The sequence below is a fragment of the Sphaerodactylus townsendi genome, linkage group LG02 (assembly GCF_021028975.2).
Source record: "Sphaerodactylus townsendi isolate TG3544 linkage group LG02, MPM_Stown_v2.3, whole genome shotgun sequence".
Classification (NCBI taxonomy): Eukaryota; Metazoa; Chordata; class Lepidosauria; order Squamata; family Sphaerodactylidae; genus Sphaerodactylus; species Sphaerodactylus townsendi.
In genome coordinates, this window is record NC_059426.1 from 86415137 (window position 1) to 86487225 (window position 72089).

The following is a 72089-nucleotide window of genomic DNA, read 5'->3' on the forward strand; positions in this document are numbered from 1 at the left end:
ATTCATTATAATATCTAATTTGGCATTTGATGAGCCACAGGGGTCTTGCCTGCCTCTTTACATACCTAATGTTTAACAATTCTGCATCAGTACTGTTCATATCGCTCCATCTCAATATGTCATCTTCCAGTTTAAATACCTATTTTTGGGAAATAGAAGCACTGGTTTACAAAGGAGGTACAAATTATATAAAGCCCTGTAGAAGGCATTTACACAGCATCCATCTAATCTGACAGGTATATTATTGCATTTTATTGGGCACAACACTACATTGTAGGGTTTAGAAGTAAAAGAATCCTGTGGAGAGCAGTGAGAAGTTCTGGTTGATTCTATTATGAGGTTCAGTTCTGAAGTAGTAATTTCAACCAACCAAGTTTAAATGACCATATACTTCAATATGTGTTTTTTGTTAATTGGTTTTGAACTGGACATTAGCCTGTAAAAGAGGATTGTGACATAAGGATTTAAAGTGGTTAGAAAACATCAGAAGCCTATATTCAGCCTTTGCAAGCAGAATAGTTGGAAGATTTAGCAACCTGAGCTATTCAGGAATCAGCCAATACCATGAGATAGCAGAGTTTTATAATGATTATTTGGATGGAGAAAGAACAGCCTTGCCTGAAATCACTTGTAGTTTGGCACTTGAGCTATATTTATGTGTATGTATCTATATCTATATAGATAGTCAGTGGCTTATCTAGTGGGTTGAATGGGGGATTTAATTATTTAATTTAAACCTTCCTTTAGTCTAGAAAACACTCAAGGTGGTAAAGATGAAGATAGATATCAGTTCCTCATTAGGGGTGCTGCTCTGTACTCAGAAATCAGCCAGCTGCACCAGATACATTTATTGGAGATTCATAATGCCTTCTAGTAAGAGAACTGGGCCCCACTCTAGCAGTGCTAAGTGGATGAAGCTGGTAGTCTATATATAATACATTACAGTTATCTAATAATAAAAAATGCTGGAGGGATGGGTAGTATTGAAGAAGAAGGAGGAGGAGAAGGAGAAGGAGAAGGAGAAGAGGAGGAGGAGTTTGGATTTATATCCCCCCTTTCTCTCTGAAGCCCCTCTAGATGTAGACTAAATGGTTGCCACCAGGGGACGCATCACCCATCACCCCATATGTCCCCATGGGCGGTATGCCCCTGCGTGGGTCACAATTATAAATATACAGTTGGATCCAGATTAAGCTTTCAACTAACTGAAGGTTTGGAATAGTTTTCATCGAATCCTTCTTACTGTTCTGGATGAGCCAGCTCCTGAGGACTCTGAGGCAGAACTTAAGGACACAGTGCAGCCAGAGTTGGCTGCTCTTGGGGAAGACCAGGCAGCAGAGCCAACACCCAGTCCTTCCCTGCCTGATAACATACAGGTGGAGGAGCCTGATGATCCTCCTAGGGAACCCAGTGATGAGCCAGTGCATAGGAGGCAGAAGCAGAGGCTGCTACTGCAGAAGCATAGAAGGAGTGCTCGTTTGGCAGCAAGGTATGGGAGATTAGAAGTCTCTGCATCTGATGAGGACTAATTTCTCGCAGTATCCCAGCCCCCTAAACAAGGCTCTCTATATAAGCTTTGCTGTGAGCTTGCTTCTGCCTTGATGCAACGTGTGTTACCTGTCTCCACTGTGTGCCTGGTTCTTCATTGATTCCTAGCCTACTCATCTGTTTTCCAGTGCCTTGACCTATTGGACTGTGACCTGACTATGCCTTGCCTGCCACCTCCGTTGACTCACTGGACTGTGACCCGACCACACTTGTGCTTGCCGCCAGCTTTGTCCTGAGGGATCAGACCCAGACTGCTGGCAGCACAGATGCCCAGGTTGCTTGGGATCCCTTGTCCCCCAGAAACAGCATTTCAGGGAGATCAATTGCCTTCAGCATGAAGAAGTTTCCACTGATAATAAGTGCTTTGCATGAGCAGAACATTTAGTCTGAGTCCAACCCATGAAATATTCAAATTTAAAAGAAGTTAAAAGCTAAATATCAGAAAAATGTAATTTTAAAAAAATATTTGTATTATATTTTAGTTAATTTATCTTGAAATAAAATAAGACCTATTAAATACAAGTATTTTGAAGTACAATTGCAGTCCATGTGATAGCAGCCCACAAAAGGTAAAAAAATGCATAAAGTTATGTCTTGTTTTGTAGTACAAAATTAAGCCTTGTTCTGCTGCTAACAATTCAAGGACAATATTGAAACATTGCAAAAAATATTTCTTTTTCCAATGTTACAGATTAAACTGATGTGTCTATTTTTCTAGCAAACTGTCATGCATATCTTAAAAGTGTCTCTACTTCAAGCTCCCTTGAAATGAATGGGCTTGCCTGGCTGAGTGCTTTGGTGATCATTTCCTCATTTTGGCTCCAGTGCTGATACCAGGTGGTTGATGCAAGACTACGCAGTCATCAGTCAGACCAGAACTTTTGCTAGAGTTTTTTAAATTAAGTATTCCTCTCTAAGGTACAATAGAAAGTAATTATGTTAGGTACTTAAGCAAATTGGCTGTTAATAACCAGGTAGAGTTGGTGATAAGCATCCCAGACCAGCTGGAAATAGTTCATTAACAAAGGAATGAAAGAGTTTTCTATGATAAAGGAGAAAACCCAGTGCATATTCTGCCCTTCTTTGCCAAGGATTTCTGCTATAATCCAGAAATACCATAAGAATTTTAGGTGGTAACATGGCTGACTTCACAATTTATGCTGCATGGTAGCTATGTAATTTTTCATTTTCTGAATTCATGCAACAGAAGTTGAAGAAGCAGCATTTCGATTTATAGCCCACCTTTCTCTTCTGTAAGGAGTCTCAAAGTGGCTTACAAATTCCTTCCCTTCCTCTCTCAACAACTGAAACCATGTGAGGTGGGTGGAGCTGAGAGAGGTCTAAGAAAACTGAGACTAGCCCAAAGTCACCCAGCAGGCTTCATTTAGAGGAGCTGGGAAACAAATCCAGTTCACCAGATAAGAGTTTGCTGTTCATGTGGAGGAGTGGGGAATCAAACCCAGTTCTCCAAATAAGAACACATCACTCTTAACCACTACACTATGCTGGCTCTCAGATTTTATTTAACAAAACACATATATTTTCTTCTCTCGATGTTTGTTGTTACACAATCTCTTCAAATAGCCACTAAAAAGTTCTCCCAGTATAAAACTACCCATATTCTTACCAATATAACTTACTGAGCTGCCATTTACCAAAAGCAATTATGACCAAATTTTGGTTATAAAAAAATCTTCATGAAAAATCCAAACACAGACTGTGGAAAAAATGTAGCAGAACCTACTCATGGAAGAATTATAATAAACAACAGGGTAACTCTATCCAATTTGTCTTGCCCTTCTCCATGACCAGCAGACCAGGATAAAGTAAGCACTTACTTTGCAGAGGGTTTGTTATTGTCAGGAGTCAAGCAATGCTGGGAACTTAAGGTACCATCTTATGTGTATGATCTAACTATTTCTGGTTTAAAATGTATATTTGACTTCTTGTTATTCTACCCTGAGCACCACTGTAGTAGGGGAGGGACAGGATATAAATAAAATATAAATACAAATAAATATATAAATAAAATACTAAAACTGCAGAATATGTTGTTCAAAATTATATAAATTTGGTGGATTCACATTTTGGTTCCTATCTGTATTACTTTGGGGTAAACCTTTATGAGGATCCTTATGGTGCAGATTATAAGCCATTGTACTGCAGTTTCAAGCTCTGCCCACAACTTGAATTCAATCCTGATGAAAGTCAGTTTCAGGTTGTCAGGTGAAGGCTGACTCAGCCTTCTGTTTTTCTCAGGTTGATAAAAATGAGTACCTAACTTGCTGGGGGTAAAGCAGTGGTGTATCTTCCTGGGGATTGGGGGTCCCCCTTGTCCCCAGGTGCCACTAATCTGGTCATATGGGGCACAAAATTGTCCTCCAACATGACTAGGTTTAGCACAAAGATGATGAGGCAGCAGGAAGTCCTACTGCTTCGTCATCTTTGGGCTCTCAGCCCTGTCCACGTTGTCAATGATGTAGGCAGGGCAGAGGAGGCCTGAGGACGTTGCCCCTGCCCCCTTCCCCTGGGCTCCCAGGAGCCCGGCAGCCAGCAGCCCGGCTTCTGCCCTCCCCTCTGAGGAAAGCAGAACAGACTGCCATCCTCCGTCCTCCGAGAGGTGCATTTATAAGCACTGAGGCTGGGGGTGGGGCTTAGGGGCAGGCCCCACCCCTGTGGGAAGGATGGGGGTGTGGCCACACCCCTGGGGTGGGGGCATGGCTACACACCCCTGAGCCCCACCTTGACTTCAGTGTTTATAAAAGTACCTCTTGAAGGCAGAAGACAGCAGTCTCTTCTGCTCTCCCCAGAGGGGAGGGCAGAAGCCGGGGAGCAGTGACGTAGGTATATATTTTAATGGGGTGGGCTTGGGGGGCAAGGCTCAGGAGGTGAGGTGGGGCTACTCTCCCACTGACTCCTGGGGGTGTGGCCACACCTCCCCAAGCCTTCCCCCCAGCTGAGGACAGATGTCTCTTCTGCCTCTGCCCCCTCCCCCTGTCCGGGCTCCCAGCTGGCAGGCATCCTGGCCTTGGAAAGCTGATTTTATAAGCACTGAGCCCAGGGGCTGGTGCATGGGTAGGCATGGCCATGCCCCCCTGAGCCCCGCCCCCAGCCTCAGTGCTTATAAAGGCAGCTCCAGAGGTAGGGCCGGCTGCCAGCTGGCAGCCTAGCTGGAGGGGGGCAGGGGCAGAAGAGACTGCCATCTCTGGCTGGGGGGTGGAGTCCAGCTGGTGGGGGGCAGCAGGGGGTGGAGTCCCATCTCCAGGTGGTGGCTGGCAGGGGCAGAGCCCTGCCCTACCCACAGGTGGAGGGGAGCTTCAGACATGTAATGGGGGGGTTGAACCCAAGGACCCCCCCAATACCTTTATCCTTGCCAGGCTGCTAGGTTCTGGGAGCCTGGGGGTGGGGGTTTGGATTGGGGGCAGAGCCTCACCCCCAGGTGCAGTAAGGAGGCACCTGGAGACAATTAGTCTCTGGGCGCCATTTCCCCCAATATGCCTCTGGTGTAAAGTGTATAGGAATGGCGAGGGCATTGGCAAACCACCTTGTAAACAAAGTCTGCCTACTAAACAGTTGTGATATGACATCACCAAATGGGTCATTAATGATCCAGTCCTTTCATAGGTAACCTTTAACTTTTTAAAACCTTTTCCAAGGGCAAGGGCATTGACATCAAGCACACATTTCCCAGTCATCAAGCAATATGGTAACAAATATTCCTCCTATCAAGAAAGCATGATAATATCAATACAAATTAATAAAAAGAAGAAAGCAGACAAGCATTCTCTGTTGGATATTCTTGGTATTCTTTAAGAGATGAGGCAAATTTTAAGGGAAATAAATCAATTGAATGGTAAATTAGAAGTTCAGATGACTGTATTACCATTGCTTAATTGGTTGATGCAGTTTAAATATTTGGTGCACCTATTAGGGTTCTGCATTCATTAACCAATCAAAATGTGAACCAAATTTATTCTATTGTTAAATAGGTATTAATACACCTAATATAAATGTAATTTCAATTGATAACCAATTATTTTACAAACCCCTCCATTAAACAAAGTTTCTGCTAGAAATGTTCGAGATATTATGCATATCCAAACTCTCTGTCATTTTGTGCTTGGTTCCACTTCCCATAATAGACATTTTGTGATTGCACCAGCTACCTTCTGTCAGAATTCCAAAGGTGCTCCCTGACTCAAAAAGGTTGGAGACCTCTGGCCTAGAATATGCTTCATCATGAACTTGGCCTTCTGTGAGTCTTGCTGAGTTGAATGATTAACAAGCAAACACCTTCTTTTTTTCAGAGTATATAATGGATTATTCTAGTAGGCATGATTCATACTCAGTGAGAATGTTTCTGTTTATACATGGCTGTAACTTGCTTGTACCTACTTGTTTAGAAAGAAGCTTTTTATTTCTGCATTTATTTAGGGGGGAGGCAATTTATGTCTGTATTTTAATATATTTGGTTGACCCTTCACAACAGCTATAATCTGTCAGCTGGTTAATTATTCAGCATGGACCCCACTTCCACTGGTTCAGAGGGATTATTTCTACTTACATTTCATTACTTGGAATGGTAGTCAAATCCCCCAGTTTGCTGAAATAGAACAATGAATTTTAAAAGCTAACATACTAATTACAATCGAGGTGGTGGAATGTCCCATGGAGAGGAATGGGGCTTATGATGTCACAAAAGCTTTTTGTACTGCCAAACAATATAAGAATGCAAATGGATGAGGCACTCTTTTAGCTTTAACTTGCTATTAGCATATGTTTAGGTTTAGTACATCTTTGAAAAATTTACTAAAAGTGAAAGGCTTATCAAAGGTGCTTGTCTACCATATATCTGGCTTTCCTTTTACATTGTCCACTCTGTGTACCTCTGAGTATTTATTGTTCCTATGAAATTATTCCAAGAGGAATACACTTTTTTACTTGTTTTTGTTTGATTATGTGCACAAAAAGTTATGTGGAACTTTCCTACGAGATTGCCTCAAAATCAACATTTTCAGTAGGTCTGATGTTTATTTATGCACACCACTCAGGCAAGAGATCCGAACAGAACTGCAGAGGAAGCTAGCTGATAATTTATGACAGCATGTTTATAAGGGGATATTTTGCTGTTTCTACATATACCCAAGGAGATGTGAGGAAAATATGACTATTCTGAACATTCAATTACAATGTTAAAAATATATAAATAGAGCAAGTTTTTCCAAACCTATATGGTAGCCCTGATGGTTGTATTAAATAACCCTTAAATGTGGTTGATAGTTTATCAATTTAAAAGTAGCCCTGCCAATTATGACTTTGTATATCGTCCAGACTACAGCAGTTGTCCGTCTTATTGGTTTCATGATGCCTCTGATCTTTGCAGGATTAGAGTGATCATTCCATACAACTTTGTTTGGTTTGGAATTTCTTTATCTATGTACTATCTCATCCTTTTATCCTTTTCAATTAAACTTTTTTTTTACACACACTATTGCATGGTAGTACACCAGCAAGTACAATGCTGTTTCATTACTGCCCTGCTTGCTTATTCAGTGCCATTGTACCTGGTGTATGTGTCTCACCTGTGATTGGTTAGTTTCTTTCTTGTGTGTGAGTGGTTGTTTTAAGAACATAAGAACATAAGAACTAGCCTGCTGGATCAGACCAGAGTCCATCTAGTCCAGCACTCTGCTACTTGCAGTGGCCCACCAGGTGCCTTTGGGAGCTCACATGCAGGATGTGAAACCAGTGGCCTTCTGATGCTGATTCTCCTGAGCACCTGGTCTGCTAAGGCATTTGCAATCTGAGATCAAGGAGGATCAAGATTGGTAGCCATAGATCGACTTCTCCTCCATAAATCTGTCCAAGCCCTTTTTAAATTTTTCATTAACTTTTGAGGCTTTTGAAACATTTTTTAAAAAAATAATTACCTGACTTGCAGCAATTTTTTCCCTGTGGAAGGATATTATGAAGATTCTTGGGAAAAAATCCTAACATTGTGCAGTTTTTTCTGAACAGTGTGTACAGTTAGAAAAGAAGATACTCTCACCTGAATGTAGACTTGTGCAAAATGTGGCTGCTCAAAAGTTTCTCTTGAAGTGACTCTGTGCATGACCAGTGGTTTCCCCTTACGGAAGGTTAGTGCTCTAGAAAGCAGCCTGGCTGCCGCATGTTGAACAAGCTTTAATTTCCGGGTCATAGACAAAGGAAAGTCAGCATATAGCGAGTTACAATAATCCAGTCTGGAGGTGACCATTGCATGGATTACTGTGGCTAGGTCAGAACGGGAGAAGTATGGAGCCAATTGCCGGGCCTGACGCAGATGGTAAAAAGCAATCTGGGTAGTCTTGGTGACCTGGGCCTCCAGCAACAAGGCTGAGTTCAAGGTCACCCCCGGGTTTTGACTGATGAGGTCAAATGCAAGACCTTGCCATCTACCATAGGCAGCAAAAGTCAACCGGCCTCCCCCCCCCTTAACCCACCCACAGAACCTTCATCTTCACTGGATTCAGTTTCAGTCACCTTGCTCTCAACCAGTCAGCCACAACCCCTAAACAATGCTGGAGAGCCTCAGGGGCATAGGCCGGAGGGCATGCTATCGTGAACATGAGCTGGGTGTCATCTGCATATTGGTGAAACCAATGGCCAAAAATCCAAACTAAGCCAGCCAGGGGGTACATATCTATCTTCTATATATATATAAAATGGAACCATGTATTTGTTGCTTTGAGAATAACCCCGCACCTGCTGGCCCAAACACTCTGGACATTTCACAGATCCTTACTCATTCCCCCGACTGTGTTCTTACATACCTCCCGCTGTCAGACAATACACCTGAGCCTGGTAAAACATTTTTTCCTGGGGCACCAGGCCATGAAGCTGCCTGTGTGTAACTGACACCCTTAGAATGTTCGTGCCCTTAGACTATTCGCTCAGATGGCCAGATATGAGCAGTGAAAACAGTACATAGGCAATAACTCAAGTGGATGTGAAACACTTTGCCGTGTTAGACATCAGGTGGTGTTCCCCCCCCTCACATGCAGGTACCTTTCATTCTCTGTGCCTCACCCACTAATACCACACAACACACCTACTCTCATACACATTCAGTGGAGGGAGAGGGAAGGGATGGAGGGGGAGGCATGCAAGGGAAGAGAAGTGAGGGAGGGGACAGAGAGTGAGCAGTGGCATGCAAGGGAGGGGAGGTAGTGGGCCCAGCATCTACATATGACCCACCCACCCTGGCAGAAGGAGATGGAAGGGAGGGGGAGGGAGGGGGCATGCAAGGGAAGAGAGGGTGTGAGAGGGAAGGGACGGAGGGGGAGGCATGCAAGGGAACAGAAGTGAGGGAGGAAGAGAGTGAGGGGAAGCATGCAAGGGAGGGGAGGGAGTGGGCACAGCATCTGGATATGACCCACCCACTCTAGCAAAGGGAAAGGGGAGGTAGGTAGGGGAGGGGAGCCATGCAAGGGAACAGAAGTGAGGGAGAATGCGGTCACACACATCAATGACATTGCACAGTATCAGCCTGCGCGTTTCCAGGAGCGCGTACTACTGGCCTCTGCAATTGATTTGCTGCTACTGTTCCTTTCCCATTTCACCACAATAAGCCACAGCAATGCATTGCCAGGCCCCACTAGTATATGTTAAAAAGCATCTGGGAGAGAATTGCCCCTTGCAGCAACCCACAGATCAAGGGTTGCCTTGGCATTCTCTCCCCCCAATCTTACCTGCCATCCCTCGTCTAGCTGAAACAAGGACAGCCAGTTCAGGACTTTCCAGCAGACTCCAATCTTGGTGAAGCGGCGTATCATAAGGTTGTGATCTATTGAATCAAAGCTGAGGTGAGATCTAACAACACCAGCAGAGCCGAAACACCTAGGTCTACCTGGAGTCGGAGTTCATCCATTACAGCCACCAAAACTGTCTCTGTTCCATGGCCAGTGTGGAAACCAAACTGGAGGGGAACCAATACCTCTGTGTCATCCAGGAATTTCTGGAGCTGGTCCGCTACTGCTCGCTCAATTACCTTGCCCAGGAACGAAAGATTCGAGACTGGGCAGTAATTGGCTAGATCCAGTGGATCCAGATCTCTTCAGGAGCAGATGAACCACTGCCTCTTTAAACTGACCTGGAAAACTCCTTACTCAAGGGAGTTATTGATGATGTTCAGCAGGTGGCCCCAAAGCTCCTTTCTGCTGGCTTTCACCAATCAGAAAGGTCATGGATCAAAAGAACAAGTGGTAGGTCTTGCAGCTGTCACAATTCTGTCCACATCATTGGGGCCAAGTCAATTGAAGTGGTCCAAAGAAGGACCAGAAGATGACCAAGGGGCCTCCAGTTCCCTTATTGTATGAATTGTGGCAGGAAGGCTTGTGTGAGGGACAAGACTTTGTCTGCAAATTGGGTGGCAAATGCCTCACAGCTAAATGCCAATTCCTTACATTTTGGACCTATGGAAGAGGTTGTGAGAGTCCAAATTACCCTAATTAATTGCGCCAGGCATGAGCTTGCAGTTGCGATGGAGGAAGCAAAGTAAACTCTCTTGGCTTGCTTCACAGCTCTTTTGTAGGCCCTCTTAAGCGTCCTATACGAGCATCTTGACGTCCCATACGAGCGTCTTATGATCCATGGAACATTGAAAACTAGTGTAATGTGGTAGTTAAGAGCAGTGCAATCTGGAGAACTAGGTTTGATTCCTCACTCCTCCACTTGAGCAGTGTACTCTTATCTGGTGGACTGGATTTCTTTCTCTGCTCTAACACATGAAGCCTGCTGGATGACCTTGAACTAGTCACAGTTCATTTGGAACTCTCTTAATCCTACCTACCTCACAAGGTGTCTGTTATGGAAAAAAAAGCGGAATCGAGTTTGTAAGCCATTTTCTGATGGCTTATCTTAGAGTGGGAAAAAATGAGGGTAAAACAGGTTTGAGAAGGAGTGGGAAAATGTAGAAAAACCAGGAAAGCAAGGAATGTGTGGAAACAAGGGGGAGCTATAACATAGGGAAATTAAGCTGGAGCATTAAAGCTGTCTGGAAGATTCCTGTGCCAGAATTTCTGATGGCTCATCTCAGAGATTACTGTTCAATAGTATGTACAAAACATAGTTAGTATTTGTCAGATTCACCAAATGCCATTATAGACATGACTGGTCAACAGTGGCTAAAATATGCAGCTTACAAAGGAAACAAGACTTTCCTGCAATGGTTAGACAATAATGAATATGTTACTGTAGATCTATGGGTATGATTGTGGTCATAGTTGCTGCAACAAGGAGTAAACCTGCTTGAGGGACTTTGTATACTGGCGGGTGAACTCCATAGAATAGTGCGGGGGGGGGGAGGTAAATTCCCCCTGAAATGGCAGACAGTGGTGGAACCTAAAGTGAACAGATAGAGAGGAGGGAAATAAAGCATCTCCTGCCAGTTGTGTTCATGCGGGAGTGCCTCCAACCCAGGATTGTGTAAGAGGACCACTGGTTTAGCAATTTTCAAAAATCCTGGGTTGAGAGGAATAAAGCAGCCTTAACTTGTTTTGGAAATGGGAAGCCCCCCCCCCCCCCTCAACTGATGACATTCCTGATGACATTCTATTTGGCCTATCATTAGTATGGCAATCAGAAAAAAACTGCAAGAGCATGGGTGGTAAGGACTGATACCCAGGCAGGTTTTGAATGAGAATATGTTATGTGCTGTGGCTTCATGAAAGCTACCCTTACTGTATTACATAGCGGGGAGGGGAACAGAACAGCTTCTTGTGGGAAAACACAGTCAGATGTTCTAGAATTGTACTTCCAGAGCATTGTAGACCACTTTGTAAAGTAAGAAAAGCCTGAAATGCTGGATAATTTCAGAGGCACAGATCTGATCTGCTAATATGCCAGGAAGAATGAGCAATTATGATTTTCCATCTAAAGCAACATATGCTATTTGCTGTCCTGTTCTGAACAGCTGTAGGTTAGATGCTGTTAAGATTAGGCCCCTCTCCTCAATATTTCAAAATTGAAATTAAACTAAAATAACAGCACCTGCTGAACAAAACACTATTTCAAAATGTGTACTTGCACACAATTACTATGAAGAGGCTGGCCACCATTGTTACCAGTCTATTCTTTTTGAATGGAAATGGCAGTGAAGTTTTTTGATGCAGCTGCAGCTCCTCAATTGTATAACTAGTGCTGGCCCCAAGCCAACCCTTGAGAACTCAAGTGGCACCAAAAGATACTGTATTGATTTGCAATCGAACATAATAGGCCATCAGCTTAATTATTACTGACGTGACGAGGTTCTGGATATTTCATATTTATATTGCAGAGGCCTAGGAAGGATGAATGTAAATCTTTTAAATGCATGCATTTGCCTTTCTTCAGAAAGGTTGAGTGCTCTTACAGTATTCAGAGGCTTTGAAAGACCAGGCTATTCAATTCAGGCTCCTTGCTTACAGAGTCACTTGCTTATATGAAGAGTGAAAAGCTACCAAACGAACTGCTCCCCACGGCCAAATCACCTCTGACCCCTTTTAGTCAGTAAAAGCAAACACAGATTATTAATTTCAATTGATTCCACTGCAGGGGTTTTATTCTAAAGCAATGATGATTTAATTGAAATGAGTGAAATCATTGGCACCTTGCTCCATTTGAATATCTGGTGGCTCTCCAGCCACTTCACACCAATAGATGCCATGCAAATTATTATTTTTTTCCCTTGTAAGCAGTAGACTACAAAAAAGGATTGTTCAAAGAGAGAGTGAGAAACTTTCAGATAACACAATTTTTCTGAGCGGTTTGAATATGATCTTTCAAATCACCCTGCATGCTGTCTGAGCTGCTTCTTTGTGTTAATTCATTTGCTACAAATTTTTCCTCTTCTCATTAGGAAATATCTAATGACACTGAAAGTTTTTAATCCAGGCTGGAGGACTCTTTTATTTCTGGAAAACCTAGCACTAGACTTGTTCTCTAACACTGAGTAAATGAACACTTTTATTGACTCCACAAAGTGTTTTTGTGGATCATTGTGATAGCTGTGAAACAGGCAAATATTGGTGGAAAAGGAAATACCTATCATTGCCTACACAACCTAGCTAATAGTCCCTTTCCTCTTTTCAGAAGCTGACTAAAATAGAAAATTAGATGATTCTGTAAAACTGTAAGAAATTCTACTTATAGTTTTCTCTGCAGAATCTGACAGTATGATCCTCATATCCTTTGAAATCAAGAAGTTTAAAAGAACTCTGTTGTAAGGGGAAGAAGCTTTAACACTTTTGTTTTATAATACTGTAGAGATATGAAGCATTACAAAAAACATGCAAGAAACAAATACAACATGGTAAAAAAAATCAGTGTAACTGGTGATAGGAGATTGAAGGACTCTGTCCCCTCTTTATGACTTTTATTTTGCTCAAAACATACCAGAACAAAACATTTGGGAATTCTCTCAAATGCACAGAGAGAAGAATCAGTATTTATTGAAAGGGAAATTTCATTGTTAGGAGTCTACTTCTGTCCAAGCTTCTTAAAAGCCCTGAGGATTTCTAATGAGGTATGACCATAGCTTCTGAACAACCTCTGCCTATCTCAGTCATTCCAAGCATCCTAATTACAGTTGGTCCCTCACCTCAAAACAAAAGATAAAGACTGTTGCTGAGCTCAACCATAGACCTGTGGGAATTATGCCATCTTGCAGGCCCTGTGGTACTAAGCTAGATTCTACAGGGCTCTACTCTCATTAGATAGAACTTTCCATCAGACTGAAGTCTTAGCCAAAAAGGTTCTGGCTATGGTTTAGGACAGCTGGACAGTTTTGGGGCCAGGGATCACCAGTAAGTTATTTGCAAAGCATAATGCTTTTGGGGGGCATATTGGGACATCCATGGTCCCAGACTACTAGGGGCTTTAAAAGTTAATACTTGAATCTGATTCAGTACTCCACCTGGAGCCAATGCAGCTGATGGAGCACTGGTTGGATATATTATTATACTATATAGTAAGATATAAGATATGGTATTATTAATGAATTAACTAACTAACTAGGTTTCTAAACTGTTCTTCCTCTTTCAAGCTTGGGGCAGTTCACAACAATTCATAAAACAATTTACAAAACAGGATAAAATACAATGCTATAACCATTAAAACCATAAAGACCTGTACAGTTGCATTATGTACCAGCTGAAGTTTCTGAATCACTTTCAAGGATAGCCCAGTGTATAGTAAGTTACAGTAGTTTAATTTTGTGGTGCCCATTGAATGGATCACTGTGGCTAGGATGGGGCAAGATGGCCAGTTGCCTAACATGGAATAGTTGGAGAAATACCAGTTTGGCCACATTTGTGACCTGGGCCTCCATAGAGAGGGAGGCATCTAATATCACAACCAGGCTCTTGACAGATGGCTTGGGTATCAACTGCTCACTGAAAAAAGCTTGGAGCTGGCACCCTGATCCTGCATCTCCCCAACCAGCTACAGGACTTCCATCTTCAATTAATTCCATTTCAACTGGTTCCGTTTCATTCATTTCACCATGATCTCCAAATAACTGGCCAAATTGTCTGGGGCTGGCCACTCATGTACAGATACAGATGGACAGATCATCAGCAGATACAGATGAACAAGGTCAAAAGTACTGGTCCCACCAAGTCTCCCTGAGGGACCCCACTGTTCACAGCCTCCATTGCAAGGAGCTACCGGTAATTCTAATATTTACTTCCTGTTCTTTAGCCAATTTCCCATACATAAAATGAGGTGTCCTCCTATCTTGTGACTCTAAAGTTTGCTGAAGAGTCTTTGGTGAGGGGCTTTGTCAAAAGCTTTCTGGAAATCCAAATAAGCAATATCTGCTGGCTCATGTGTTCACTGACACTTTCAAAGCATTCTAAAAGATCAGTGAGATGGGATCGACCTCTTCAGAAGCCATGTTGATTTTTATTCAGAGGCGTAGCTAGGCGTAGCTAGGGAAAATGCATCCCAGTGCAAAATTGGAGTTTTGTGGGGACCCCCCCCCCATTGGTGGCTGCTGTGATGCTTGAATCCACCCCCAAACAGCATCACTTTCATTGGTGTTCAAACTAGGGAGCCCAGATTCTCCTTTTAAATCCACCTTAAAGGGAGAATCTGGGCTCCCCAGTTAAAACAACATTGAAAGTGATGCTGTTTTGGGGTGGATTATCCCCCACCCTGAAACAGCATCACTTTCAATGTTTAAACTGGAGACCTCAGATTCTCTCTTTAAATCCATGCCGAAGGGGGTGGATTTAAAGGGAGAATCTGGGGAAATTTGGAGGGTGCCTGCTGTTAGGGGTGCAATTGTTAAGCTAGCAGCACCAAAATTTCAGGGTATCTTTAGGAGACTCTCCTGATGATCCCACCCAGATTTGGTGAAGTTTGGTTCAGGAGGTCCAAAGTTATGGACCCTCAAAAGTGTAGCCCCCATCTTCTATTAGCTCCCATTGGAAATAATGGGGGATGGGGCACCCCCTTTGGGAGACCATAACTTTGAACCCCCTGAACCAAACTCCACCAAACCTAAGTGGTATCATCAGGACAGTCTCTAAAAAATCCCTGAAATTGTGGTGCTGCTAGCCTGAAAGCTGCGTCCCCTGAAGGCCAAAAACTGAAAAAACACTAAAAATACAAAACCCCACAAACGAACCTGATTTTTTGTGCACGCCTCCAGTCCCCTGGTAGCTACACCTCTGTTCAGCACTGCTTAACCTTCTATATATGAGATGATTCTATCTTTAATAATGCTTTCGATCAATTTACCTGGAACAGCCGTTAAGCCAACCAGACTGTAATTTCATAGATTCCCCTCTATCTTTTTTTTTTCAAAATGGAAGTTATATTGGCCACTCTTCAGGCCTCCAGTACAGAGACTGAATTTAGGGATACATTGCATATCATAGTTAGAAAATCGGCAATTTAACTTTTGAATACTTAAAAAAAATTTTGAATTGATATCATCTTGGTGATTTGTTAGTTCACAATTCGTCTATAAGTTATAGAACTTGCTCCTGGTCTGGATCAAAATGCAGCTCACCATGGCAAATGCCTTGAAGACTATTGTATTACCAAACAATGCAGGAACCACTACATAATGCAGCATGCAAGGTCCTTCAACAACCAGTATTTTGGGGTTATAAAGATTACTACCTTGCACCTCCCACACAGCTTTGTAAAGAGAACTTTGATATTTCATGAAACATATGTTTCATATTTACCCACCCCCATCCCCAGTATATATTAGATACTCTTGATTTTCAGTAATTCATACAAAGGCTAATGACATCTATTTAGTAACTGTATTAGTAACTGTATTGTACTGCACTGTTTTCAAATGTATTTTAGTATATCAAATTTGATGACAATATGTTACACATATAGTAAATCAAAAAACTGTTCTGAGGCTGGAAAATTAATTGGGAAACACTTCCTCATAAAGAAAATATGCCTATGATAATCATGCCTGAACAATTTGTACTACAATGGCCTCCAAAGCAATGCTTGCCTCCAACTACTAGGAACAGAAAAGCCAGTATGAAGATTTTTTATTACAATCTCAAGGATATTATGCATTGTTAGCCAACAAGATTTTGATCACTATATGGAATAATTTAAATGCATGTTCTTTATGAGGTGTTTCCCAATTGATTTGTCAGCCTCACTACGGTTTTGCTTTTTTTCGTATTACAATTTGAATGTATTTTAGCTTGTGAATTTTTACCTTCCATTCTTCATAAAGATTGGTTCCAAAGCAGTTTACAATTAAAATCCACCATGAAACAAATAATGACGAATCATTACCTTTGAAGCAGTGATGAAAATTCTGCCTGAGTCATGGAGTAGTAGTTTTTAAAGAATAGAACCCTCTCCTATGCTGAAGAGATTACATCTTTCATTAGTTAATTCATTGGAAACTAACAGCAAAGCCTATTGCAGGAGAAACGCAATGGACCCTAGCAAAGGGGAGAAGAGGAAACATCTCCCCCTGCAATGGGCTTTACTGGGGCAGTAGTGAGCCCTGGTCCATGTTCCCAGCATGATGCTTGCCAATTACCTGGTTGTGGGTCTGTGGCTTGAGGGTGGGAGAGGTAAGAGAGACATGACTTGGGTTAGGTGGGAAGGTGATCATAGGGGAGGGTGGAAAGATGTGGCTTGGAGTGGTGGGAGGGTTGAAAGGTGAGGCTTGGGGTGGGGGTGGGGGAGTATGGAATGGAGTGGTTTCAGGTGGGGAGATCAGAAAAGTGAGGGTTCTGGTGAAAGAGGGTGGCAAGGTGAGGCTTGGGTTGGGGGAGAGTTGAAAGGTAAGGATTGGAGTGCAGGTGGCTAGGGGTGGAGGAGGGTGTAAAGGTAAGGCTTGGAGTGGGGAGGGCTTGTGGTTGTGCCAGAGTGGTTGCTGAGGGTGGGGGAGATGAGAAGGGTCTGTGCAGCCTGTGGATTAGTTAATCTGCAAGCTGTGGTGGTTGCTGGGGGTGGGGGAGGCAAGGAGGGCTTGTGGAGCTCACGGATCAGCTGATCTATGTACTAGGTTGGTTGTTGGGGGGAGAGAGAGGGAAGGATTCTGAGGTCCCAGAACAGTGACATTTCATGAGTCCTGCTCCCTCATTGGTGGAGGGTTTGTCATTGGGACAGTCCATCCCTTAGAATTTTTTATGGGTAAGATGGGAGACAGATAACTGAAGAATGGCATGAATTCATTTGTCTGGATCTGTAGCAGTTTTTGCCCAGTCCTGTGGTAGTTACAGTTTTTACAGCCTCTCTCCCAAACACAAACATAATTAATTACCTGACCCATCCATGATTCTAGGGGAAAATCAATTTCTCCTGTTCCACAGTTGTAACAAGAGCATGCTATGCAAAGGTGTGGTTGAAAGTATAGTATTGCAGGTTGGGTTTTTCAACAAGAAAGAAGAGACTCTGAGAATTAACAAAGCTTGGCCACCAGTACTTTAAAAACACCAGAAGCAAAGGCCAAGGGCCTTCTAAGTTCATGGACAATGGACTCCACCCAAACACAGGATTTGCATTCACCAATACTGCTGCTGCTGCTGCTGCTGCCGCTGCCATAGCCGCTGCCGCTCCCGCGGCCGCTGCTGCCGCCACCGCCACAGGAAATGCAAATGTGAATCACTCCCTGGACTGAAAACTCCCACCTGCAATACTATACTATCAACCACACATTTGCATAGCAAGTTCCACCCAGTTCCACTTACTGATTTGCATAGCAAGTATGTATTTGCATACTGTATGATTTGCATACTGATTTGCATAGCAAGTTCCACCCTAGTTTCATGTACTGATTGGTTCCTCACCTGGGGACATGATGATTTTATACCGCACTAAAACATTCCCTTCTCACTGGACACAGTGTGTAACAGACTTCCCTCTGTGATACATCCCTGAAGATGCCAGCCACATATGCAGGTGAAACATTAGGAACAAGATCCACCAGACCGTGGCCACACAGCCCGGAAAACCTACCATAATCAGTTGAATCCGGCCATGAAAGCTTTCGACAATATATCTACTGCATTTTAAACATTTACAACAAAAAATTATACCATCTGTTATTGTTATGTAGATAATTATGAATAGAATTTACATGAATGCATAGAAGTATCTTACCCAAAAGATAAGATGGTCATAAGCAAAGAGCTTCTTCTGTGAAGAAGGGCCCAATCAATTCAACTTCTTACATTCATACGTCTTTAAAATCATGTCCTAACAATGGCTAATTGTCCCATTAATTCTCTTATAACTTCAAACACCATGCATGGTTGCCTATTTAAATATTTTCTTAAAATCTATAAAAACTCTTAGTTCATTCTAGCTAATTTTAATCTTAGCATATTTAAAAATAATGATTTCAAGTTACAAAATCATATGAATATCTTTTGGGCTTAAATCAGCCCCCTCTTCCTTGAACCTTATCTTCACTTCGGTATGTTGAACATTAATGCCTTTCTCAGCTGTTTCCACACCTGGGTTCCTAACATACTGATAAGGGTCAGATGGCCTCTAATCTACACAAGAACTTATAATTGTGTTACATCTTGCCCTTCTCCAAGCCTATTCAATTGCAGGTTTTTGGGACATGTTTGGCTGAAAGGCTAGGCTAGCCATGTTTCTGAGTGCAGAAAAATCCTCCATGACCTTTTTGCTCAAGTCTAGAAATTGTTCATCTACATTTCTGACCACATCTATGACACTCGCAGAGAGTGAAGAGCAAACCCAAGGCCCTGCTTAGAGGTTATTGTGGCTATTGCGGTGTGCACTACAAAATCTCTAAGCAAAAAATTCATGCATAATTGCATGTTATTACAGTGATTTCCAGACTTGGATATACAAATTTGGGATTATTGAGAATTATGAAATGCTTCCTTGCCCCCAAACCATCCATTTGTTTTGCTAACTTCCAGTGCTTGCTAGCAATATACATTACTGGTGCTTCTGTGATTCTACTTATTCTTGGTGATTTTCTGTGATTTTTTTTATTTCCTAGGCTATCGCATTTCTCCTTTTGAATAAGATCCTTGCAAGGGAAGAGCGCAAAGCTTTTTCAAGCAAACACCTTTGGAGCCAATGTACAGCTAGCTGCTGTAGGGGTGCATTTTCCAGGGTAGATGCACCAAACTTATAGAGGCTTCAGGAGACACTCTTCATAAGAGTACTCACACTACATGGGAGCCCAGTCAATTCATATTAGAGAATCTGGGGAATGGGGGGGGGCTGTAGGGGAACATTTTTCAAGGTAGAAACAACAAACTTGCAGGGTGGCTTCAGGAGACTCTCTTGATAAGAGCACTGAGGTTTGGTGAAGTTTTGTTAAGGGAGTCCAATGATATGGATCCCCAAAAGGGTAGTCAACATCTCCCTTTAGAAACAATGGGGATGAGGGCTATCACTTTGGGGACTCATAGCATTGGAGTCCCTGAACCAATCTACACCAAACCTGGGTGAACTTATCAGGACAGCCTGCAAGTTTGTTGCCTCTACCTTGAAAAATGCCCCCCTACAGACTCCTCCAGAATTTCCCATAGGCTACAATGGAGCTCAGTCAAATCAAATGGGAGAATCTGTTAAGCTTCAGCAAGAATCTTTGCGAGGGGAAGAAATGTCACTTTTTCCCACAATAGTCTTACATGGAACTTGCTGTTCTGCTCCAATTGCATTGGGTTGGACATGGATGAGGGCTTTGGTGAGGGGGGTGTTCCAGGTAGAAGCACCAAATTTGCCATGTAGCTTCTGGTGACTTTTCTCACAGGAACTACTCAAGTTTGTTGAAGTTGGGCGGGGGGTCAAATTCTATGGGCACCAAGTTTTCATTCAGTTGAATACTGCCCTAGATTCCAAAGGAACCAGGAAGATCTGTTCTAAAGACTCTGAGCCCTAAGTAGCTAGTGTTTGAGTCAGCCCACCTTCAACTGTAGTGAAGGTGGAACTGAATCCAAAAAGATTACTTTCATACTATTTAACAATTTGCAAACCCAGAACCTTCACTCTTATTTGAACTTGGTAATATCCTATTAAGGAGGAAACGGAAGCCCTACAGCTAAATTAAATGTTCAGAAACACTAACAAATCATATTAAGCCCTTACAGTTAGAATCTAATTAAATCTAACAATTGGAAAAAAATTGGCTCAGCTAGAAAAACCAGAAATAGTACCTCAAAAATGCTACTCCACCTTTCTCAGCAGATAATCAACTCCCCCAGCCCCCTATAAACTAATGTGGGGAGACAGGTCCAAACAAACCACAAAAACATTTGCCAGAAAATCAATCAAAACCAGCATGCCAGCACAGAAACACCAGTGAAAAAAAAACACCAAGGGGTGTGGGGAGAAAGATTCAACTATTAAACTGTAATATCTCCCCACAAGCCTGGTAATAGCAACAACAAACCTTAATTAAAAATCTGCAAACAGCAAGAAAACCAAGAATCCAACTCAAAACCAGCAAGCAAGCACAAAAACACCAGTGAAGCAGCAACAATATGTGTGTGTGTGGGTGGGGGGTGTAACTATGAAGGTTAAAGATCTCTCCGAAACCTGATATCAACAAAAACAAACTTAAATTAGAACTCTATAAAAAAACAGCCAACTATTTAACTTTTACAGAACTGGAACACAGGAAACAAAAGGAAACACAAGCAGTAAAATTTTGTCTATGTGTGTATGAGTGTTTAGAAACATTTAAATAACAAGGTCAAACCAAGCCTGTACGCCTAGTCTGGGCCCTTGTGCCTTGGCCCTCAGCCTCCTCCCACCACCAACCCACCACCAAACCCAAGCAGAAGCAACTAAAACGAACAGCTACTAAAATTTTTAAAGGTAATTTTTTAAAAAATTAAGTAGCTCAATTACACCCTTTGACACCTTCTTCATGCAGGCAGATAGGACTCCAATATACAGGTGATCCCATGAAGACAGGTGCTCTAAAGACCAGACATAGGAAGGTCAAGTTCAAGAGTGAAAGACAAACCTTAAACTGTCACTCAAAACCGCAGTCTGGAATAGAATGGGCTAGTCAGAATCTAGCTCTGTAATTTATAATGCCTGGACAGACACCAAAAAGAAGCAGAAATTTGAAAATATCCCAGGAAATAAATATATTTCCTGATAGGCCAAACAGGAATGTTTGCAGTTATGCTGAGACCCCACTGGCTTCTGGTAGCTATATTCCTCCTTCACTCTCCTCTCTGCAAAGGTGCCAACGCTGCAAGGAGGAGCACAGATCCCTGAAGAAATGCATGGCAACCACTGTCTGGGAGAAAATCTCCATCAAGCTCTCCCATTTGCTACATAGAATGCCTCCCTGTTGCCTGGAAACCACACACAAGGCATAAAGAGGGCAGGGAACACTCCAACCAGGCACTTTAGCAATGGGGGGGGGGGGCTTTAAGCAGCTCTCCAGACCCCACCAGTAAGCACACCAGAGAGATCCAGCTAAGGTATGTAGGGCGGGGGGGGGGGTGATCCCCCAGTTTGAAAAAAAAAATCCAAGCCTTCTTAAAGTGTTTCACAGCAGCTGCACACTGTGGAACAATCCCTTTAAACTTTAAATAGATGAGAATCCAATGAGTTATTGTGTTTTTTGTATTCAGCTTGAAGGAGTTTTTTTTTGTTGTAGCTTGTATTTGGGGGCAAATAAACCCCCCAAAAAATCTACAAAATGTTTTTTTTTGGGGGGGGGAGTGTTGCTGATTCAACTTTACCAAATCAACAATACTATGTACTATAATTCAAAATGTTTTCATTCTAATGGAACCTGCTTGTTTCTGGTTTTGCAGATGCCTTCATTAACAATGTGAACAAGTTGACGGCCAGTTCAAATAGAACCTCCACTTTGTGGGCTCCGGCTATAGATTGAAAACATGCCTGGTTCCCAAATAACCTCCCATCAGAACTGTCATAAAACACACACACTTTTCATGGGGCAATAGGTAGCTTCTTTTCACACTACTTGTAAGCTTAGTTTGTGTTATCTCAGTCTTAGCCTGCGCATAACAACATCTAGCAGAACACACAGAATGGATTAAAGTGACCAAGGATATGCAAATATGGCTTAACTAATTCCAGGAAAATATATAAACAAACCATGCATAATTTTCTTGTTTCACTTCTCCCCCCAAAGCCATTACTTTCCTTTTATCTCTCTTTTTTCCTTGTCAATTAATTTACTGTTCAACAATACAGCAAGCCAGATACAGATAGTTGCTCCAGGCAGAAATTCTTACAGTGCCACATTAATGGCTTCAATAGGTTCATAAATTTTAAAAAGAAAATAATATTATTACAAATTTCACAACTTTCTGTCACTGCAGCAGCAGCAGGATATTAAGTGTTTCCTTGTATTATGATATATTCACAAATAACACATATGTTTAGGGTTTGAGAGCAGGACAGCATTGTTATTTTTGAAGGAAATATGTGTAACCATATATCCAGCAGCAAACTCACTAGAAAATTCCCAAAAATTAAGCATATAAACATCTGTTGTATATTTTATAAACCTAAAACAGTTAATTGTATGATTTTATAGAAATATTTCCATTTATTTTCAAAAATAAAATGCATGTTTACTTATTTGGAATCTGTGTTATTAAAGCAAAAAAGAGATAAATATGGCTTAGACTATATTTGTCTCATTATCATATGGTCTGTTCAAATTATCAATAGCTAGCATACAAATAGAGGCATTTCCATGACTGATGGTTGTCATGAATGTAGCAAGAAAGTTGTTGCATGACTAGGCCTAGTGATATAACCTAGATTATTTTTTAAAAAAACTTCCACCCAATTGAAGTCGTTTGTCTGCATATGGATTCCCTTGAAACCATATGGAAGCCATAAAACAGTGTTGCCACTGATGCATTTAGCAATTTGGGTGAGATAGGTCAGTGAGCAGAGTGCTGGATTGGGAGTCACAAATTCATTGGAAAACAATTGCATTTTAGTTTTAGTCCCTGTGGCCAAAATGGGATTGACTTTTGCTTTGCAGGAATGTTGGCAAAGAATTGTATCAAGAATTGTATCAAATCATATTTCCTAAAAATGCTATATAAATTCCAAAAAACTTGCCAGATTATTACTTGGGAGGTTTTTAGACTGGTAGATTTTAACGTGCAGAATCCAAGATGAAAATGGAGAAGACTTGCGATATTAAGACCATAAGTCAGAATAAAAGCATGTCAACATTCTAACATCAGTGGATACTGACTTCAGCAATTTTTTTAAACACAAAGAAGCCGCCATGTATATTAGACACCAGTTTTTCTCTAGAAATACTGAAACATTTTGAAGAACAACGTAGTCAACTGCTTCAACTGTGGTCAGACCACACTACGGTGGGAGCCAGAACAGTCTTGGTACATCGACCAGGAATCTCTAATACAGCATTTTTGGCATAATGGGCTAAGTATGCCAGAGAGAGAGAGAAAAAAAAAACATTGATGATATTCGATTCCATGATACTTCATAAAGGAAGTAATGGCAACCACCTTCTCAAGTAATTTTTAAATAAAAGACTGAGGATAGAAATTGAGCAATTGTTCCTAAGTATATCAGAATCCAGCTGAATATATATTTTTTAACAAAGACCAAGACCAAGAAGAAAAGGCTTATTTTAAAATGGGCAAATGAGACAAATTCAGGAATCAAGAGAAACACAATCACATGAATTAAGAAGTACAGATACTAGAAATATTTTAGATGCTTAAAAGAAAAAGTATTATTGAAAATGTTTTTCACTCCATGAAATCCATGCTGGTTCAGTGTAACTGGGTCTAGACTAGGCCAAACTCAGACTGATTTAGGTTTCCCAGGATCCAATTACATCTTTGATTTTTGTTTTATTTTCCAGGGTGAATAGCAACCTAGGAAATCAGTTCTGATTGGCAAAACTGTGGCCGTTTCCGCACGGCCTCCCTGTCGCCTCCACGCCGGCAAGAATTCCGCCGGCGTGGAGGCGAAGGCCGTTCGCATGCACGCATGCGAGCGGCCACAGCAGAGGCCGTCAAACGGCAGGCGGCTCCGCACGGAGCCGCCTCTTCTCCCTGGCCCGTCCCACTCACCTTGTCCCCGTCGTCGCCTGCTGGCCGTCAAAGCCCCGCCCACGCTGCCCTCCAACCTCCAGGGGTTGGAGGACAGAGTGGGCAGGGCTTCGACAGCCAGCAGGCGATGACGGGGACAAGGTGAGTGGGACGGGCCAGGGAGACAGCGTGTTCCCGGCGGCGCGGTTCGCACCGCGCCACCGGGAAGACGCTTTCCCCCCAACAACAACCCTTTAAAGGGTTGTTGTTTAGGGCGGCCTGACGCCGCCCTGGGGGGGGGAAGCGCTGTCAGGTCGGCGCTGCTGCAATGCAGCCTGTGCGAACGGCAGCCTGGGGGAGGCGTTTTTACCGCCCCCAGGCCGTCGTTTTTGGCCCATGCGGAAAGGGCCTGTATGTGTGTGTGTGTGGGGGGGAGGAATAAATCCTCATTCTAATCACATCATCATGTAACCCATGTCATTTTTACTTTAACATCACATATTATTTCTAGTCAATGTTTTAGAATTTAGGGTCTAGGGAAGAAAAATTTAGAACATGGGAATTTACTAAGATTTCTCACATGTTACCAATTGCAAGAGCCTCCCATCCCCTCAGTCAGGCTGACCCACAGCAGGAGAAAGATGGCCGAGAGCTTGACAGAGAAAGCTTTGCAGGTTTGTTCTGTGCCCAACCTAGGAGAAATTTCATATCAGAATATCCCCCTTTAAGAGGTATTATAAAGAAGGTATTTGTCAATCTGTTAGAATTGTGCTTAAAGACTTAATTTAACACTCTTTTCTCAGAGTCAATCTGACCTGCATCAAAAGAAGGGCTTGACTGAAGTTTGACTGAAGGGAACTGCTAATTTCTCTTCAGATCTGGTCAGAGAATTAACGCATTAAGAGCAGTAGCTGGAGCCAGGGGCGTAGCTACAAAAATGGCACCTGGGGCAAGAACTACAATTGTGCTCCCCACAAGTCAGACACCTGGGTCAAGAACAAAAATTGTTTCCCCTTAAGTTGGACACCCCTTTTCAGATAACTGTATCAAAGCAATGCTCTATGTTCCCTGAAATGTCTTGATTCATATGTAGCACAGGCATCAAATAAAGACCATCTCTACAGTAGACATATTTACTCCAAGGAATCTTTTCAATTATTAATCATCTCCAGTCATAATTCTTCTCTCCCCTGCAAAGAAACTAGTTCTCATAACTCTTCCATTATTGGAAAAGAAAAGTCAGAGAAGACTAAGATTGTGTGTGGAGGAGGAACTTTCTTTTGTGCTCTTGATATCTAATAATATATTATGATGCTCTGGGAGAGATAGGATCTGCAATTCCAGAATGGGAGGGAGAAAGGGAGAAAGAAAAAAAGATGGAGAGAGATAAAGAGAAAGATTTAAGGAAAGAGAAAGATGGAGAGAGAGAGAGAGAGAGAGAGAGAAGGAAGGAAGGAAGGAAGGAAGGAAGGAAGGAAGGAAGGAAGGAAGGAAGGAAGGAAGGAAGGAAGGAAGGAAGGAAGGAAGGAAGGAAGGAAGGAAGGAAGGAAGGAAGGAAGGAAGGAAGGAAGGAAGGAAGGAAGGAAAGGAGATCTCCAGATATTTTATACATTGACACATACATATGCACTCACATTTATCAGTTTTGCAGTCCCAGAGACATGAGTTATATATTTAGCCCCTGTTGCACTATGTTTAACTTTGTGGGCTCCAAGTTGTACCATTATTTTATAAAATAAAACACACATTCTCTTCTGCTGAACTTAAAAGTTTTTTTGGGATGCAACAATCAATTGGTATGGAAACTATGGAAGAGAAGCAGCAATTTTACCGAAGAGTTACAAGATGAGCACTGACTGATGTTGACTGTACAAGAGAACAAGAATAGCTGAATGAGGTAATATCAAATGGCCATCTAGTCTATAGAGTGGATGTAGAGTGGATAATTTACATCGATACCTTGTCTTGTACTAAGTACAAAACCTATGTCCTTCCTATCAAGGAATTTGCTCCCAGCCAGAGGGAGACATCCCCTTCCCATCTCTCTCAGCCCTTCAGCATCCCTCCCAAAATCAGACCCTCACTTCTTTCCCCCTTTGTGCATCTGCTTCATTCTCCTAGCTCCCAAATTTCTCCACCTGCAACCTTTCTCCACCTGCAACCCACCCCTTTTGCATCTGGCCCTTCTTTCTCCCTACCACCCACAGCCCGCCACACTCGCATCTCCTCTCCTTTCATCCATGGCCTCTCCTTCCTCAGCAACCAGCACCCACTCCCTGAAGGAAAACAGCAGTCCCAAAAAGGGAGGGAAGCCTGTTGCTGAGGGTGGATATTTGGGTAGCTGACTTTGTTGGTCTAAGGCAATCCCCTCAATTCACGCACACACAGGCCTTTTAAACAGAAAATCCTGTCAGGGGACATTAAACTATAAATATAAAACTACCATCAGAAACTGAACCAAATGGAACGTATAGAGAGGCTCTTGAAAGTTTAAAACACAAAACTGAATTTTTATTTAACAGACTTCTCAGGATGATGGTTCAGAGAGGCACATAAGTATTACTTTAGGCAGGTACTTCTTAATGGTTACAGAGCAAGCAGTTTTCTTCTTCTTCGTTATTACAGGTTTCAGTTTCAGAACAGACTTATTCATCCACAGATGCCTCTTGAGGGAAAAGTTTTCACCCGCAGTCAAGCACACTCCTAGTTCATCCGCCCTGTATCACAAAAGAGAACAGTCACTGACTTTAGGAGGGCCCCCACATGAAGTTTTCCTAATTCAGAGAACCAGGCTATCTAGCCTACCACAACCACTGTTCCTCCCTAACAGTCTGAGATTACTTTTGAGGAATCTGGCCACCTAGCCTTCCTCCCTCTGTTTCTCACTGGCCTCACTGTCACTAGACACGATCTCCAGACTGAAGGATCGCTGATAGGGTCTGATTGACTACCTGCCCAGAACTGCGACCCTCTGCCTGCCAGTTCAAGAGCTCAGTTCCCAAAAATCAAACAGCTCCTTCTCTCACAAAACGTTTTTCTCTCCCCCCTTTTGACAGTCTGTTCCCTGTTTTTATAGCATCTAGCTCCCCATACCTGTGGCTCTAGGCTAACTGCATCTCCGCCAGCCAATCAGGAGGTGTCTACATTTTCATTAAGTGTTGCTAAGGGCAGCTTTTCTGCACCTTCTAAAAATTAACCCTTTTACCTGGGCCTAATCTGTCACAGCTTCTCCTTCCTAAATGTGCCTCTGAAACCTGCAGCCACATGAACCCTCTCCGCCCTCCAAAGGTGCCAAGTTTGGGTCTTCACCTCCATCCAGCTGTAAGGACCTCCTGACTCAGCACAAAGGGACTGAGGGAGGACCCATTGGGGAAGGGGGATTGGGGGTCTCTCTGTCACTTACCTCATGGTCCACCTACTCCTCTCTCCCTTGCATTGTAACACTGCAGCATGCTAGGCTGCGTCCATGAGCCCTGACTTGAAGCCAGCTTCAACTAAGGGAGGAAGCTCCAAATGAGCATCTCACAAGTAGGCCAGGTCAGGATCACTGGGGAAAATTACCAAGAGTGGAGGGCAGGTGGCCAGCAGTGGTAGTGGTGGTGACACCAGAGGCAAAGCAGGAGGTCGGGCCAATGCATGAGACAGGCATGTGTGAACCCCTTGACCACTGTCTGACTGCTGAGCCTTGTGGCAGCAGCCCAACTCACTGCTACACCCTCTACCCTCACCAAAGTGTAGAGATTGCTGAGAGCAGCAGATGCCAAAAAAGAGGGCAGTGGCAGGAGAGGTTGGTGGGAGGCAATGTCTGGAGAAGGAGGAGACCACAGGGAGCCCAAGGCTCCAGCTCCTTGCTCCTAGGGTAGGGAGGGGGGCTGGCGGCCAAATTCACCCTCCACATGACCCATGGAAATTGGGCCTGGGGTTTCAACCATCTCTGCCCTCCCTCACAACGCCTAAGACTGGAACACTTGAAGAGCACACAGGAGAAGAAACAGTTCTGTGCATTTTGGACTGCCTCTTTTCTTTGTATTACTGCTGTTTTCTAGGATTTGCCTCTTCACTGAGTTCCTTTTCTGTAGGGCAGATCCGGTCTCTAGTAATCTTGCTAAGTCCATAGTAAGAATGTTTCAGGATACCTGCGATTGTCAAGTTGCTGGATTTATGATATTTTGTCATTACTTTGAAAACTATAATACCTTGAATTGTTTCTTTTTCAAGCAATTTCATAATTACTTGCCAAGCTACAAGGGGCCTGTCATTTATTGATCTGAATTCCCTCCCCCATTTCTCCAAGTGATTAGGCTTGGAGATTCAGGTGCAACAAATACTGGATTGGACCCAAATTTGGAAATATTGGGGTCAAAATCGGCCAAATATGTCCTGCCCAAATATGAACGAATCCGAATGCAAGGTATATAGGCTTTTGGGGGGTGTTTTTCGTGTTTCGCATTTTTAAAGCTAGCGGCACCAAAATTACTGGGTGTCATCTGGAGACTGCCCTGATGATACCACCCGAGTTTGATGAAGTTTGGCTCAGGGGAGAAAAAGTTATGGACCACCAAAAGTGGTGCCCCATCCCCCATTGTTTCCAATGGGAGCTAACAGGAGATGGGGACTACCTTTTTGCAATCCTGGCAATAACTCTGCTCTGGCACTTTAGTGCTTAGGAAGGGCATTATAATAATACTTTTGTGACTACTTGTGTTTTCCAATTATCCCTCTCCATACAGTGTATCTGATTTCAATCTATTTGGATTCCCAGTATTTCTTTCAGGGCAGCAGAGGAGCTGTATCACTTCGGCAGCAGATGGGCCATAGTCCCCCAGTCTGATTCAGAAGCTCTTCTCACCTAAGAGTGAGAAGTGATTGAAAGAAGGTAGTTTCCTTACAGTCAGGCCAACCTACTGTGAATTCAGATCAAACTGGAAAGAAATGTGTGTAGGATCCTGAACATCCACAGTAGCAGAACACAATCTAACAGTGAGAATGGCATTGGCAAATCTCCACTAACTATTCTATTGTCTTTCATTGTACTGTATCTTTTTTTAAAAAAAACAAATTTTGTTACTTAGAGAGAAGAAAAGGGATGATACTACCTTTCAGTCTCTACTTGTTCAATTCTACAGTGCCTGTAAAATGGAGAGGTTCCACCAGGCCTATGGTTGAGGCAGCAACAGTTACATCATATCTGCTCTCCCTCTCCCTTTCCTTTTCCCTTTCCCTATTCTTATTTTATTTTTGTTTACAGTATTTTTCATGTATTTATTTGTGCTGGTTGGATATTGATTAGGTTGGGTTGATATGTTTTTCTTTCCTTAGTTAGTCACCGGGTCGTGAATATGATGTGTTAGACTGTCAGGCTTATTGTTATTTGTCGTTTTAATGTATGTAAATTGGATTGTTTTAATATTTTCAGTAGTTAGCAAGCCTGAGCTGACTCTGGTCAGAAGGTAATGGGATAGAATTTCAGTAAACAAACACATAAATAAATAACTGTTTTGTTTCAAAGGCTGAAAAAGCTGATGTCCTTGGAATTAAACTTTTCTGCAGCACTGCTCTGAGTTCTGACAAGGGAAAAGAAAGAGATTTTGAAGTGTACAGTCTGCCTTGTCTGAGAAGTGGACATGTCAAAAAATGCCAACTATTTTGAGGCTACCTGTGAAAAATATTCAGAATTCTGCTGCCCATTTTGTATAAAACTCAAAACTAAAATGCCAGAATCCATTTTGACTTATTCCTAGCAATAGTTATGCCACTGTGGAACAGTAAATAAGGCAATGAAGTGGTTTGCAGTAGCTTTCATGGACAATCAAAACTACAAATCAAACTCAGTAATTTTCAGGAAAATATTCCAGATGACGGTGAATATTTTTGTTACCAAAAATATGACCAGACTGTACCTTGAGCATTGACTTGCTGAGTAGAAATGTAATATTGCTAATTGTCAAAAGCAGGAACAGCTGTTTGTCATTTTAACAACCAAAATTATCTAGATTATTGCAATTCTGTACACTGTAATTCTGATATCATTTAGCATTACCAATATTTAATTTTCATTTACAGCCTTAAAGCACATGCCGTTGGAAATTTTCAGTGAGAGCAAGAAATGTTCTTGACCTTTATTTTTCTTTATTAAACATGAACTTCTAAGTAATACTTCAGGGCAATTGTAATACGCCAGACTTGTAATCATGAAGCTAAGTATGGTACTTCAAAGAAGAAGGACTTTGCTTTATGCTATCACTTAATGTTTCAGTTCAAAATCAGATTTTAACACTTCACACAAACCCTGCTCTGTTGTTTTACCTTAGTGTTATTCAGAGATTCAAAGATGTAGGAATCAAAGCAAGAATCCTTTTGCAACTTTTGAGACTGTGGTAAAGGGTGTGGAATTAACAATAACAACAATAACAATAACAATAACAATAACAGCAATAATTATCATCATCATTATCCCCCTCAAAGGGTGCCGCCTTGTCGCGGTGAGAAGGCCTGTGTGCTCCAATGATGCTGAGGGCTATGCTACCAGAAGGGTCACCTAAGCCAGACAGGCCTTGGCAGAGGAGCCAGACTAAATGGCACCTACCAACCAATCAACATGGTGAGTCATTTGAAGGGATATCCTATATGGGATCGGTCGCCACCTGGGTCAACAAGAACCGCATTGGGTGTCAATATACCTGGGCATTCATCGACAAGTGGGCTACAGGGCACAGGTGCTGTTGCTGAGCAACCGGGGCACAGGCCTGCAGGGTTACTGGAAGGAAATCAAAAAAATAAACGAAAAAATTCACTGTGCTAGAAAATCATGAAATAATGGCTTGCTACTGCAAATTGGAACCATCAAAATGTGGCTACTTGAAAAGAATGTTCGAATTATGGAAACGGAAATATCCTGATACTGAGATAGCTGAGCAGAGGCTGGCTGATCAAAGACGATTCATCACTCAGAGCAAGATCTTCAGTGAAGCAGAGTTGGAGGAAATTGAGAATTTTTGTAAAACAGAAAAATTAGAAAATAACATCATGACTGTAGAGAATTCGCCTGCTGAGGTTTAATTCTAACTGATATGGTTAGAAAGAAGCTTTAAAAAGTGCAGAGAAGGGCAACGAGGATGATTGAAGGATTGGAGCACCTTCCTTATGAGGAGAGGCTGCAGCATTTGGGACTCTTTAGTTTGGAGAGGAGACGTCTGAGGGGGGATATGATTGAAGTCTATAAAATTATGCATGGGGTAGAAAATGTTGACAGAGAGACATTTTTCTCTCTTTCTCACAATACTAGAACCAGGGGGCATTCATTGAAAATGCTGGGGGGAAGAATTAGGACTAATAAAAGGAAACACTTCTTCACGCAACGTGTGATTGGTGTTTGGAATATGCTGCCACAGGAGGTGGTTATGGCCACTAACCTGGATAGCTTTAAAAAGGGCTTGGACAGATTTATGGAGGAGAAGTCGATCTATGGCTACCAATCTTGATCCTCCTTGATCGCAGATTGCAAATGCCTTAGTTAGCAAACCAGGTGCTCAGGAGCAGCAGCAGCAGAAGGCCATTGCTTTCACATCCTGCATGTGAGCTCCCAAAGGCACCTGGTGGGCCACTGTGAGTAGCAAAGTGCTGGACTAGATGGACTCTGGTATGATCCAGCAGGCTAGTTCTTATGTTCTTATGTTCTTAAAGAGAGTAAAGTGGATCAAAAACTAGACATCTCCCGGAAATGACCAATTGCATGGCTTTTGGTTGAAGTATCTAATAGATTTGCATCCAGTCATGGCTGAACTTTTCAATGGAGCACTGCAGCGAGGTGAAATCCAGAACACTGAAATTCTGGACAATTCAGAAGCTTACTATGTCAGACTGCACAGGGAGACTATTGAAATTCACAAACACCAGGACAACTTCAATATGAAAGAAGAGACTTTAAAAATTAGCAAAGCCTGACTCCCAGTACTTAAAAAATGGTCTGATAACCCCACCCGCAAAACAATGCACTCAACCACACCTTTGCATAGCAAGTTCCACCCAAACACTTAATGATTGGTTCCCCACCCTGGGACATGGACAATATACCACACTAAACTTCCCCTTCTCACTTAGACACAGTGTGAAACAGACTTTTCTCTGTGATACACCTCTGAAGATGCCAGCCACAGATGCAGTCAAAACGTTAGGAAAAAAATCCACCAGACCACGGCCACACAACCCAGAAAACCCATCAGAACCAGTTGAATCTGGCTGTGAAAGCCTTCGACAATACAAAAGATCAACTCCTCATTGACAAAATTCAGAAGGCAGCCCTGCTGGGATCCTCACAACTACTACACTGATATATTACAACTTCCTAGGCCTCTGGGTGTAGCTCCAATTGTAATGAAGGCCAACAACCAGCTAAAGATCTGGCAGCTGTGAAATCTACCATCATCATCATCATCATCATAACAACAACAACAACAACAACAACAACAACAACAACAACAACTTACTAGGCCTAGCAGGTCTGCCTTCTGAATTTGACAGATGTTAATTTTCTCAATTTGAAGATGTTTCAAGTATTTATTTATTTATTTATTTTATTATTTAGACTTTTATACCGCCCCATCCCTGAGGGGCTCTGGGCGGTGTACAACATAACATCTCAATACAAGTATAAATATAATTAAAAACCTTTAAAAAACAGCAGTAAAAATAACAAGAGGCGTCTGACAAACCCTAATTTTAAATCCTCCCCAGGAGGGAGGGAGCGGCGAGTCCCATTTGGTGGAAAAAGCCTAGATATTAAGAGCTAAAAGGTACTGCCCTAGTGTTTTTGGAACGGCACCCAGCATGTCGATTACCACTGAGACGACCTCAGCTGGTTTGTGCCATAGACGCTGAAGCTCGATTTTCAAATCGTGGTATCTAGTGACCTTCTCATGTTCTTTTACAATGATCCTGCTGTCACCAGGTACTGCTATGTCGATAATGGTCACTTTCTTGTCCTTGATCACAGTGATATCTGGTGTATTGTGTTTCACTTTGTCCATTTGGATTCGAAAGTCCCACAGGATCTTGACCTTCTCATTTTCCATTACTTTCTCTGGACAACCAGGTCTTTTCATTGTCCATCATTTTCGTCGTCTTCGTCGTCTTCGTCATCTTCGTCTTCATCGTCGTCTTCTTCTTCTTCTTCTTCTTCTTCTTCTTCTTCTTCTTCTTCTTCTTCTTCTTCTTCTTCTTCTTCTTCTTCTTCTTCAGTGGATCTTCTTGGCCACTGAGTTGTGCCTCCATTTGTACTCAGACTGGGCAATCTTTTTGCAGCTGCACTTTCCTGAAAACACTAGGGCAGCACTTGAAACCTCTTCAAATCAACAAAATTAACATCTGTCAGATTCAGAAGGCAGCCCTACTGGAATTTGCATGAATACTACGTTGATATATTACACCTACCTAGGCCTCTGGGTGAGGCTCAAATTGTAATGAAGGCCAATAACCAGCTAAAGAACTGGCAGCTGTAAAATCAACCAATAATAATAATGTACCCGGTAATAGCAGAGTCATTGAAAAAGAACATGAGAAGGTCACTAAATACCACAATTTGAAAATTGAGCTTCAGCGCCTATGGCACAAACCAGTTGAGGCAGCACTTGAAACATCTTCAAATCGACAAAATTAACATCTGTCAGATTCAGAAGGCAGCCCTACTGGGATCTGCACGAATACTATGTTGATACATTACTACTTCCTAGGCCTCTGGGTAAGGCTCGAATTGTAATGAAGGCCAACCACCAGCTAAAGAACTGGCAGCTGTGAAATGAACCAATAATAATAATAATGCAAGAACTGGAAATAACAACTGATATGATGAAACACTGAATCAAGGAAGTGAAAAACTAGACGGCTCCTGGACATGATTTACTACATGGCTCCTGGCTCTAATACCTAACTAGTTTGCACCTGACAATGGCCAAGCAGTTCAGTGGAACCATGCAAAATGGTGAAATAGATGAATGGCTAAGAACTGGGAAGACATAATTCAGAAAGATCCAGTCAACGAAACAATTCCTGGAAACTACAGGCCAATAACATGTTTACCTACAATGCTCAAACTGCTCACTGGCATAATAGCAGATAACATCATGAACTACTTGGAAACAAATAACATCCTGCCACTGGAGCAAAAAGAGAACAAAAAGAGGAGCAGAGGTACAAAAGATCAACTCCTGATAGACAAAATAATGGAGAACAACAAGAATAAAAGAACGAACTTGCATATGGTCTGGATCAATTACAAGAAGGCATTAGATTCACTGCCCCAGTCGCATAGCTGCCACGGGAAAGGGGAGGGGTGCTGTGCCCTAGGCGTGAGCCATTGGAGTCATGTGGGGGTGGAAAATCACCCCCTCACAACCCTCCCCCTTCCCCTTCACCCTGCTTTGCCAGGCCCGGCAGAAGCCATGGCTGAGCCAGGCCAAGTGGAGTCCACTGCTGGGCACCCCTGCTTGGCCCTGCCCCACCAACCAGGCTCCACAACCTGGAGCAGCCTGGTGGGGCCGGGCTGCAGGGCTGGGCAGTGGCCCAGTCAGGCTGCTTTTGCAGCTGGCTGACTAAAGTAAGTGCGGATCAGGGGTGGGGGGTGCAAGAGGGCTGTAGGGGCACAAGGAGACTTGGGGGGCACAGGGGGCAGGGCCTGGGTGCCGTTTTACCCCTGGCACCATTCCCCCCCCCACGCCACTGCACTGCCCCATAGTTGGATCATATAATGCTTGGAAACAATTGGAGTCGGCAAAAACATTCGAGTATTCACTGAAAAAGCGATGAGACAGGGGAGAACTGAACTGACACTGGGAAATGAAAACTATGGAATAGTCAACATCAAACGAGGAATTTTGCAAGGTGATTCAATACTGCCCTTGCTATTTTTCATTGCCATGATTGCACTAACAGTGATTTTTTTTTAAAAAAAAGTTGAGATATCAAATGTCCAAAGACTCAGAAAAAAAATTCACATTTGCTGTACATGGTTGATTTAAAGCTGTATGGGAAATCAACACAGAAATCCAGTCATCAGTGAACACTGTCCAAATATTCAGCACAGACATTTCAATGGCCTGGAAAAGTGTCCCACTGTTGTGATAAAGAGGGGCAAGATCCCTGAGGGTGATGAGATAGAAATGCCTGATGGCCAACTCATCAAGCGCAACAAAAAAGGTAGCCTATAAATACCTGAGCATTTTGCAGCTGGATAACATCAAGCATGGGCAGGTGAAAGCTGTGGTCAGCAGAGTACACCCAGAGGGTCAGGAAAATTTGAAAATAGAAAGTGAAGGAGATCAGGGTGTCCTCAGCTTTCTCTGTGTTTTCTCGTTATTCCCACTCTTTCAGCCACTATTTCAGGAGGAGCAGTGGGGCTTCTTTCTTTTTATTTAAACTCTGCAGGTTTATCACAGGAGCAATAGACCACTGAAACAGCCCCCCCCCCCAAAAAAAGCAGCAGGCAATCTCTCCAATTGGAGGTTACAGAGACAGCAAGGAAGTACATGGGTGAGTGGAAAGTGGTGACTCAGCTTGGCTCAGGAGGAATTAGTGAGACGTAGGGATACTTCCTAAAGTGTAAGTGAAAAACATGGGAATACCCCACTGTGGAGCAAACAGCCTCAGAGTGAGTTCCGCATGCATAAAAATCTTATAAATAAACTGATAACTTAACAGACAAATAATATACTATGTATGCATTGCCAATCAATATTATTAGCCCCTTATTGTAGATGTTGGAGAGGTTAAGCAGATAGTTAAGCAGAGGTTAAGAGATAGCATCCCAATTCGATTATATAGGAAGCAAATCTTGGCAGACCAAATACAAGTAGAGAACATGTAAGGACTTGCAGGATATATCTCATTTTCTGCAGTAGCCCCTTCCCCATATTTCCCCCTCTTTCCCTCCTACTAAGCAAGCTTCCATGGCACAATGGAAATTTGAATCTCAAGCTCATTCCTCACATGCAGAATAACGCAGTTTCAAACTGCTTTCAGTGCTCTTTGAAGCTGTGCAGAATAGCAAAATCCACTTGCAAACAGATGTGAAAGTGGTTTGAAAACACATTATTTTGCGTGTGCGGAAGGGGTCTCAGTATTGCAGATACTACTTTGACACTCTAAATACTACATTGGTTTTCAGCCTTTCTCTCCTTCCCTTGTCCTGGCAAATTCTCTTTAGAAAATTCTGGTCAAGTTGTGAAATGTTATGTGGTAGTAAGTCAACCAAGTAAGTTGTGTGGTATCTGCTGTCAGGCTTAGCCATGTTACTCACATGGTGTAGGGGCAGCTACTGAGCCCAAACAAGTTGTGTGGCACTTGTTCTGTAGCTCCTCCACACCTGGTTCAATTGAATTACATGATATCAAGTTGTTACCTAGTCCATTATTGTGTATGCTGTTTGCCTGTGTCTCTCAGACAGAGACTGCTATTTCCTAAATTTGCTGCTTGATACCCTTTGATGATGCCAGGGACTGAACTTGTTATCTTCTGCATGCAGAGATTGTGCACTATCCCTGAATGATCAGTTAAGCTGGATCAGTTAAAAATCAGTTAAGCTGACTGAACATCAGTGTGCATTGCATATGCAATACAAGTGCATCAAACATTATTTAACATTATTTTAATAAAACATAGCCATTAGGGTGCCTGACCTCAGCCCATTCTCTACAATACAAGGATAAGAGTAGTTAAAAGCTTACGATTAGAATTACTGAGATACTGTCAGTGGTGAGATTCAAATAATTTAACAACCGGTTCCGGTGGTGGGATTCAAGTAATTTAACAACTGGTTGTTTACAAGCACCATTTCAACAACCGGTTCTGCCAAAGTGGTGCGAACCTGCTGAATCCCGCCACTGGATACTGTGTATAATAAAGTACATTGGATACTCTAAAGCATTATGTAAGTGTTAAGTATTATCTTCCTTGCAGCCAGATGTAGTGTCATTGATCCCACCCATTTGTGAAATGCAAAAGCAATTCTAATGCTCTTGTAAACGCATACTCTGTGTAGCTAGGAAGATGAAGAGGGCATCGGCAGTTCTAATATCCTGGAGCTGGAGAAGGCTTTTGCTCCTTTTTCAACAGCTCATAAGAACAGCACAAAAAAAATCATTTTAGTGATGTCAAGAAAGAATCTAAAATATAGTGGCAATTTGCTTTGAATAACCCAAATTGACACATGGAGAACAGTCAATTTTGAATTTGCAGGGATACTAAAAATATGCTGACATGAATATCAATGTGGAAATTGCTTGATCAAAAATCAAGCCAGAAAGGCAAAAGTGTTTTCTAGTTGACATTCACCTGATCTTCCAATAAATAACATAGAAAAAAGATCATATATCATTGCCTTTTAATTTCCTCTTACTGTAATGCTCTTTTAGATACCTTGTGGCTGACGCGAGCAGATATCAGGCAGCGACATTCTAATAATTTGGATTATATATTTTCTCAGATGTCAAAAATCATCTAAAAGTGTCAAGAGGAAAAAGGGAAATGGTGTGAGACAATAAGAAGTGAAGAAAAAAGAATTCCAAGATGTAGCCTGCAGTCGCATGCGCCTTTGTGGATGCCTATGATTCAGATGAACTGCAGATCAGAGTATAAATTGTTCTCGTGAAAATATATTGTCTCGCCAATGAAGTTTTATTCAGTTTTGAAGTTGTGTTTTATTATTCTCAAACTTTTTAAACATGTGTTCAACAACATGAATAAAGACTTGAGTGCATCATCAGTTTGCCCTGACAGACACTGGATAATTTTGGGCCAGTCACTAGCTCTCTGCATAACCTATTTTACAGGTTTATTATGAGGATATAAGGAAGCAGATATGCTACTGTAAATTCCTTGGAGGAAGAGTGGGATAAAAATCTAATAGACATAATAAATTCCCCTCTCCCCAATGTACAGGACTGCTGGGTGAAAGGTTGAAACATTTTACCCGGTGTAAAAGACACTTAGAAAGACATACATAATCATGTATATGTAAATACCAATGTGCGTGCCTCATCTACAGATATTTAAATCCTCAGTTTAGGGTTCTCAGTGGCTGTTGCCAGGCAGCCACAGATTCTAAGCTTGGTTCTTTCGGGAAAAGGCAGAGAGCAGTGGCACAGCCCTTTCCAGCTCTATTTAATCCTTTGAAGGAGGACTCACTGGGATCAGGCTTGGCCTGGTTGGGAAATTCCTGGAAATTTTGTATTGGAGTCAGAGGAGTGCGAAGTTTGGAGAGAGGAGATGCTTCAGCAGGTTATACTGCCATAGGGCCTACCCTCCAGAGCAACCACTTTCTCCAGGGTGAAAGATCTCTGTCATCTGGAGTTCGGTTGTACTTCTGGGAGATCTCCAGAATCCCACTTGGAGGTTAACAAACCCAGACCTGGAAACAACCTCTTTGTGACTTGATTTGCATGACTCAGCTAGGCCTGGCTGCTTGCTAAAAGCCAATATGATATATCGGTTAGAACTTCACAGTATAATCTGGGAGATACAAGTTCAAATTCTCATCTTGCTGTGGAAGCTTATTGGATGATTTTTAGAAGGGGATGAGAACAGTTGGGGCTACCTGTCCTGAAGAGATAGCAGAGTTATCTGCTGGGACTGGATAATGATTAAACACGTGGGCTGCACAGCTGCAGTGCTTGATGCATTCTATTGAAGTCGTCAGATCTTCCCAGTTTTAATGAATTGGATAATTCAGGAGGGAATTGGTAATAATATCACTACATCAGATATTGTTCACTTTTTCAAAATAATCTATTTTCCTATTAAAATCTGGCCATAAACTCTCTCTTACTGTTCACATGTGTAAGAAACTCTCACAAGCTCTTCAGCTTTAACTTTCATTATTACAAGTAATGCGTGTTTGTACTAAGTGCTGTTAAGCAGTCATGTTACAGATACCAGTGCAAGAAAAAAAAAAGTCTGGGCTCATGAGAGAAGGGCTATGCAAAGGCATAGCCAGGAGAAGAAGCATTTTTCCCCATTTGCATGAGTGTTAGATGGTGTAAAATGAATACACTGCCATATGAAAGTTTCTTCGCTAGCTTAATATATGCTCTTTTGTGTGAATGCAAAAACATATTTTAAACTTGTGTTCATTTTAAAGGCATCTCATTAAACAGAGTTTCTGCCTGGAAAGCTGAAGACCTACTATCTGACATTTTGTAGTTGGCTCCACCTCTTGTGACAGCCATTTTGGGATTGCATCCACCACACTGTGCCATAATTGAAAAGACTCTTGCAGGTTGAAAAAGATTGGGGATCTGTGACATTTATCATTTTTAAAAAGCTAAAATCCATTCCCACTATCTTGGAGTAAGTAAACATCATTCCTGGCTGTGACTGTGTGAACAATATTTGAAATCCAACTACTGACTTCTTTATCCACAGTGCTATCCTTCAGTTAGTTTTATTGCCTCTTTTACTCATATCAAAGACAAATATGTAACCCCCAAACAACGTTTAAAATTACAAGCACAATTCTGAAAATGCAGAATGTATGCCAATATATATTCTTAATATGCAATGTATTGATTTTCTACAAACAATTTCATGCCTTGTTTTCCAGTCCTGTTGGTACAATGGATAGCTTCATGAGGCATGAAGTAAATCTCCCGTGTTAAGCATTTATTATGAGGTCTCTCCTTCTACATTTCTTTGACCATCACAATATTTCTTTGATGTTTCTGAATTTTTACATTTCAAAGGCTAAGATAACAATGTCCTTTAAGACAACTAGAGGGGGGAATAAAACAGAATGCACATGTATAACATATTAAAATAAACTGCATTCTACCACAATTTTTGCATATTAGTTCAGTTGTCATTATTTTAGATTTATTAAGCTTGGGACTTCTTTTTTTAAAAAAAGAAAGAAAAAGACCATACAAATCACAATAATTGAAACTGAAATACTAATTTCCTTTTAGATCATCAGTTACATGTTGGGGGTTATTTCAGATCAATGAGATTGTGACAGTATGAAGCAACTTTTTTCCCTTCATTCTCAACCCTTTACAGGCAACATGATAAAAGGAACCCAGCAGACACAATGATGCTCTGCTTTCCATACAATGGTAAACATGATCCTTTTTCTTAAAACCGAAGAGAACTGTAAAGCCTATAACTTATAGTTATATATACAAATACTTACACATGCTATTGTTCTGTCTGTGTAGTATGATGTACACTGTGCAGTATGCTGTAAACTGTGCAATTATGTCCACTGAACTGCAACATTCCAGTTAGTACTGTTAGGATTGAGCCAATTTTTTTTTTGTAAAATTCAGATTTGGGTGTTTCAGGCTTCCAAATTATAGGAAAATATGAAAAACCCAAATATCTGATTCAGGAAACTTGAAAAAATTCAGGTATCCGCCCCCCCCCCCCAATTGGATCCACTTCAGCTTATAATAATTTTTTGTATTTTTGCATTTTTCCACCTGTAGGGGGTGCAGTTTTCAAAGTAGCAGCACCAAACTTTTAGGGTGCCTTTGGAAGACTTTCCTGATGAGACCGTCCAAGTTTGGTAAAGTTTGATTCAGAAGGTTTGATTTTATGGGTCCCCATATCCCATTGTTTCCAAAGGTTAATGGAAGATAGGGGCTCCCCTTTGATGACCCATAGCACTGCTCCCCCAAACCAAACTTCACCAAACCTGGTCCTGTTATCAGGAAGATCTCCCAAAGCCACCCTAAAAGCTTGGTCCCTCTGTCATAAATTCCCCAGATTCTCCTGTTAAGCTGACCTGGCTCAATTTTAGCCAATGAGGAAATTCTGGGTGTGTATGTAGGGAGCACATTTTTCAAGATAATCAAGACTGAGTACAGAGGCACAACTCAGTGGCCAAAATGATCCATTGGAATTTATGTAAGAATTACAACATTAGGACAACTGAAAACTGGTGGGAATATTGTCCAGAGAAAGTAATGGAAAATGAGAAGGTCAAGCTCTTGTGGGACTTTTGAATCCAAAAGAACAAAGTGTTGGCACATAATACACTGGACATCACAGTGATCAGTGACCATCATCAACATAGCAGTACCTGGTGACAGCAGGGTCATTTAAAAACATGAGAAGGTCACTAAATACCATGATTGGAAAATCAAGATACAGTGATTATGGCACAAACCAGCTGAGGTTGTACCGGTAGTAATCAGCACCCTGGGTGCCTTTCTGAAAACACTAGGGTGGCACATGAAACACTGGTCAGATTCAGAAGGCAGCCCTGCTGGGATCCACATGAACGCTATGCCAATAAACTACAATGTCCTAGGTCTGTGGGTGAAGCTTGAATTGTAGTGAAAGGCCAGCAACCAGCTGAAGAACTGGCAGCTGTGATATTCAACAAAATTAAATAATAATAATAACAATAATAATAATGCCGTTTGAACAGATGCTGAACAAGTTTGCAGCTTCCTATTAGGAGAAGCTGACTCAGCTGATTGGGGATCATCTAGGAATTGGATTCTGATCTGCCCTTTCCTCTCCACAAAATAGCTACACAGTGAAGTCACAAAAGGGAATTCTTCCCTCCAGTTCAAGCCACGAAGCAACAAATGCACCTGAGCCCAAATTAAAACTTAAAAATGGCCTACAGACTTTCTATTTTATTAATCAAGAATTCTATGAAGGACATTGGAAGAATAAGTTCAACTCCTGACTCCATCTCATAAACTGAAATCCATAATAGGAAGTTTATGAACAAACCCTCAGCTGCTTGAGCAAGCATGGAAATAGTTCTTGTAGCAGCCATTTGCACAGCATTTACCACATGGCCACAGATGTGTTCCTTAGCTGAGCTTAGGCATTTGAACACATTTTTCAGTAATATCAGATACTGGAACAAATAGCTTTAATGAAAATTTTGCAGCAAATGTTTATTATTAACTTCTGTAGAATGGTTACATACATTGAAATTAGTTAAATAAAAAACTTGACATGTAGAAACAAAATTATTAATTTTCTACTCCTCTCTCCAGCCTAAAAACTCTCACATAATATACACCGGTTTCTGAGTTTTTCTGTGTCTTTTTGAAAGCACTGAAGTTTGTCAATAAAAAGAGAAAACATGCCCATCCCAAATTCAAATGTGCAGTTTAATAATAGATTACAAGCAAAAGGCACAGGGAAAATGCACAAAAGGAAGACTGATCATTCAATATTTTGTTCTGACAAAGCAAAGTTAAGGATACAGGAATCACGCAAAAGGCTTAATGCTCAGGACAGAATACTCCTCTGTCAATAAAGCTCTTTTATTTCAAATGTAAATAATTATTTTACATTCTACAAAACACACCATGGTAGTCAAGGGATTGCATGTTCTGAGTAGTTATATGGAAGTTTTTTCTCTTCCAAGTGAAGTAGATTTTTTCCCAGTCTTGCACCTGACCAGAGAAACAGACGAATTGTATTTGTGAACCACAAGAAGCAGCCAGGGCTCTTGTGTTTTACAAGGAATAACATTTTTCAAATAAGAATAAAAATACAAAGCAGGTCATTTGTTTATGCATTTTATCAGTATTTTAATTTATATCCTATCCATCCTGATGTCTCAGTTCATTCTAACAGTGAAACTGGAGAATTTAATACCTCTAAAATTTAGTCAGTAATAAGGTCTAGTAACAGAACAATTAAGCAGCAAATATATCATACACTCTTTATATCTCCCAGTGTATCAGGTACAACTGAGTCCTATGCACATTTACTCAGATGTAAATCCTACCAATCTCAGTTAGGTTTACTCCCAGGGAAATTTACATAGGACCTATTGTATTAGTAGGCTTTATACATCTGCACATTGAATCAACATCACTCAGGTCGTTTCCCCACTTACCTTGACCACCCTTTGCTGCGTGCTACTCCCAGCACATGTCATTTCTGGCATGCTCCCTCCGGAAAGCCTTCCCCGAATTCCCCGCGCTTCTTGCGGCGAAGTCATTAAAGCTGCCGTTTTGAGGAGCCGCCATGGGAATTTTACCGCACGCTGAGGGGTCACAACAGCGGCAGCATCGGGGCGGCTGCGTTGTCGCCGCCCCTGTAGTGGGGAGTGCCAGGGGACCCCACGCTACTTGGGGAGAGTAGCGCGCAGCAGCAGGTAAGTGGGGAAACGACCTGAGAGGTCAGGATAAAAGTCATAGCTCAGTCACTGAATGAATGAGTTCTGAGAAAAAAGAAGAATAGTTGGTTTTGATACCCCACTTTTCTCAACCTTTAAGAAATTTAAAGTGACTTACAATCTCCTCATCCTCCCATCAGACACCTTATGAGTAGGTGAGACTAAGTGAGCTCCAAGAGAACTGTGACTAGCCCAAGGTCACCCGGTAGGCTTTTTGATTTGGTAAATCTTGATCAGCAAAAAATCCAAAAAAGCCCTATTCAGATTTTTTAGGGGTCGGTTGGGGTGTTGATTCAGCCCCAAATACAAAAACAAGCAGCACCTCTGAGCCAAATAGTTTTTTAAAAACCCTTATAACCCAAATAGCTATTTGGGAAATTGGGTTTTGTTCATTTAAACTTTAAAGGGACTCTTCCACAGCATCTAGCTGCTTGGAATCCCCTTAAACCAGAGGAACCCCCCCCCCTCACACTATCTGGGTGTCTCTTTGGGGTTTTCTGGTTGGGTCTGGGTGGCTGCTTAAAGCCCATCCCTCTTGCATTGCTGAAGCAGGGCCTAGCCTCTGCATGTCTATGTGTGGGTTTCCAGGGCAATGCCCTGGAGATTCTCTTCTGGCCAATGGCCGCCATACATTTCTGCAAGGAGCTAGCTTCTTGAAGAGTTCTTACACCTGTGGAGGGAGAAGGGGAGAAAAGAAGAAGAAAGCTGCTGTGGCCAATGGGGTCTCAGTATAACTGCAAACGCTGCTGTTTAGATAAACAGGGAAGATTGTATTCCCTGGGATATTTTCAAATCTCTGGATTTGGGTTGCCTGAGTGGCCCAAACAGTGTAAATCACAATGCTGGTTCTTGGCCTGTCCATTCTGTTCCACTAAAAGATTTCTCTTTGGTTCCTAAAGTTGTTCTCCCTCTGTTTGGCCTTTGGAGAACCGGTCTTCATGAGATCACTTCCAGTCCTGCAGAGGAGGCCTGCCTGTGTGGAGAAGAAGCGAAGGAAGAGTTTGCCTGACCCAATTAAATTTTTACAAAATATTTACCTTTTAAAATTTTAATTGCTGTTTGCTTTTGTTGGCTATATTTGGGCTTGATGGTGGATTTTGGGGGGGGGAAGCTGAGGGCTTAGGTCCAAAGGTGTAGAGTCCAATGCCCAGGTTAATCCTACACAGGCCTGGTTTGACCCCCAGAAAGATCACTTTTATCCACCCGAATTTATTTGCTTTTTCAATGCTGGGAAGTTCCATAATTCCATTTTTCATTCCATAAATACCCAAAACAACTAAAAAGGTGTTTTACAAGTATATTTTCAGCTCAAAAATGTCAGCATGCAAATCTCTAGCAATCATGTATATAACCATATAACCAAGCACACTGATAATACAGAGGAGGGACACATTTTAATTGAAGCAACTGAAGACTACATCAAACCATGCATATACAACACTCTATGAAATTCAGAAATCAAATGAAATACTGGATAATTTTTAGGGTTGTTCCAGTTTGGGAAAGACCAGGTAATTCAGAATTTCCAAATCCAGGGATTCAGTTGGATGGAAGGAATGTCAAAAGCATCCCTAACTAAAGAGAATATAGTGTGGGGTGTGACAAACAATAAAATAGGTTAAAGAAACCTTGATAATCTGTTTGTAAATTCTTTTAAAGTTGTTTTTGGTATTTAGTTGTTTTGGGTCATTTGAGTCATTCAGTCTTTAGTGCAGTCTCTGGAACCAGCGGCGCGCGCCGCTAGGCGCGCACAATTTCTTTCTTTTTTCTTTTTAAAATAAATAAAATAATTAATTAATAAGGACATTTCTTGAGGGATAGTAGGTACAGATAGCTCCAAGGGGCACTGACTAAAAGTTTAATATCTAAATATCTAAACAAAAGCAGATATGAAGGCAGGAAGCCAGCAGGGGGGTGGGGGCTTGCCAGTGTTTTGCACTGAGTGTCACATGTATGACTATCTGCCACTAGGCCAGAAGTCGTGGGTGTGCCCTCGCTGCAATGAGCTCCTGGCACTCAAGGAACGTGTCCGTTCTCTTGAAGCCAAGGTGGCAGACCTGGAGAAGCTGAGAGAGGCAGAGGGCAACAAACAAGGCTTTCAGGGACCTAGCAGCCGGGTCCCACTCCCAAGGTGACATCTCTTCAGATGTCATGGAGAATGAGACTCTGGGTGACAGAGGGTGCCAGTCTGAGGTGGGGGAAGATGCTCCCTTAGATGGGGATCCGCGCTTCGCTTAACTGGTGATCAGCTATCCTCTCGCACTGAGGGATACCCCTCAGGGAGGTGGGGGGCTCCTTGTAGTGGGTGAATTCGATCATCAGGAATATAGAGAGTTGGGCTTTGTGACGAAGCGCATTGATGACCGCATGGTGACTTGCCTGCCTGATAGATGCGAAAGGTTCGCGCGATGTCACGCTACGTCTAGATAGAGCTGTTAGACAGTGCTGGGGTGCAGAGTCAAAGCACGGTTGTGGTCCCACATTGGTACCAATAGTGACCGATTGGGAAATGTAGCCGGGAGAGGTTCTGGAAGCTAAATTTTAGGCTGCTGCTAGGAAAAAGGTTAAAAATCTCAGGACCCCAAGGTGGCATTCTCTGAAATGCTACCAATTTTGTTCCACGGCGCCAGGGAAGCGAAGCTAGGCAAGCCCGGAGATACAGCGAGTCTCAATGCGTGGATGAGAAAGGTGGTGCAAGGCAGAGGGTTTTCAAGCTTTGTCAGGAACTGGGGGAACCTTTTGGGATAAAGGCAGGCCTGTACAAAAGGTTGACGGGCTTCATCTTAACCAAAGAGGAACCAGGCTGCTTGGCATCCCAACATTAAAAAAAGGTGGCAAGAACAGCTTTTAACCTCGATTCCTGGGGAAAGCCGACAGGAGCTAGAGGTGACTTCGGTTCGGAATACAGAAGTCCATGGGGATACAGACCAGAGAAAGGAGGTTTTTTTAAATCAACCACATACAAGTGAGAGAACATAGCAATGTGATGAGAGTGGAGTAGATGTCTACAAAAGGGCTAGAGGGAACCCCAAAGACACACACTAAATCCCAGGTTAGGGACACAGAGACAAGAGTATACAAGTGTCTCTATGCCTAATAGTAGAAGCATTCAACCTAAAATGGGGGTGCTGGAGTTTCTACAGAGTTTGAAAGGAGGACATTGATATAGTGGAGGCATCACACTGAGAGACATGGTGGAGATGAGGAGAACCAGTGGGATGCTGTTATCCCAGCGGTTTACAGGCCTCTACTAGGAAGGATAGGACAGGGCGTGTTGGGGGGTGGGGTGGCCTCTACATCAAAAGAGAGCATAGTGTCACACATAAAATAGACAATGCAGTGGGGAGCTGATTCCTCATACAGAAGCACTAATTCGTGGATATCAATACCAGAGGGTGAAGCATAGTTTAACATTAAAGGGAAATATATTACTGCGTCCCCCTGACCATGCGCACAAGAGAGTGATTCTGAGATGGAAAAAGAAATTAGAGAGGCCAACAAAAACAAAAAAAATGTGCGTGGGTAATGGGCGATTTTAACTATCCCCATATAAACTGGAAAAAAATGCATGTTCAGGTCATAGTAAGGAGAGAAGCATTCCTGGATATAGCTAAATGACTGTGGCTTAGGAGCAGATGGTATTGTACAGAACCAACCAGGGAGATGTGGATCCTAGATCTAATTCTATGTGGGGACCCAGGACCTGAGTGCTTGGGAAGTCCAGTGTTGTTGAGTTTCGATAGGGAGACAGCGACCACAATGCTGTCCAGATTCAAAGGTATCTCTGCATGCGAACAAGAAGTGACTAACTACTAATGTAGTTACATTCGCCTTCAGAAAGGGAAATTTCTCAAAAGATGAGGGGGATAGTGCAGAGCAGGAAGCTGAAAAGGGGAAAATCAAGAGGAGTCAAAAGAAAATGTCCAAGATGCTTGAGAGGTTATTTAAAAAAACACAGTCTTAAAAGCTCAACTGGAATGTGTTCCACAGGTTAGGAAAAGGCAGCGCCCAGTCCAAAAAAGAAAGCCACCCATGGATTTAACAAAGGGGCGCTTGAGAGAAATTATTAGGGAAAAAAAGATGTCTTTTAGAAAATGGAAGTCCAACTAAACTGATAAAAGAATACCAGAGAGAACACACAAATGGTGGCAAAAGAGGAAAGCAAGTTAGCTGTAAAGGGGGAGGCAAAAAAAAAAAGGATTATGAGGAACGCATGGCTGCTTAGACATCAAAACCAGCAACAAACAGTTCTTCAAGTTACATCAAAAAGCAGTGAAGAGCCAGCAAGGGAAGCGGTGGAAGCCTCAAGTTAGATGACAAGGGAACAAAGGGTGTGTGCTAAAGAGATGACTAGGAGATTGCAGAAAAGCTGAATGCAAAATTTGCATCCGTCTTCACCCAAGAAGAGGTGAGGAAAATGCCTGTCCCTGAAAAAACCTTCTTAGGAGGCGAATCCGAGGAACTAATCTTGAAGAATGAGTGGTAGACAAAGAGGAAAGAAGTTCTGGCAGCCACTGATAAACTCAGAAATGCTACCAAATCCCCTGGCCCCAGATTGCAATTCACCCAAGAGTTCTTAAAAGAGAGCTCTCCAAGCATAGAAATTGCTGATGTTCTCCACTTTTAATATGCAACTTTATCCTTGAAATCAGGGCTCCATCCCTGAAGACTGGAGAGATGGCCATCGTCACACCCACAATCTTTAAGAAAGGCGATCTAGGGGGGACCGAGGAAATTACAGGCCAGTCAGTTTGACATCTATTCCTGAGTAAATTAGTAGGAATCTATCATTAAAGATAAAATTATAAAATGTATGTACAAAAGCAAAACCTGCTGAGAGAAGAGTCAGCATATGGCTTTTGCAGAGGCAAAATCCCTGTCTTACAAACTTACACTAGGAGTTCTTTGAGGGATGTAAAAAGGCATGTGGATAAGGGGGAACCAGTGGACATTGTCTACTTGGATTTCCAAAAGGCTTTTGACAAAGTTCCTCACCAGAGACTATTGAGAAAACTCAGCAATGAAGGAATAAAAACTGGTTGAGAAACAGGAAGCAAAGAGTGGGTGTAAATGGGAAATTCTCACAATGGAGAGATGTGGGGAGTGGTGTCCCCCAAGGATCCTTATTGGGACCAGTGCTCTTTAACCTATTCATAAAATGACACCGGAAGTAGGGGTGGGTAGCGTGGGTGGCCAAGTTTGCAGATGATACCAAATATATGTAGGGTTGGGTAGGAGAACCACAAAGGAGTTGCGAGAGAGCTCCAAGCGGACCTACTGATAAATTCAGGGTGAGTGGGCTAAGAAATGGCAAATGCACAGTTCAATGTAGCAAAATGCAAAGAGTAATGATGCACATAGGGAGACAAAAAATCCAAACTTCACACTTACACGCTTACAGGGGTCCAGTGCTATCAGTCACAGACCAGGAAAGCGGGATTTTGGGCGTCTTAATTGATAGTTCCATGGGAAGGTGTCAGCTCAATGTATGTCGCAGCTGTGAAAAAAGGCAAACTCTATGCTGGGGATAATCAGGAAAAGGAATTGATAATAAAACTGCAAAAGATTGTCATACCCTTATATAAAAGCACGTGGTGCGATTAGCATTTTACTTGGAGTACATGTGTTCAGTTCTGGTCACCACATCCTCAAAAAGGAATATTGAAAGAGAGATAGAAAAAGTGCAGAGAAGGGCGTAAAGCCTTGAGGATGATTTGAGGGACTGGAGACACCTGCTTCCTTATATGAGGGAAAGAGCTGCAGCGTTTGGGACTTCCTTTAGTTTGGAGAGGAGGCTGGCTGAGCCGGGGATATGATTGAAGTCCTATAAAAATTATGCATGGGGTATAGAAAATGTTGACAGAGAGACATTTTTCTCTCTTTCTCACAATACTAGAACCAGGGGCATTCATTGAAAATGCTGGGGGGAAGAATTAGAACTAATAAAAGGAAACACTTCTTCACGCAACGTGTGATTGGTGTTTGGAATATGCTGCCACAGGAGGTGGTGATGGCCACTAACTTGGATAGCTTTAAAAGGGGCTTGGACAGATTTATGGAGGAGAAGTCAATTTATGGCTACCAATCTTGATCCTCTTTGATCTGAGACTGCAAATGCCTTAACAGTCCAGGTGCTCGGGAGCAACAGCCGCAGAAGGCCATTGCTTTCACATCCTACATGTGAACTCCCAAAGGCACCTGGTGGGCCACTGCGAGTAGCAGAGAGCTGGACTAGATGGACTCTGGTCTAATCCAGCTGGCTTGTTCTTATGTTCTTATGTTCTTATGGGTATCTTTCAAAAAGTTGTTTTTTTCTGTAAAGTAAAAAAGAACATCCTTCAAAATGGCAGCCAATATTCTGTAGCACAACAATATTAATGATTTATTGAATTTACTACTTCTATCTGGCTTTTACATAAGAGAGTTGTGAGTGTAGGATGAAGCAGTCAGAAAAAAAATAGTAATTAACTTTAATGAAAGCCAAACCAGTATTAACAAGTCATTTCTGAAAGTTTTAAAGTTCTATTTCTAATGTGATTTTTAGCATTATGCTGAAGTGACTCAGTCATATATATAACTATTTTGCAATAGCCTGAAGAGTACCTTCCCATTGTGCTCTAACTTTGAAAAAGGCAGAATGGACATAGTTACATCTAAGTCCATCTTACTTTGTCTATATCCCTTACTTGAGCAAGGCTTGCAGGAGTAGATTAAGATCTCACCATGGTGCAGTGGAGTCTATGTCACATTGAGGCAGGTAGAGAGAAACAGCAATAAGACCTTAGCACAATAGTATGCACCTTTACAATACTAGTTGCAAAGTCATGGCCAGATATGAACAGAAAGGAAACAGGGTGATGAAAGATGGAAACGCAAGTTTGGTATTTAGGTTCAGGGTTATTTTTTTAAAAGGATTTTGAAATTATTCTGATCTAGTATTCCCTATGAGGAACCCTTTCCTGAGACTAGAGAAAGTGTTGTTTGAGCACATTTCACCAAAATTGCAGCAGAATTTGTGCTGTATGCAGTATGTTAAAGAATCCCAGTCAATATCAGTATCCTAATCCTGAATATTCACAGAAATACTCAGGAATATTCAGGGCTGGCATTTTAAAATGCCAATTTGAGGGGAATCAAACTCCATAAGTGCCAACTTAGGTGAACCAAGGGGTCCAGTTCTTTGGGTGGCTGAACAAAGTTCCCCCATTGTTTTCTATGGGGAAAAATCCATGAATTCTCCTGTGCAAAGAGTAGCCAACCACCCAAGAGCAAGCAACTGCTGGCTAAAAGTCTCCCAATGCAAACAGAACCAACATGCCACATAACCAGCATCAAACCAGAGAATCTTAATAGAACCACAGGCCAAGGTGGCAAGCCCAACACAACCAATTTCAAACCAGAGAATCCTAGCAAGCCAACTTGCTGGGGGTGGGGGGTGGGTGGGGACTGTTGCAAACCTATCACAACCAATATAAAAAAACACATAAACTAAGCAGAACTAAGAGCCAATATGGTAGCATAACAAGCATAACCACTGCAAAACCAGAAAATCCCAGGAGAATCAACTTAGCATGCTCTTCCTATTATGTAATTCCATTTGTCTGCAAGAGTTAACTTTCTCCCCATCCCATCTGTTGCCTGAAAAACCTGTAAGAAGTCAAACAAATACTCCCCCCCCCCAAAACCCTCAAGTTGGCACTTTAAAATGCCAGCACTGAATATTCCTAAGTATTTCTGGGAATATTCAGAATAGGGATACCAATATTGACTGGGATTCTTTAACATGTATTCAGATTTGAAATATGCCAAAAATATACCAATAACATTTTTGGGTGGGTGGGTGGGTGGGTTGGGGGTATATTTTCAGACCAGATATCTTAAAATACACATCCCTAGTAGTTATTTCAAAAGGGAACTGCAAATTTAACTTCGTATACTAGGGCAAGGACACAGGCTTTCAGTAGATAATAGGCACGGCAGCAGATATACCTACTTGTATCAAGATATATCCTGGTAACTGTGTTGCAAAGTGATCACAACCCTAAAAGATAATATTGACACAAATACCAACTCACAATAAACTCACAATAAACTCACACAGAATTTACAACAACATTTTAATTTCCACCTTAAACCACTGGATCAAAACAGTCTCAAACCAGTGGATCAGTAATGTCAGATCTATTGATTCAATAAGGTTGATTCAGTACGGATCAGAGGTGGGCAAAACTTCTGATATTCCTGAACCTCAGATTTTTCCTGAACCTACTGAATCTTTCCAGAGCTTGGGAATTCTGACAAAATTATCCAACGCTTGGGAGAAGCTTTGTTCAGTTTATCACCTGCAGTTTCATTTTCACACATCTTGATAGCTGAAGGTAATAGGGGAAAACCAATATAATGACAATTAAGGGTTTAGGATTCTCAATATCTCTTTCCTCTCTACAGCTACTGTATTTATTTAACAGTTTTTAATTAATAAAAAAATCAGTGTACAATAGACACACAGGTCAGAAAAGAGGGAAACAGGCTGAAAGGGGGGGAGGGAGAAAGGAAATTTCACCATTAATGTTGGTTGGTGGACATGCTGTTTTGAGAGTTTAAATTACTTTTTAGGATGGATTGCTTCCATGTGAATTTTTATTTATGTTGCATTCACCCAGTTTTGCTGAAATATTTTTTAAAAACATCTTTTATAATGTTTATCTAAATTCCTCAGGTTGGCAGTTCATAAAGACAAGGTCCCACACAGCTGGCTACATTGGCATGAGCTACAAGAAAAACATCTCAAGGAAAAGCCCATAATCTCACATTAATTTCCTGTCTCACCCATCATAGCAATGCTTACTGTTAACTGTTGCAAAAATACAGGTGTGTTTCAACAGAGTCTGTTCTGAAGAATCCAGTACAGAAAGTGGGGTGGAGTCCTCAATAAAACAATAGAAATAGCAATAAAGACAAAAGCAGTTTAGAAAGACACACATTGAGTCCATACTTGATAAAATTGTTAAAGCATGTTCACCTATTCAAAGAGGAGGGAACTGTTATGTCACAGTCAAACTCCACCCTTCCCCTGCAATATACAGAGCAACAAAACTGCACAATAACTCGTCCACAGAACTCATGCCTCCACAATGTATTGCCTGGCATCTGAAAAAACACCTACAAATGTCATATATAATTTAAAAAATCCAATGGGACTCCTAATTGTATACCCATTGAAATTTTTTCTTCAGATCAGGGCCATTTTTTTAAAGACATAAACTGCTACTTCTCAGGACATAAGGCAACTGAATCCCAGATGAGGTCTAAAATTTGCATTTGATGTATGATACAGGACAACTCATAAAGTCTGTTTTAGATTTGGTACATGTTTCAACATCTTTCTGTAGAATATTACATTTATGTAATTTTATTTTGGTTCTTTCTTCTTGCTGTTAAACAGCTTTACCTTTCCCTGTTCTGCACAGATGGTCCAAAAGAACTATGATTGTGATAACTAAATTATTGAGAAGTTCAAGAGAATGAACAGAATAAGGTTATTTCTCTGTCTGTCCTGATGAATATAATTTCCGATATCAATGAAGACAGTTTCCATTCCAACTGTAGGCTAGAAGCAGATTAAAAGAAAGATAAACAAAGTTAAATAATTCTTAGTGCTCATCGGCTAAAAAAAGGACCAGGAAGTGAACAGATAATTATTTAGTGAAGTGCTAGATTAAGAAAGTCACTCACATTTCATGCTTTGGCAATGGGTAAAAACCTGAGAAAAAGAAGCAAAAGAAAGTGAAAATACAACCAGATTTCTCATACAGTGATATATCTCTATGGATATGGATCTATATATAAAAGACAGTTTTCTATACTCTGTCTCACCAAAAGATAAAACTTCATTCACCACATGCTGGACCATCTTTGTTTTAGAATGCTCCGGTTGGGTCCTAGTGCCTACCATAAGTAGAACCCAAATGAACATTCTCAAACAAAGACCATCCAGCATGTGATGAATGAAGTTACAATTTTACTACTGTCTTTTGGTGAGACAGAATATAGTTGCTATCTGAACCAATGGGCTAGCATCCCAGAGCTTGGCCTGAACATTGAGATTTTGAATGGAGTTCTTATTTGATTTTGATTGATTTCAAATAATTTTATTCTGCTTTTCAAAAATGAGCAACACAGCATCCAATCCAACTTTCAGACTTGCACTAAGGCCTACCAATGGATTCTTTCTAATGACAAGTCTTGTTGGAATGTTTCTGAAGCTTTAGCTCAAATTCTTGGCTATCTTAACACATCTCTAAAATGAAACTATGTTTTATTGACAGGAGTCAATACATTATTTATTTTGTTGTTGTTGTTGCTGCTTCCAGATGTGAATTGTTTGGATATTTCATTCTTCAAATAAAATCATTATCAAAAGTCAGGCTGCTTTGTGTTAACATTGTTCTTTCATGCTCTTGGAATACTATCAGACTATTATGGAATATCTAGAACTACGGGAAGTGCAGTTTTATGATTTCTTTTCCAGCACTTGCTTGTACACACAATAGAAAATGAAATGGGATTTTCTCCATTAAAAAATATCTTCAAATTGCAGTTTTTCCTCCCCTCTTCACTTAGTCATTTGGTACATAAATGTATTCTGAATGTTTTCACAGCTGCTTGGGAGGTGTTGATTCTTAGTGTCAACTCATTCACTCAGCTTAACATAATCACTCTCTTTTAATGGAACAGTTAACATGAAAATGATGTCTATCATTTTTGCTGCTGGGGGTCCAAACACAGGGTGAAGGAGAGGTGAGAGAGGCGTAATTACCAGGCACTACACAATTTTTCCCCCTTTGCACAGATGATGCTGTGCTGTGCAATGTCAACAATCAAAAACGGAAATGAAGGCAGTGTGAAGACCCAGGTGAGTAATTACCAGGAAGTTGCAGCCCTGCAACTGCTTCCCAAGTGCCAGGGCTGACAAGGTGCAGATTGTTTTTTTCCTCTGGTGTGAAGCATACTGATTTACTGTTGATAGATCCAGGCGGCAATATTAATTAAAAGAACAAGCAGGAGCTAATTTGGCTGTTGACAATGCATTTGGGGCATTAGCACTGAATGAATGGCAGTGAGAGTATTCTGAATAGAACAGGAAAGGTACTAGTGTAATCAGTCCCTACTCGTAAAACACAGATCCTTTTTATTGTATATTCACATTATACAGCAGTCAAAATTCCATTGACTAAAGATGAAAAAGTTTTCGACAATACATTGACAAGTTTTCTAATTCTGGTCCCAGTTGGAGGCAAGCAGAGATGCATGGCACTTTCCTATAGGACAGGGATGAAAGTTTTAATCGAGATCTTTTTGAAAAGATTCTGTGGACTGAAGATTGAATGCAGATGAAATGCCGATTCCTCCTTCAGTCATGCTTCCTGGGACTCTACAAAACATATGCAAATACCCACCATTTGGAGTGAGGGCAGGAATCAATGCTTTCAATCTGATTTTGAATGGCAGGCAGCTTTAAAGGGGCAGGGACAAGAGATTCAGAGTTCACTATTTTTCTCTGGTTTTAAGTGAAAATATTTTTAACTATTATTGTGAACCACTTTGATCCATGAGCAAAGGCAGGATATAAATGTTTAAAGAATATTGCCATGCAGTGTCTTCTGGAATGAGGCACCATGTTGTCATGATGTTAGCTACATACACTCTGTTGAAAAGGGAGTACAAAACTTCTGATAAAGGTGACAAACAAAAACAAAGTGGTGTGGAAAAGTCAACTCGACAGGTCATTCAGAAAACATTTTATACCTGTGAGATTTTTATTTTATGGTAGCAAGTGTTCACTCATGAAAATCCAGCTCAGCTGTATGCAGCCCACAAAGAAATGATGGAAACTTATTGTTTTGGCTATTTATACTAATAACACTATTAACATGAGTAATATTGCTAATAATGATAATCATTGTCAACCTGAGAAGGTCATTGGATACCACAATTTAAAATGAGAAGGACAAGGTCCTGTGGAACTTATGAATCCAAACGGACAAAGTGTTGGCACATAATACATCTGACATCACAGTCATAGAGGAAAAGAAAGTGACCAACATTGACATATCAGTACCCAATGACAGCAGGGTCATTGAAAAAGAACATGAGGAGGTCACTAAATACCACTATTTTAAAATCGAGCTTCAACAACTCTGGCACAAACCAGCTGAGGTTGTCCCAGTGGAAATCGGCACCCTGGGCACCATCCCCAAAACACTAGGGCAGCTCTTGAAACGTCTTCAAGTTGACAAAATTAAAATCTGTCAGATTCAGAAGGAAGCCCTGCTGGGATCCACACAAATACTACACGGATACACTACAACTTCCTAGCCTCTGGGTGAGGCTCGAATTGTAATGAAAGGCCAACAACCAGCTAAAGATCTGGCAGCTGTGAAATCAACCAATAATAATAATAATAATAATAATAATAATAATAATAATAATAATAATAATAATAATAATAATAATAATAATGATGATGATGATGATGATGATGATGATGATGATGATGATGATGATGATGATGATGATGATGATGATGATGATAATAATAATAATAATAATAATGATAATAATGATAATGACGACGACAATAATAATAATAATAATAATAATAATAATAATAATAATAATAATAATAATAATAATAGAGTATAGAGTATAGAGTCCAACAGTTTAAAACTCGAAAGGAGCAGTGGCTAAACAAGCCACTCCATGGGCAGTACTTTAAGAACATTGAAGGAAAGGTTGACAGCAAGAAAACATGGGAGTGGCTCAGAACTCTAAAGAAGGAAACTGAAGGCCTGATTTTTGCTGCCCAGGAGCAAACATTACAGACAAATGCAATAAAGACACGAATCGAAAAGTCTTACAATGACCCAAAGTGCCGTCTCTGCAAAGAGGGTGATGAAACCGTGGAGCCTTATCATCATCTGCTGTTGTAAGAAAATAGCCCAAACTGACTATCTTGAACGTCACAATAGGCTACAGCAGCAATGGTGCACTGGAACCTTTGCAAAAAAAGATACGGCCTGCCCTGTAGCAAGACCTGAATACGAGGCACAAGCCAGAAGACCACAGAAAATGAGAAGAAGACAAAATACTCTGGGACTTTAGAATACAAACAGACAGACACCTGGCACACAACACCCCAGACATAACAGTGATAGAGAAAAAACATGTTTGGATCATAGATGTTGCTGTGCCAGTTGACAGCAGGGTAGAGGACAAAGAGCGGGAAAAGATCACAAAATACAAGGACCTACAAATTGAAGTTGAACGATTGTGGCAAAAGAACAACAGTAATCCCACTAGTAGTCGGTGCTCTAGGAGGAATCCCAAGAAATCTTGAAAAACATCTGGAAAGCCTAAACTTGGACAGAACATCAGTCCACATGCTACAGAAAGCAGCACTTCTAGGAACTTTGCACACACATTCATCTGCATAAATACCTCTCCTAATATCCTAGGTCCTTGGGAAGGACTCGATATTCAGAGATGAATTCCAGACACTTGTGCTGTGTTGTTATGTGTATAATAATAATAATAATAATAATAATAATAATAATAATAATAATAATAATAATAATAATAATAACGATGATGATGATGATGATGATGATGATGATGATGCCCACAGCATTTGCCCCTCCCACACAAACTTTAGCAAATTTGGCTGGTTCCTTTTAGGAGGCTCACACCAGCAGCCCTTCAGGAAATGTGCCCCCAGCCAGAGCAAGACCCCCACCAGGGTGCCTCCCATTGAAACCTTTACCACAGACCCAGCTGGGCATCACAGAGAGACCAATTGAAGTCTTTGGTGGGAAAAGTAATTTTTCACACCATAGAACCTGCTGAAGAGCCTGGCAGATTCTGGGGAATTTCTGAGTGTGTAAGCAATGGCTGCACAATTTTGAAGATAGAGGCGTCAGACTTTCAAGGTGGCTCCAAGAGGCCTCCTGGTAATAGCATCCAAGCTTGGTGAATGTTGTTTCTGGGATGTGGGGCTTGGGTTGAAAGAGTTCTGAAAGAACTCAGCCAGCAGGCTTCATGTGCAAGAGTTGGGAAACAAAATAAGCCTTTTAGGGGCCCATAAACTCCCCCAGAAGCAACATTCAACAAGCCTGGATGCTATTACCAGGACTGTCTCCTGAAGCCATCTTGAAGTCTAGTGCCTCTATCTTCAAAAATATGCAGCCTGCTTACACAATCAGAAATTCCCCATTGGCTACAATGGAGCCAAGGCATTGCAGAACAGAGGATCTTGGACAAATTTCTTGGGGTGTCTGTCAGGGGTGCATTTTTAAAGCTAGTGACACCAAAATTACAGGGTATCACCCAGAGACTGTCTTGATGATACCATCCATGTTTAGTGAAGTTAGGTTCAGGGGGGGCAAAGTTATGTTCCCTCGAAGGGGTAGACCCAATCTCCTGTTAGCTCCCATTGGAACCAATGTAAGATGGGGGCACCCCTTTGGGAGTTCATAACTTTGCTCCCCTAAACCAAAATTCACCAAACTCACGTGATATCATCAGGACAGTCTCTGGATGATACCCTGAAATTTCGGTGCCACTAGCTTTAAAAATGTGCCCCCTAGAGGCCAAAATGTGAAAAAACACCCCAAAATTAAAAAAAAAATCAAACTGACCCAAATTTTTCAGACATATCCAAATTTTTCAGACATATCCAAATATTCAGGTATATCTGAATATGTTATTTGTCTTATTTGTCTTATTTGGGTGTACAGACAAATAAATCTGAATCCATATTTTACTGAATTCTTTGGGTATTTACCAAGCCTAGTCCTCAGCTGCTGCAAAAAGATTGCCCAGACTGAGTACAGAGACATAACTATTTGTTGTTATTATTATCATTATGTTAGATTTCACAGCTGCCAGATCTTTAACTGGTTGTTAGCCTTCATTACAATTTGAGCCTCACCCAGAGGCCCACGAAGTTGTAACGTATCGGCGAAGTATTCGTGCGGATCCCAGCAGGGCTTCCTTCTGAATTTGACAGATGTTAATTTTCTCAATTCAAAGATGTTTCAAGAGCTGCCCTAGTGTTTTTGGGATGGCGCCCAGGGTGCTGATTACCACTGGGACGACCTCAGCTGGTTTGTGCCATAGATAATGAAGCTCGATTTTCAAATCGTGGTATCTAGTGACATTCTCTTGTTCTTATTCAATGATCCTGCTGTCACCAGATACTGCTATGTCGATGATGCTCACTTTCTTGTCCTCCATCACAGTGATGTCTGGTGTATTGTGTTTCAAATCTTTGTCCATTTGGATTCAAAAGTCCCACAGGATCTTGACCTTCTCATTTTCCATTACTTTCTCTGGAAAACATTCCCATCAGTTCTTAGCTGTTCTTATGTTGCAATGCAGAGAATCTTGGCAAATTTTGGGGGTGCCTGTCAGGGGTGCATTTTTAAAGCTAGCAGCACCAAAAATACAGTGTATCATCTGGAGACTGTTCTAATGATGTCACCCGAGTTTGGTGAAGTTTGGTTTGGGGGGCAAAGTTATGAACCCCCAAAGGGGGTGCCCTCATCCCCCCTTGGTTTCAATGGGAACTAACAGGAGATGGGGGCTACCCAAATTTGGGTAGTATCATCTGGACAGTCTCTGCATGATACCCTGAAAATTTGGTGCTGCTAGCTTTAAAAAATCACCCCCTGCAGGTTGAAATGCAAAAAAACCCTAAAATATTCCAAAAAAAGCCCCAATACCTTGCATTCAGATTTGTTCATATTTGGGCAGGACATATTCGATCGATTTTTGCCTGAATATGCCTGAATTCACCTGGATTCAGACCAAATCTGGTATGTGTTGCACCTGAATGTCCAAACATAAGGATTAATAGCCTAACTTTGAGAAACCCAAGTGCTAGGAGAGTGTACGTGTTATGGAAAGACACCTTTATGAAACATGTTCATACCTGGTGCTTATTCTTAGACCTTACTCATTATTTGAGGAACAATTGGCAATTTTGGACAGGGGGCTGTTTATTTTAGTTGATCTGCCAATTTATTTATTTAATTACTCACCAGTGGGGGCCGAAAACAGCTTACATTCTTTTCTTTCTTTATCTTCACAGCAACCCTCTGAGGTACTTAAACTGAAAGCATGTGACTTGCCCAATGTTACTCAGGCTCCTTCAGTGACAGTGGGCAGTCAAAACTGATTCTCCCAGGTCCTACTTTGACACTGTAACCACAGTATCACTCTGGCTCTCACTTGTATCCCTTTCTATCACTCATGTTTTTGTAACCCTGAGACCTAACTACTTTTTACACACCTTTTTTAAAAAAACAAAAATTATTGACATTTAATTATGTCTACTTGGGAAAAGCAATATAGTAAGAAATTGTGCTACTAAAGGCTGCCCTTGAAGATATTAATCAGTTAATAATGTTCAGATTATGCTGCAAAGCAATTGAGTACAACTCATTTTGGAAGCTTTTTCAGAACATGATTTAAAAGCTGAACACACTGAACTTTTTAAAAGGTACTGTGAACTGTGCTTCATAAGATATCACATTAGGTAATAGTTATTAATTGATACATGAGTTATACTTACACTTTAAATACAATTTTATAGTATATTAATTAAACCATGTCAGAAAGGTACCAAATACAGCCAAATTGGTTATGTTTGAATCTTTGAAATGACAGCTGCTGTGTTACACATGTAAAAGCAATCTAGTTCCAGAATTGCAAAGCATAAAAGTTCCCCTCTTAAAACTTTACACCCTATTGGGGAAAAAAAATAATAGTGTTAGAGAAAAGCTAATCCTGTGATTTTTTTCACATTTGTTTGTGAATATGTTAGGCCACTTTCAATGGAAATTTTTTTTTGCCTTGGTTGCTATCTAGTCACATAGCTACTGAGCTAGACATGATGCAGCCCTTGAATAAAATAAAATCTCCCTGCTTAATTGAATGCTCAACACTCTGGAATGAGTGGCTGGAACAAGCCCATGCATGTTATAGTTTGAAGCAATATGAAGTGACTATCGACTAGCAACAGAGAAACATCAAACAACAAAAGCAAAAAATGATGGTTGAGGACTTCTTGTAATAGATATGAGATCTTGTCAGAAGCAATGCAAATGAAATCTATGCAGGAGTGCAAAGAGAAAGAAATAATTTTACACCAGCAACCTGTAATAACGTCTTTGATTATTGATATTACACCTGCATAGCCTTTCTAATACAAAGTCAGGATTGTTGTAAATATCTTGTCCACTGAAGAAAGACAAAATAATTTGCTCTTACATAGACAAGGACTTCAATGAGGTGGAAATTCAGAGGCCCACCCTGTCGGTTACATATGATCTGTCATAACCCCTCTTTCAAACCTCAGCTGCTGAAAACCTACTATTTCAATTGACTTCGCAGATAAAACTCTACTTTTGGTCTAACTTCATACAAGTTTCTGCAACTGCTGGCAAATGTGTGATGAATTTTTTCAGCAGTCTTGATTCAGATGATTTATAAGCATAGAGATACATAAATTATCTTGGCTTATCTTAAAGAGAATAGCCATTATTATCATATCAATATTCCTGGAAACTCTCTAGTTTTGAAATGTGGCATCCATGCTTAACATGTTGGAAAGAGGTACACTAAAAATTCTTCTACATGCACATAATTCTCAGATAAGTATACTAGGTTTCTTCCACATGGTGTGGAATCTCTGTTTTACATTCATTGTTACTACAAATGCATAGATATTCACACTGGCAATAGATCTTTCACAGCAGAGTTTTATGCACATTTTCTTCTATCAACCACCATTTCCCTTGTATTTTTCCTGGGAATGCTACTAAAATGCTTTTTGGCTGCTTCCAAATAGTGACAATTCTCAATATAGGTGTAATTGCTGCAATACTTTCTTTTTTATTGCCTTCATTGGAATCCTTTTCTCCCTCGTGTCACTGGAGGACTTTTGGGGCTTTTTCAAATCAACAGTTGGCAGCAAAATAACTTTATAATGATTAGTGAGTCTTGCCCATTTGACTGGTTTTTTGATGATCAGTTCAAGTATTCATTGACCTGTGTGACCATTGCTCATGACTTCAAACCAGGTGCCTGACCATTGGCAGGTGGTCAGTTCCCCTGGGAATCTTTCTTGGCCACATCTCACTAGTGCAATAATCATAGCCACCATCAGGTGTCTCTGTACAGCCTTTCCATACTATTCCTTCACACCACTGTGCTTTCGAACCAAGTTAATTCCTGACTCTCTCAGAGATTGGTGTCTCTGTTGTCTTTGTTTCCTGCTGCCCTGGCAGGCAGGTCTCTTTAGGCATTCTAGGGTTGTGCATGTCTCCTTTGGCTACCTGCCAGCAACCCTTAATTCCTTCTCCTTGTCTCCCCCCTCCATCACACTTTGACTCCCACCTTCAGTGGAAGGACTTGGTTACCTTTTTGGACTGTGCAAAGTCTCAGTCCATACAAATCTTAGCAATATTCCCCAGATGCCTTGTCATCAGTGACTGATAGACTCAGCCCGACCACTTGCTCTCCTGACTGGACATTGCTGTGTTCCATCATGCCTTATTCTGCCACCTCCCTCTCTCTTTCATTCCTGGCTGCATTGTAACCATCCCACCAACTGCAGTGATTCCTAGTGTCCCCTCGCTCCTTCTGGCCTAGTCAACATCGCCCAACCCTATACACTCATTCTGAAGTCTCATTTAAACCTAGATGTCTTTGATTTAAGGTCCACATGTTGAATCAATTCCATGCACCTATCCAAAGTCTGGTGAAACAGAAAATTTCCAGTTCAAGCCACTGCTAATATGAATTGTACACTTAACTATGAGATATTGTAGTGATGCCTTAATATTCTAGAAGACTAGAATATACCTCAGAATAGTTGCTTCATTTCCAGCAGTATAACAAGAATTGCTAAGGAGTTCAAGTTTCCAAGTCATCCTACAATTGAGCTATTGTTCTTCTGGGAAAGGCAAAACTGAACAGTCATTGCCTAAGAAGCTCTGATCAACCACTTTCTGTGAAACAGTCCAAACCATAGGTCAATCAAGCAAAGTGATGGGTTTTCAGCTAGTTTTATATCCTAATCCTAAATACATTTCTTTGGGGGAAAATTGTGCAAAACTACTTGGAGATATTTCATGGCAGATTACCCGCATTCCAGTCACAAGTTTCCTCAGAAATGTGAGATGTTCCCCTGAAAGTTTCCTGGTTTCTTTTCATATTGTTCAAATAATCCTGGTTTGAGTCTATGGCCCTTTCCGTACGGGCGATATACAGCAGCCCTGGGACTGCAAAAACGCCATCCCTGGGCTGCTGTTCACACAGGAGCGGCGTGAAGCTACCGCTTTTAACTTCGCAAAACAAGTGAGGTTTTTGCAAAGCAGCGTCTTCCCATCAGCACGGTGCAAACCCCCGTCACCTCCACTCACCATCTTGTACAGCATCGCCCCGGAGGGCTGCAGGGACCCGCCCATGCTGCCCTCTGACCCCTGGAGGTCAGAGGGCAGCGTGGGTGGGTCCCTGCAGCCCTCCAGAACGACGCTGGACATGACAGTGAGTGGAGGGGGCTGACTGAGGTCCCTTTTCCCACATGGAGCTGCCTCTCTGGCTGGGAGGGAGTGGGGGCCGCTCGCACGCTAGCATGCGAACAGTCCCCGAGCCTATACCAACATAAATTATGCCAGTGAAGGCTCATTTCCGCCCGTGTGTGGAAAGGGCCTGTGATTGAAAAAGAAAGTACACATGCTTTCTACCATCCCCCAAGCTTCTTATGAATGCTCCCATCAAAAGGGGAGGCCCAGCACACAGGCTTTCCTCCCCTGAATGGATCAGTCCCCAAGTGCAACCTGCCAGGCTGTGACGGATTAATGTAAATAGCAACAAAGCCCAACAAACAATAGGGCAACGCTACAAGGTTGAAAAACAAGGGAGGGTGGGTGGGAGAAGCTGTCGTAGCTCAAGTGGAAGAGAGGCACAGGAAGTCCCAGCCTGCCCTTATAAGGCTGCAGTCCCACCCCTTCCACCTACATCACATGCTCATGCCAGCATCAGAATGGCCCCGCCTGCTGGGCTGGACACCAGTGCCAAGCCTGCCTCTCTCCTTGCCAGCTCCCTTGCATCAACGGCGGCCAAGGTAATTCTAACCCACACTTCTGTTTCTGTTCAGGTACCTTTAGATATAGATCTCAGACATGGCTAGAGGCTCTGTGGTTCAAACATTCAATCATACAAGTCCAGTACCACTCCAAAAGAAAGACTGATGTACTTTTTTTAAAAAAATGGCTTATGTATAACTTCTTTGTTTATTTGTTTATTTGTAAGTTGCTTTGGGTCTGTTTGTGGACAAAAGTGGGAAAATCTTATATAAATGCATGAATACAAAAACTAGCAAAATATATAAATTGCAAAACAGGAACATTGTATAATGTGGTATAACCAAAAACTCTAACTGGACTTGTAAGATTAAGGACAAGGATAGATGCAACATTTGGGGGGGGGGGTGTCATGGAAAATAGACTTTCATATCATACAACTTTTGTTGGGATGCAGTGGCATACCTATTTGGGAGGTGGCGGGGGAGCTAGTGGCAGGGGCTCCCAAGCACCACTCTCTGATTGTTTCCCCAGAGAAAATGGGGACATTTAGTTGCTGGTGTTGTCAACTGCACAAAAGCAGCCTCCGGGCGGTGAGAGGGCCAAGACTGAATATTTCCACCTGAGTGCTGTGACCATTAGGGGGTCGCAGGAGCTGGTGTGGCTCCTGCACAGTGCTTGTCTAGCACCCATTCTCGAGTAACTAAGACTGACCATACTAATCAAGATTACCAACAGTGGCGGGAGTTGGTGGCAGTCGCTCAATGTTTGGCTAGCATCCATCCTTGAGCAACCAGGACTGAAGATCCAATATTCATATGTAGCCCACTCTCTCTCTGCTCTCTAGTACTTCTTTTACCTACTCAGAAATATTAGGTTAGGGTTAGTTGTCATTGTAGTTGGTCTTTCTTTCTGGTTACTGTATTTTATTTATAGTGTTATCTAGTGGGTTAGTTTTGGTTATAGGCAGATTGTATTGTTGTTAGTTGTCAGTTAGATTACTTTAGGCTTAGCTTTAGATTAGGAATTTGTATGCTGACTTAGTAGTCAGGTTAAGCTATTTTATTACTAGCGCCATTGTAATTTGTTAATTGTGGACTTGTTAGTCCTAGGTTACTATAATGGGAGGGAAAGTGGGGGCATGGGAGTGGCCTTATTGGGGCAGGGGATTGGGGAAAGTATGACAATTGGCAAGGACCGTATGATAGAAAGGGGTAAATAGGTGATTATGCTCATCCACCTTCTGACCTCCAACCTATCCCAAGGAATGAGGGCTGTGGGCTTATGGTTTCCTCTGCTTCGTCCTTAGTGTTGATCAATGCCAGGTCCATTAACAATAAGATCACGGCGCTCCAAGATTATCTCGGAGCTCAGTACATGGACCTGGCTTGTATCACTGAAACCTGGGTGTGTGATGGTAAGATGGTTGCGCTGGGTGAGGTTTTGCCTCCAAGTTTCGCATGTATCCACCAATCATGAACACAGGGCCAGGGGGCGAGGTGATGATGTTCATCTGGGATTCAATCCCTTTAAGGGCTGTCATCCTGAGGATCACTGGTATTGAGTGTGCTGGCCTAGAGTGGGAGACTATAGACAGGTTGGCTGTCTTCCTGGTGTACCAGTCGCCTATCGCACTGGGGGACAGCCTGTCACAGCTTCTGTAGGTGGTGGCCGATTGGACGTTATGGTTCCCCAGACTTATTGTCCTGGGGGATTTCAATGTCCATGCAGATGCCACCTTGTGTTCAGCAGCTGTGGGCCTGCTGTCATCCATGGTGATGCTAGGCCTCTCATTAATTCTGGTCCCACCCATGAGGCTGATCACACTTTGGATTTGGTCTTTGGGTCATGCATTGATATGGTTGTATCCTCTGTGGACACAGTGCCATGGTCCAACCATTATGCCCTGAGAGTCCGGGTGGATCTTCCACGCCAACCCTGTCTTGGTGATGGGCTGATTTATACCCACCTGTGGAGACTTATGGATCCCATTGGTTTCCTGAATGCTCTGTGGGATCCTAAGCCTATTGGCACCCTTGATGAGCAGGTAGAGGACTGGAATTCTGGCATCCTCTGTGCCCCTATTCACAGCTATCTCCTTGGTATGCTGAGGAGCTACGCCAAATGAAAAGGGAGCTCAGACAATTAGAGCAAGTGTGGAGGAAGTCTTGTGACAAGGCTACATGTACATCTTATAGGATGCTTATGAAAGCCTATGAGATGGCGATGAAGGCACAGAGGGATTACTTTTTGTCCTCTCTCTCATCTGTTAGCTCTTGCCCAGCCCAATTGTTTCATATTATTTGGTCACTGTCCTCTTTAAATGAGATTTCTAAAAATACTCAATCAACCCATAGCTGTAAGGCTTTTATGAGCTTTTTTGTGGATAAAATCATGTCGTTCCACCATGACCTTCCTGCCACTTTTGAAACAATTAGTGAACTGGAGGCTTTATGGCCAATTTCAGGTTCTTGTTTGGACTGATTTTCCCTGCTCACCGAGGCTAATGTTGACAGGATCCTAGCTGCTGTTAGACTTACACCTGTCCTCTGGATCCATACCCCTTCTGGTTAACTCGAGCATGCCGGGAGGGGTTGCAGCCCCACCTGTTGAGTATTATCAATCACTACCTTGAGCAAGGAGCATTCCCAGGTGGGTTGAAGGAGGCAGTGGCCCACCCACTCTTTAAAAGACCATCTTTAGATCCTAGTGATCTGGCCAATTACCACCCATCTTGAATATTTCGTTTCTGGGGAAGATAATTGAGAGAGTGGGTTCCAGCTCCAGGGCTTTCTGGTAGACATGTCAGTGCTAGATCCCTTCCAGTCCGGCTTCTGTGCTGGGCATGGGAAAAAGATCATCCTCACTGCTGTCACAGATACACTCCACATGCAACTTGACCAGGGTGGATCAGTGCTACTGGTATTATTAGATCTTACTGCAGTGTTTGACATGGTTGATCACAACCTTTTGACCCACTGACTGGCTGTTTCTGGAGTACGGGGCTCCATTTTGCAATGGATTACCTCATTTCTCCAGGACCGGAGTCAGCAAGTGTGGCATGGGGATGGGGTTTCCGAGAGGTGTCCACTATATTGTGGTGTGCCTCAGGGGCCCCTGTTATCCCCTTTATTATTTAACATCTATATGCAGCCCCTTGCTCAGCTGGTGCAGAGTTTTGGGCTGATTTGTCATCAATATGCTGATGATGCTCAGCTCATTCTGTTGATGGGGGGAGGGCCAGTTGCTTATCCTGTGGCTCTGCAGCACCGTTTGCAGGCAGTTGCTGATTGGTTGAAGCAGAGTAGGTTAAAACTGAATTCATCGAAGACAGAGACCCTGTGGGTGGGTTGCGGGGGTGGGGATTGAGGGTTTCCAGCTGCTGGTTTTGAAGGGGGTCACTTTAACACCAATGTTCTCAGCTTGAAACCTGGGGGTCTACCTGGATTTGTCTCTCTCTATGGAGACCCAGGTGACCCAGAGAGCTCAGGAAGCTTTTTTCTATCTTCGCCAGGCTCGGCAGCTGGCCCCTTACCTCTTCCAGGCTGACTTGGCCACAGTGATCCATACAATGATCACCTCCAGAATAGACTATTGCAACTCGCTGTATGCGGGATTTCCCTTGTGGCTGATGCGGAAATTAAAGCTGGTCCAGCATGCAGTGATATGGCTTCTCACAGGTGGCTCTATTAGGGATCATATATCCCCTGTGCTGCACCAGTTGCACTGGCTCCCAGTGGAATACCATATTACCTTCAAGGTGTTGGTTCTGACCTTTAAGGCCTTTGCAGCCTGGGGCCCTCATACCTTAGGGACCGTCTCTCTCTCTCTATGTCCCTAATTGGCCTTTGCAATCTACGGAGGCAAATTTGCCAGTGGCCCCTGGCCCCTCAATGATGTGACTAGCCTCTACCCAGGCCAGGGCTTTTACTGCCCTGGCCCTTGTCTGGTGGAACTCTCTCCCTCCAGTCATCAGGGCCCTGCGGGACTTTGGACAGTTCCACAGGGCCTGTAAAACAGAGTTGTTTCACCGGGCCTTGGGAGGGCTGATCACTGATTGCTTCCCCCTCCATCCCCCTCATACCACACCATAACTGGTTATTTAACTATACTTGCACCAGCTCACTTACTCCCGTGCTTTGGATAGGAGGCTCTATTGTACGGTGCCATCTGACATTAGGTCTTCTTTTGTCTTGTTCTGATGTAGTATTTGATTGTTTCATTTTTAATTATTTTATTGTAACAATGTTTTAATGGTTTTATCTTCTATACACCACCCAGAGCCCTTTGGGGGTGGATGGTATAACAAACTGGATGAATGAATGAATGAATGAATGAATGAATGAATGAAGGAAGGAAGGAAGGAAGGAAGGAAGGAAGGAAGGAAGGAAGGAAGGAAGGAAGGAAGGAAGGAAGTTAGTTTGTGAGGCATCCAGGAACACCCCAGGTTCCTGATGGTCAGTGCTAAAGTTAATGTTGCCCCCAATCAAAGATGGAAGCTGGTGACCCAAATCCACATTTCCGAGGCCCATCCACAGGACCTCTGTTTTAGATTGATTTGGTTTTAGCCAGCTCTGTTTCAACCATTTCAACATGGTCTTCAGGAAACTGGATAATATATCTGGGATGGTGTCTGGCCATCCATCCATTAACAGATGTAGCTGAGTGTCACCTGCATTCTGATGACAACTTAGCCTGAAACTCCATACAAGCTGGGTGAGGGGCCACATCAATGGTGGGATTCAGCAGGTTCGCAGCACTTCAGCAGAACCAATTGTTAAAATTGTTAAAACCAATTTTAAAATAATTTAAAATTGTTAAAATCCCACTAGGCCACATATAGACTTTTAATAATACTGGGGAGAGGATCACCCCCTGAGGGACTCCACATACCAAAGGGTATCATGGAGAAACCCTGTTCCCAAGTGACACCCTCTGTCCCCAGTCCTGGAGAAATGAGACCAATCACAGTAAGAATTTCCCATATATACCAGAGTTGATGAGGCAGTGGGTCATAGGTCACAGTGATAAACTATTGCTGTCAGATCAAACAGTAACAGCAGAGCTGACCCACCTTTATCCAGCTCTCTACAAAGATAATTTGTGAGGGCAACCAGCACAGTCTCCATACCATGGCCAGGCCAGAAGCCAGACTGAAATGGGTTCAGTGCCATTGTATCTTTCAGAAAAACCTGGACCTGTTCTGCCGGTGCTCTTTCAACTACCTTTCCTAGAAACAAGAGATTAGATAATGGGTGGTAGTTGGATGGTTCTAATAAATGGGATCTTGTTCCCCTCATTATACATGATTACATTTGCCTTCATGATTACATTCGCCTTCAGAAAGGGAAATTTCTCAAAGATGAGGGGGATATGGGGGGTGGGGGGGGGGGGGGGTGGGGGGGGGGGGGGGTGGGGGGGGGGGGGGGTGGGGGGGGGGGGGGGTGGGGGGGGGGGGGGGTGGGGGGGGGGGGGGGTGGGGGGGGGGGGGGGTGGGGGGGGGGGGGGGTGGGGGGGGGGGGGGGTGGGGGGGGGGGGGGGTGGGGGGGGGGGGGGGTGGGGGGGGGGGGGGGTGGGGGGGGGGGGGGGTGGGGGGGGGGGGGGGTGGGGGGGGGGGGGGGTGGGGGGGGGGGGGGGTGGGGGGGGGGGGGGGTGGGGGGGGGGGGGGGTGGGGGGGGGGGGGGGTGGGGGGGGGGGGGGGTGGGGGGGGGGGGGGGTGGGGGGGGGGGGGGGTGGGGGGGGGGGGGGGTGGGGGGGGGGGGGGGTGGGGGGGGGGGGGGGTGGGGGGGGGGGGGGGTGGGGGGGGGGGGGGGTGGGGGGGGGGGGGGGTGGGGGGGGGGGGGGGTGGGGGGGGGGGGGGGTGGGGGGGGGGGGGGGTGGGGGGGGGGGGGGGTGGGGGGGGGGGGGGGTGGGGGGGGGGGGGGGTGGGGGGGGGGGGGGGTGGGGGGGGGGGGGGGTGGGGGGGGGGGGGGGTGGGGGGGGGGGGGGGTGGGGGGGGGGGGGGGTGGGGGGGGGGGGGGGTGGGGGGGGGGGGGGGTGGGGGGGGGGGGGGGTGGGGGGGGGGGGGGGTGGGGGGGGGGGGGGGTGGGGGGGGGGGGGGGTGGGGGGGGGGGGGGGTGGGGGGGGGGGGGGGTGGGGGGGGGGGGGGGTGGGGGGGGGGGGGGGTGGGGGGGGGGGGGGGTGGGGGGGGGGGGGGGTGGGGGGGGGGGGGGGTGGGGGGGGGGGGGGGTGGGGGGGGGGGGGGGTGGGGGGGGGGGGGGGTGGGGGGGGGGGGGGGTGGGGGGGGGGGGGGGTGGGGGGGGGGGGGGGTGGGGGGGGGGGGGGGTGGGGGGGGGGGGGGGTGGGGGGGGGGGGGGGTGGGGGGGGGGGGGGGTGGGGGGGGGGGGGGGTGGGGGGGGGGGGGGGTGGGGGGGGGGGGGGGTGGGGGGGGGGGGGGGTGGGGGGGGGGGGGGGTGGGGGGGGGGGGGGGTGGGGGGGGGGGGGGGTGGGGGGGGGGGGGGGTGGGGGGGGGGGGGGGTGGGGGGGGGGGGGGGTGGGGGGGGGGGGGGGTGGGGGGGGGGGGGGGTGGGGGGGGGGGGGGGTGGGGGGGGGGGGGGGTGGGGGGGGGGGGGGGTGGGGGGGGGGGGGGGTGGGGGGGGGGGGGGGTGGGGGGGGGGGGGGGTGGGGGGGGGGGGGGGTGGGGGGGGGGGGGGGTGGGGGGGGGGGGGGGTGGGGGGGGGGGGGGGTGGGGGGGGGGGGGGGTGGGGGGGGGGGGGGGTGGGGGGGGGGGGGGGTGGGGGGGGGGGGGGGTGGGGGGGGGGGGGGGTGGGGGGGGGGGGGGGTGGGGGGGGGGGGGGGTGGGGGGGGGGGGGGGTGGGGGGGGGGGGGGGTGGGGGGGGGGGGGGGTGGGGGGGGGGGGGGGTGGGGGGGGGGGGGGGTGGGGGGGGGGGGGGGTGGGGGGGGGGGGGGGTGGGGGGGGGGGGGGGTGGGGGGGGGGGGGGGTGGGGGGGGGGGGGGGTGGGGGGGGGGGGGGGTGGGGGGGGGGGGGGGTGGGGGGGGGGGGGGGTGGGGGGGGGGGGGGGTGGGGGGGGGGGGGGGTGGGGGGGGGGGGGGGTGGGGGGGGGGGGGGGTGGGGGGGGGGGGGGGTGGGGGGGGGGGGGGGTGGGGGGGGGGGGGGGTGGGGGGGGGGGGGGGTGGGGGGGGGGGGGGGTGGGGGGGGGGGGGGGTGGGGGGGGGGGGGGGTGGGGGGGGGGGGGGGTGGGGGGGGGGGGGGGTGGGGGGGGGGGGGGGTGGGGGGGGGGGGGGGTGGGGGGGGGGGGGGGTGGGGGGGGGGGGGGGTGGGGGGGGGGGGGGGTGGGGGGGGGGGGGGGTGGGGGGGGGGGGGGGTGGGGGGGGGGGGGGGTGGGGGGGGGGGGGGGTGGGGGGGGGGGGGGGTGGGGGGGGGGGGGGGTGGGGGGGGGGGGGGGTGGGGGGGGGGGGGGGTGGGGGGGGGGGGGGGTGGGGGGGGGGGGGGGTGGGGGGGGGGGGGGGTGGGGGGGGGGGGGGGTGGGGGGGGGGGGGGGTGGGGGGGGGGGGGGGTGGGGGGGGGGGGGGGTGGGGGGGGGGGGGGGTGGGGGGGGGGGGGGGTGGGGGGGGGGGGGGGTGGGGGGGGGGGGGGGTGGGGGGGGGGGGGGGTGGGGGGGGGGGGGGGTGGGGGGGGGGGGGGGTGGGGGGGGGGGGGGGTGGGGGGGGGGGGGGGTGGGGGGGGGGGGGGGTGGGGGGGGGGGGGGGTGGGGGGGGGGGGGGGTGGGGGGGGGGGGGGGTGGGGGGGGGGGGGGGTGGGGGGGGGGGGGGGTGGGGGGGGGGGGGGGTGGGGGGGGGGGGGGGTGGGGGGGGGGGGGGGTGGGGGGGGGGGGGGGTGGGGGGGGGGGGGGGTGGGGGGGGGGGGGGGTGGGGGGGGGGGGGGGTGGGGGGGGGGGGGGGTGGGGGGGGGGGGGGGTGGGGGGGGGGGGGGGTGGGGGGGGGGGGGGGTGGGGGGGGGGGGGGGTGGGGGGGGGGGGGGGTGGGGGGGGGGGGGGGTGGGGGGGGGGGGGGGTGGGGGGGGGGGGGGGTGGGGGGGGGGGGGGGTGGGGGGGGGGGGGGGTGGGGGGGGGGGGGGGTGGGGGGGGGGGGGGGTGGGGGGGGGGGGGGGTGGGGGGGGGGGGGGGTGGGGGGGGGGGGGGGTGGGGGGGGGGGGGGGTGGGGGGGGGGGGGGGTGGGGGGGGGGGGGGGTGGGGGGGGGGGGGGGTGGGGGGGGGGGGGGGTGGGGGGGGGGGGGGGTGGGGGGGGGGGGGGGTGGGGGGGGGGGGGGGTGGGGGGGGGGGGGGGTGGGGGGGGGGGGGGGTGGGGGGGGGGGGGGGTGGGGGGGGGGGGGGGTGGGGGGGGGGGGGGGTGGGGGGGGGGGGGGGTGGGGGGGGGGGGGGGTGGGGGGGGGGGGGGGTGGGGGGGGGGGGGGGTGGGGGGGGGGGGGGGTGGGGGGGGGGGGGGGTGGGGGGGGGGGGGGGTGGGGGGGGGGGGGGGTGGGGGGGGGGGGGGGTGGGGGGGGGGGGGGGTGGGGGGGGGGGGGGGTGGGGGGGGGGGGGGGTGGGGGGGGGGGGGGGTGGGGGGGGGGGGGGGTGGGGGGGGGGGGGGGTGGGGGGGGGGGGGGGTGGGGGGGGGGGGGGGTGGGGGGGGGGGGGGGTGGGGGGGGGGGGGGGTGGGGGGGGGGGGGGGTGGGGGGGGGGGGGGGTG

At 44.4% G+C, this 72089-nt stretch overlaps 1 long non-coding RNA gene across 1 annotated transcript; it reads left to right on the plus strand.

Moving 5' to 3' along the window:
• The first annotated feature begins 21459 nt into the window (after window positions 1-21459).
• On the plus strand, window positions 21460-37648 carry LOC125427436. Its single transcript, XR_007243685.1, has 3 exons — window positions 21460-21494; window positions 30540-30675; window positions 37549-37648. It is a non-coding gene; the product is annotated as an uncharacterized LOC125427436 (long non-coding RNA).
• Window positions 37649-72089: the final 34441 nt, after the last annotated feature.